We start from the raw sequence: 72,089 nt of genomic DNA on the forward strand, positions 1-72,089 counted from the left end.
TTTGGATATCTTCAGCAATTCAATGGAGAAGTTATTCGTTTATCTTCATACTTCTCCCTCTATTCTTCTTCTTCTTCTTTGCAATATGAGTCACTTTTCTATTACATTTTATTAGCTATTGTACTTCAACATCTTAGATGTTGCTTTTTTTGTATTGTATTTCAGTGTTTGTATTCTATTTTGTGCTATTATTATTAACTTGTATGTTAAATTTATCTATATCCTAGATTTTTTTAAAGAAAAAAAAAATATAGCTTCAACGTATAGTATCATTGTTTTTTAGAAATATATATTAAAAAAATATATAAAAAAAATGATGCATCCTTAGACGTATCCGTATCTTAGTATTTTAGAAATTGACAAATCGTCGTATCCGATCGTATCCATATCTTGTAGCCGTATCTGTGTCTGTACTTCATAGGTGAAGATTCATACTAAAAAATCAACTACTTAATTGAAGGGCCGTTTGGATTGACCCGAGAAAAATGTTTTTTTTTTTAAAAAAATCATTTTTATTTAAACACTTTTAACAAAAGTTGATTAAGATACATTTGAAAAACTATTTTGAGTGGTTGCCAAACACTCAAAACTTCTTCCAAAATTACATATTTTTAAAATTAAACTCTTGAAAATATATTCTAAACATACCCAAAATCTTTTTTGCAACATAATTTAGTTTTTTCTGTAAAATATTAAAATTAGAATAATTTCTCGACAAATTTTGCACGGGGATTCCCTTCCCCAATCTCCATGAAACTAAATTGAAATTTTCATGGAGTTGAGAAATACAATGGGATAATGACTGTCTTCATCTCTCCCCCTAGGCATCTCTATTTTGAACTATGAATTTAAGAAATAATCTTTCGTTGTCAACATGAGCATAACTCAATTGATATATTAATTTATACTGTCAACCTCGAAGTTAAAGAATTGATTCTCCTCCTCTACGTATTGTGATGATTAATAATAACAATAATAATATTTCATTAGAAAGTATTAATTTGTGGATTGAATATTAATTAAATATGGGGAGAAAAAATACCAAATAGTCCATTTAATGACTAATCTCACATTAATTGTGGCACGTGTGAACCTAGCAAAGTTATGACATATAAAAGGATTAGACGAAGATTGGACCAAATTCCTCAATCCTCGTCCATACCAAAAACGATTGGCTGTGACAAAGTAAGCGTCCACGGCACGTGATTCTAACATTCCTTCACTAATAGAAGGAAAAGAAAGAAAAAAAAATCCAGACAGTGTTTAGAATTAGCCACAGTTTCAATGGCTGACGTACTGCTTTATAAATTATTATATTTAAACACATAAAGCCTTTTCAACCGCGTTGGCAAATTGGCGTTCAGAAGAACAAAAATCCCTTTCCCTTTCAAAATCCTCTCATCTTTACTTCAATCTCCTTTTTGTTTAGAACCTGAAAAATCAATTCTACTACTCGATTCAGTTCATCCATAACCTAATTCCCTGCTTAATTTGTTTCAGAATTGAATTCTGGCAACCGCCATTCTCCCGTGGAGTGGAGGTGTATCGATCTCCGGTTTTTCGTTTGTGCTTCTTTTGAATCTTATTTGCTGCTTGGAGTGGAGCTGGTGATGAAATATTTTTACTCGGTTTTGCAATTCTGTTTGTGCCCTAACTAAACTGCTTCTTGTTGTTGTTGTTGTTGTTGTTGTTGTATACTCCTTGTGTTGTTATTTTATTGTATGAAGAGGTTTTGGGTGTGAGATAAAGGTAGAAGGTTTGGATTCTTTAACTAATGTCCGTGGAAAGATCATTTGAAGCGTGGGAGGAGGTGCAGAGGCATGGTCAGGATTTGGCGGATCGTCTTGCTCAGGGTTTCACGGGATTGATTCATTCTCATATAGCGCCGCCTTCTTTTTCTTGGCCCAATCCTCCTAACTCTAAGCTTTTTGATCTTGAATTTCCGGGTCAAAGTTTTGGTATCAAGGATTATGGGTTGACTGCTCATAATTCTGGAATTAATGGGGTTACATCGATTTTTGATATTGGTAATAGGATTGGGCAAGCTGGGGCCGATTTTGGTGCTTGTTTGAATGGAATGGTACAACAGTTTTTTAGACAGCTCCCTGTGCCGTTTCGGCAAGAGGAGAATGTGATAGCATCGATTAGGATGGATCTGGATAAGAGTTGGCAGAGGGATGATATGGGAATCGCTGTTCAAGGGAATCTTGGAACATTAACGGAGTGCTTGCGTAACTCTGAACTTGCTGATAAGGATGGTGTTTCAGATGGGGCGGTTGATGACGAAGCTTCTGGTTTTGATTTGAGGGCTATAGGAAATCTCGGTAGGGCACAGGTATAGCACTGTGATCCATTTCACGGCAGATGATTAATTTTCTAATGACTGCCTTGAGGTGTTCTATTTTGACTAGCGCAGAAATGATTACTCTTTTTGTTAACTGGAGATCTGTTTAATGTTCTGATTGTGGTCTACATGTATAGCTTATCTCTCTTGGAACAAAAATCTGTCCAATAAAGTGATCAGGAGTTCCTTTGCCTGAATAGCTTCTTTAAATAGTTGTTAACATACTGCCATGATGCCATCAAGTGGCCTTCTCAGCCTCAAACTTAATGCATCTACGATCATATTCAAAACCACTACTTTTAAAGAGACAAATGATAATTATTATCATGGGGAAGAAGGGAGAAACTATATTTTGTTTTTAACCAGGAACTTGAGAATAACATAGAAAGGCAAATTTGAAATATAACAACTATATTGGCCATAGAGGAAACTATTGTGACTGGGTATTACTCATAAAAAAAAAAAGGCGAGGCATGTTGGAGGAATCATTTCCAAATAGTCAGCTGTTACTACCTGTCAATAATAGAACATATGGTTACCATACTGATGTGTCATGTCATGCGAGTGAAACAATCTTGTGGAAGACTACAAAAAGTTGATGCATTTTTTGTCTGTAATAGTTCTGTCAATCCTGGTACATCTTTGCGACTGCTCATTTTAGTTTAGGGAACTCCTGACCCTGCTTTCTTTGAATTTACATTGTCTTTCTGTTCTACCTATTCTACTGGATATTCTCTAGCAAATATTGTATTCAAATCATTGTCCTTTGAGTCGTCAGTAGTATTTTCTATCTCATCCTAGCCCTAGAATTCCATGGCATTTATTTGTTGTTTTTATTTTTATTTCCAGCTGGGGTCTTGGTGGTGTTAAATAAATCATAGTCATGTGGGTTGAGGATTTCTTTTTAAAGTACCCATTTGGTTTTTATTTCTTCTGTTTTTTTTAACCTTTATTATTCTTTGGGTGTAGGGCACGATTAATATTTCTTCAACATATGATAGTAGATCACGAGATGTGGAAAGTTCCTTAGTTGCTAGAGGAGATTTATGGAGAGTGGAGGCATCACATGGCAGAACCGCAACTGGAAATGACAATTCATCTTTATTTCTGCTGCAGCTTGGGCCAGTACTCTTTGTTCGCGACTCTACACTTCTTTTGCCTGTTCATTTATCAAAGCAACACTTGCTTTGGTACGGTTATGATAGGAAGGTAAAACCTACTTTATTTGGCTAGTGGCATCAAATTAAACCACGTAACAGATTTTGGGCATTGAAGTCACGTGAGAATTAATGTGCAGAAGTCTGATTTTGATTTCAATTAAACAAACATAAGAGTTTGGCTGTTGCTGCGAGGAGATATTAGGCTGTAGTAACCTTTCAAGAAGCCTCTATTACCTGCAGAGCAACCTTGTTTGTTGGAGGCCTCTTCAAGGAGGTCTCCACATTGCAACCAGCAGCTATTCTTTTTAGAAAAATATGTTGTCATTCTTTCATTGACTTTTAATGTCAATTTTATTGTGGACACCTCGACCTTTTCTTAAAGAGAATTCCAAAAGCATGTCTACCACCAATTTTCAGTTAAACTGCATTTTAAGGTAAATGGATGTTCAGAGTCTTGGATAGCTCTTTCCTGTTTGAAAATGTTTTATGCAGTTTTACGTTACATGATGCGAGTGTCGAACTTGAGTATCTCCTTGCATTATATGTAGAGATCTTTTATTACAGTCTAATTGAACCCTGCATAGTTAGAATGTACTATATATTTTAACTTGGCAACTGGGACCTCGAGACTTTTGACTTTCCTTGCCAATTGTTTATGCTTTTAGAGGAACTTATGATTTTTACTTCTTTCAAGTGCTCACAACGTAACATATATTGAACTACCATTTTCACATGAGCCCTACTTTATTCCAACTTCTAATGTTATTATTTCATGAATCATCAGAATGGAATGCATTCTCTATGTCCAGCAGTCTGGTCAAAGCATAGAAGGTGGCTGTTTATGTCAATGCTTTGTCTCAATCCCCCAGCTTGTGTAAGTTGATAAAACAGTTTAATTTCCTGAAGCTTATCGTATTACCAGAATAATTGTGGTGAATTTAGTTTGGTTTTAAATATGACATAAATGATAACTGTGTTGTAGGCAATGTTTTAAAAAGCCCTCTCGGGCACACGTAGGCTTAAGGCGCAAGTCTGGTGCCTCGTCTTTCCAAAGGCGAGGCTCACAAAATAAGGTGCACCTCAAGCGTGCGTCTTTTGTGAAGCCCCAAGGCTCAAAGCCTTGGGTCTTGAAGCTTTTTTATTATTTTAAAAAACAGTAATATTTAAGGGTTTTCATTCTTTATTAACTAAAAGAATCAAGTTTACCAAGTCTAAAATGTAAAATTTCTTGTGTTTTTTTTTTTTTTTTTTTTTTTTTTTTTTTTTTTTAATTAATTAATTAATTTATTTTTATATAGTGCGTCTCACAAAAAAAAACTCGCGCCTTTTTGTGTGCCTTGTACCTAGGCTTTAGAGGGCCGTTGCGTCTTAGTGCGCCTCGGGCATTTAAAAACACCGGTCGTAAGTCTATATATTCTCCCTTTTGAGGTCAGATGTTCAACTCTTTATAAAACCATATTTTCAATTGAGCGATAGCTTTCGTGGTGTTAAGTGCATTTGGTCTTATTTTTTGTTCAAGTTCCTTACTTAGAAGGAACCAAATTCTGCCAGGCTAGTGACAATTGTTTGAACATAAAGCTTAGAACCATTTCTTGTTTATCATATCCTTTGGATCAGTCTAGTAACATGACCTCTCCCCTCCCTCCCTCCCAGTCCTTTGTTGATTTACAGTTTCCCAACGGGCAGTTGACTTATGTGTCGGGTGAAGGTTTAACTACAACGGCATTTCTGCCCTTTTGTGGAGGCCTCCTTCAAGCTCAAGGTCAATGTCCAGGAGAAATGAAATTCAGCTTTTCATGCAAGGTTAGTTCTTTTCTTTTGAAAAAGAAGAAAAAATTGTTTCTCCTTTTCAAACTCAATGTCCAAAAGAACTTATGTGGACCTCAATGTTCCTGAGTTGGCACCTTGTTTGTGCTGGATGCTTTTCTTAGAATAAGTGGGGAACCCGAATAACACCGATAGTGCAACTGCCTGACAAATCATTTACTTTGGACCTTGCTCAATCATTGGCTTGGAAGAGATCAGGTCTTCTGGTGAAACCAACTCTCCAGTGCAGGTTAGTATACATGCTTATTCATCAAAGTTGAGTCGCCTGTATTGATCCGACAAACACAATAAATGCCAATTTGAACTTTGATGTTATCTATGGGCATTTATTGCAATCTAGGAAAATATCCTGGCTCTCGGAATGCTTTCAAGTTTCATATGCCAAGACTTCTCTCCTTATGTTTATCCCTTGAACATATATTCATACTAATTTTATTTTAATAATTCATATTAATTTTTCATTAGTTTTTTTTTTTTTTTTTTTTGGTGTGTGTGTGTGGTGTGTGGGGGGGGGGGGGGGGGAAGAAACAAAACAAAATTTTGTTGCAACTTAGTAATTTTCGGTTTGAGTTTGTTTCGCTTTTTTCACTTCTCGAGTGATAAGTGGTGATTTTTGTGTCTAACATTTGATTTTTAAACGATCAGTTTGAGTCCCACTTTTGGTGGAAGCAATCCTGGGTTCCGTGCTGAAATTGTTCATTCAGTGAAGAAACATCTCAATCTCATGTGCGGCTGTTCTTTCATTGCCCACCCTTCTGCATTTGCTTCAATTTCTGTAAGTATTTAACTCCCTTTTGTGTCTATAATACTAATTCATACCTACACTATAGCGACTTGTACCATTTCTCGATTCCCTTCTCTATACCATATTTGTTGTAGAATATACTTCACTGTTGGCGAATTCATTTTTCTTGTATTTGATTTCTTGCTCGGGATCCAGATCGGCAGGTCAAAGTGGAATGGAAACGTTGGGAATTCAGGGATAGTTGTAAGAGTTGATACTCCACTCTCAAATATTCGTAGAACTTCCTTCTCTGTTCAGATAAATACTGGGATTGAGTGTTGATCTTAAGAAACATGAGTTTTTGGTAGTTTTCAAGTGTATATATAGTCTCAAAACTGTTTTCTGTTTACTTACACGATGGATGAATATCTATTAACTATGATTGAGGCCATCGTCTGTAAATTATGACATGTCCTTTTCTTGTTTGTTCCCTACTAGTAAAGCCAGTTTCTGCTTCTATTTTTTACAAATAAATAGAAATGCCCGTTAGGCTACCTCGTGACAGTTTCTGATCCAAAGCTTTGAACCTTGCATCTCGATCAACCGTGTTGCGCTTGATGTTCGATATTTCAATTGCAACTTTACCTTCGAGCATACAAACCACAGAAGACATGGATGGTCTGAGACTTGGAGACAGGTTTGTGCACAAAAGAGCTATATGAAGCATCCCCATGACCTCCTCTTTTGGGCCAAGATTTGGATCAACAAGCTCAAGTAAGTTTCCTTCCTCTTGTAGAACATAAGCCTTCAAAAGCAAATATAAAAATACTTCTTAGTTAGACAAATAGACAATGAAATTTCATTTTGTAAACATTAGTAAAGAGTACTACTCTAGGCCATGACTTACCCAGTCAAGAAGATAAACAAACTCTTCTTTCTATCTGTAACTCGTATTACTTTTTCCACTCACAATCTCTAATGCCACAACTCTAAAGCTATAAACGTCAGTTTTATGAGTCAAATGACCCCTCATCGCGTATTCATGAGCCATATAACCACTGAAAGTAATTCATATCGAAAAAGGACAAAACCGTTAAGACATTTAGAGGCGGGATTCAACCGTTTGACATAAAAAAAGAAAGAGTGATAGATAGGGTAAGAGAGAGACATTGTGCCTGCAATTCTTGTACTAATATGACTATTCTCCTCTTCATCAAGCTTAGCCAATCCAAAGTCAGAGATCTTGGTTTTCAAGTTTTCATCAAGTAGAACATTAGTAGCTTTTATATCTCTATGAACCATTTTCAATCTAGATTCTCCATGAAGGTAAGCCAACCTCTTTGCTATTCCCAAACATATCTTCATTCTTATTGGCCAATCCAAATGCAATGAATGCTCCTCAGGGCCTAAAAAATCAGAAACATATTTAAATAAAACCAACATAAACCTTATAATATATTGAAATATAAAGACATGGATACACTTACTAAAAAGTGCACGAGCAAGATTATTCTTCTGTAGATACTCATAAACAAGCAACAATTGGTTTCCTTCAATACAACAACCATAAACCTTAACAAGATTTGGATGTTGTAATGCAGAAATCATCCCAATTTCTGTGATGAATTCACGATTCCCTTGTCTTGATTTAGAAGATAGCTGTTTTACAGCAATTTAAGTGCCATCTGGTAGTACTCCCAGCCCAAATATATCTATGTATTTGTAATTTCACTGATGATTGTAGTTAGTTTCAAAGATAAACAGAAAATATAAACTATAGAGAATCGATATAGAGATTTACGTGGTTCACTAACAGTATGTTGGCTATGTCCACGAACAAAGGGAGAGAAGAGTTCATTATTAGAGATACGTATCAGATTACATAGTCACAGATACACTCCTCAAAATATTAAGGCCAATATCATAAATAGTGGAAATAACACAAGTACGAATACAATTTAGGTTTGGGAGAGTGTAAAATTTGCATAGATATTCATATTTACCTAGTAGACAAGACCAAAGCCTCTCTCCCCAATCTTATGTGCAAAGTCAAAGTTATTGGTGGCTGCTTTGATTTGTCATAAACTGAAATAACTTGTCTGGTCAAAATAAGATTTGAGATTATTGTCTATTTAGTTCATGACATTTTAAGACTGTGTATGAAAAATTTGGACGTAATTATATAAGTGAACTCAAAGTTCTTTACACCATTAGTTTGACTAATACAATGATGACATGTTAATTTCCATTTCTGGTCTCATTGTTGCATACATTACATCTCGAACGAAGGGAAGAAGCTTCTGTTGGGGTTGAGATCAAGGTCTTACATTGGCTAGACAAGGGAAAGATCATCGGTTTAAACAGGAAGACAACTATCTCCAAGGTACGAGGCCTTTTGGATAAACCCAAAAATAAAGCTATGAGAGTTTATGCTTAAACGGATAATATCTATACCATTGTGGAGATATCTAAAGGTTCGGTACTCCTAACAACTTGCTTTGCTAGAACAAAGGAATCCCCTCGTCCACAAATGGAGCCTCTTTTCTTTGTTTCTTATCGAAAACACAATAGATAATTGGAACGAGAGAGAGTTGTGTGGACACTAATATTAAATATAATTTGTTAAGTTGGCAACCTCAATTAAGAAGTATCTATAACATGTCATCTTTCTTGATGAAGGACTAATTAAATAGACATCAAACTCAAATCTTATTGACCAAATTAAGTGTAATCTATTGTAATCTTACCATCGTCTTTAGTTTCCTTTCCACCTAAATAATCCTTCCATTGAAGAACAACAAGTTCTAGGATGACAAAGACGAAAAATACCAAAAACAATGCCAGCAATAGCTCCAGCCAGTAGCCCTCTAGTTTTCACATTAGTTTTGACATCGAAGTCTACAATAATTGTAGAAGAGAAGATAATACAACAATTCAGTTTTAGATAGAAGATCACGAAAGGAGTAATAATCTTAGAATGAATGACTACGTCCTTGTTTCATAATAATTTCGTTTTTCTCAAACAACATTTGAATTCTTAATCAAATTCCAAAATAAAAGCTACTTTTTTTTTAAGAAAAACAATTAGTTTTCAGCTTGGTTTTTGAAAATGTTGGAAGAAAATGAGTAACACACCAAGAAACTTATGGGGGTGAAAAAACGATTTCTTTGTTTTTAGCGTTTGACTAGAAACTCAAATGTCATAAACTTCAAAGACAGAAAACGAAAAAACGATTGTTACAAATAGTGTTCAACAAATTTGAAAGTAAGAAATATTTACTTGGTGTGACAGTGATTGCAAAGATTAGAGGTCTATGCACCCTTAAGTATGGAATGAAAATTGTTCCTTTACCAGCCCAATACAAATGGATCTCTTAGGCACTTCTAAAATAAACTCTTTACCAACACCTCCAGCCTCCTCCATTATGTTAAAATCTTTCTTAATCAACTTTCCCTGTAAAAATTATGAGCCCAAATATCATTATCATTCAACAAGGACAGGACAAGTATTTTGCATTGGTAAATGGTACAAGACGTTTTAGGTGAAGAAATTGATGTTTCGACTAGTAGTATTGGAAACTTTTTCAATAATGACTCTTTTATTCTCACACTCATCCCTCCCCATGTCTTGTACATACCTTTATATATTTTTTATTTCCATTTAATTTTAAATTTTTCTTCTCATTTTATTTTTTTCCATCTAATTTTTATTCAAGGTCATTTAAAATTATAGCTGGAAATATATTCCTCTATTTTATCTCTTTAATAACTTTTAAACTTTATGGCTAATATTAAAAAAATGTATTTATTCAACGAAGAGCTCCCATCATATATAATATTAAATTTTGTTAAAAATTTGTGTAACTAAGATCCTACGTGGTGACTATTTGATTTTTTTTTTCTTTTTAAATTAAGATTATAAACACTACTTTCACCTATAAGATACTTTGTTATATTATTCATTTTCCTTGTCAAAAACAAAATTTTAAAAGCTAAAAGTAGTGTTTTTGTTTTAGAATTTGATTAAAAATTTAAAGTTTTTCTTTAGAAAAATGTGATCAATTCAAAAGAGTATTATGAATTATGAAAAAACTAAAATAAATTTTAAAAACTAAAATCTAAAATCTAAAAACAAAATTGTCATCAAATAGGGCATAAATCATTCCAACAATAGATAACATGTTCCTATTGCTGTTGCTACTTTTCGCAATCCAACTCGGTATTTGCCCGCTCAACGAGTTGTTAGAAACCTACATCAATATAATATTCATTAAACATGTAATTTTTTTTCCTTTTTTATTTAGTTAGAATATCATTAGCGAAAGATATATATTTTATCTAGTTGAGTAAACGGTGTTTCATAATAAGAATTTTGAGTGTGTTTATTAAACTTACATGAACTCAGTTTTTTGAACCAATAATAAATTCTCAAATGTGTCTAAAATTAGACCACTTAATCGGTTGAAGCTTAGATCTCTATTTAATAATAAGATAAGAGACTTATTAATTCCGTTCAATAATAAGTTGTTTTTAAATAAAAAAATAAATCAATTTATTTATAAATATAATAAAATGTTACTATCTATAAATGATCTGATAGACCATGATAGTTAATGATAGATGTCTTCATAGTCTATTGCAATCTATCAGTAGTACACAGTGACATTTTGCTAAACTTGAAAATATTTTTAACAGTTTTATTGTTTAAAACAAATTACCTTTCAATATTATCAATAAATGATATAAACTCATTAAAATATGTTATTAAAAATGAATTTAACAAACTTACAATGTTCTTAATCCATTAAATAATCCAATATCTTCAGGGATACGGCCCTCGATTAAACAATTTCTCAAGACCCTTAAGTAGAAAGTGAGAAAAAAGCAAGATGAGATTAACAATAAAAAATCAATTTACTTAAATTGGGGTTTAGGGTTAATAATAATAATAATAATTTATCAGTTTAATTACAACTTTTAATTGCTTACAATGTTTTTAGATGTCAATTTACTCAAATTGGGGAAATTTATCCTCCGTCCCCTCAAATCACTTATTACCCTACAAAACCATCGAGATAAATTAGCACAAAATACTTACATAATTGTTACTGTTTCTATAATTATATAAATTTGAGGGCTCAATTTTTATAATTGAAAATTTGACGGTACAATCGTAACTATCATCATATTTTATAAGGATTGTTTTTGCAGTTAGTTTCAATTTGAAAACAAAAAAGGAAAAAGAAAAACTTTTTTATTAAGAAATTATAAAGATGGAAACTTACTACAGAAAACGTCCACTACTATTGAGAAAAACTTCTAACTACTATTGTAAAAATAAACATAAAAAGGACATAAAAATTAAAATAAAATAAACTAATCGGAAACACTAAAATTAATATAGAAAAACTTCACATGGAAAAAAAATCATTAATCAAATAAAAATTCATTGTCTTAAAAAGATTATTATAATCACAAAAATTCATTGAGTATTATATTACTCACGCTATTAAACTAGCATATCTTTTAGATGTGAGACAATTAAACTTTTAATATTTTACCAAAATTCAACATGCTCACCATCAAACTTTAAATTGACTGATATGATTTAATATCATATTATAACGAGCCGTCCTAAATTCAAGCTCTGCAAAATCATTTCCTCTCCCAACAAATTTTCAAATATCACATACGAAAGCTTGTGATAAATGTTGATGTAATATTAACTTTACTATAATTCATTGTAAATTATATATTAAATCATCAATAACTTAAACACACTTTGGCCTAGGACCAAGCAAATAAAATTTCATGAGCTCTCCATTGATCTAAAAGTATTTTGGAAAATATACTTTTTTTTAGTCCCCAAATTTTTTGGAATAAGTGAGTTTGATTCCTAAAATTTTAAATTAGCCATTTTAGTTCTTAAGTTTCCAATAATAGGTTTAAAAGGTCATCTTCATTAACAGATCTGTCCAAATAGATTATTTAAATACTGATATGGCTTGCTGACTAGGTTGATAATTTGGATTTAAATTTGTCTGGTGAAGTTTGTCTTGTGAAGTTACTTCACGAGACGAACAAGACGAACTTCACGAGAAATGAACTCAACTTCACGTCAGTTTTGTCTTTTGTCTCGTGAAGTTATTTCACAAGACGAACTTCACGAGAAATGAACTCAATTTCACGTCATTTCTGTCTTTTGTCTCGTGAAGTAACTTCACGAGACAAATTTAAATCCAAATCATCAACTCGGTCATCAAGCCACATCAGTATTTAAATAATCTACTTGGACAGATCTGTTAATTTAAACAGTTCTGTTAACTTAAACAGGTCTATTAACGAAGATAACCTTTTAAATCTATTATTGGAAACTTAAGGACTAAAATGACTAATTTGAAACTTGGGACACACATATTTCAAAAACTTGAAAGTTTTTTTCTCAAGTATTTTAGATATTCTTTACAAGTTTGACTTTATCTAAAGAATTCTATTAAAAAAATAGATATTTTTATGATTTTATCATTATAAAAAAACTCTAGAATTCTTGATCCTAAAAAATGCTAGGATGTTCAGAACATTTCTTTTGAGATTCTTATTTATAATCTTCTAGATAAATGGAGAAATATGTCTAATATTTATACTTCAAAAAACTTCTAGAATAATAGATAATATTGAATATGTAAATACTCCAAAAAGCTTCTAGATATATATAATTAATGTTGTATCCTAAGAAAAATAAATATTATTGGATTAAAAATATTTCGCTTGTTTAAAATGGATGATGCATTTTTCAAAGGAAAAAAAAAAAAACTCACAATTCGGTTAAGTTTTTCAACTCGTATATGGCACGAGGAATGGGATTCTCCTTGGATGTTCCTTGAACATACCTTAAAAAAAAAAAAACAGTACTATTGGAATATATAATCGAACAGGAACAAGAATAGTTTTTTCTGCTATCCAAAACTAAATTACCAATGGGTAACTATTTGATTTTTATTTTTTAAAATTGTATTTATTATCTAAAAAAAATTTCACCCGTCGTTTTCGTGTTTTCAATGTAAACATTTGATGATAAAATATGGAGGATATAGATTGTTTAAGAAGAGAGAATCGACATGATCAAAGCTTAGAGCCCGTGAAACTCATCTCCAATACAGGAGGTTCAATGCGAGTCCACAAAAGGAGAGTTTGGATTCTTAGCTAATTTCTAATATAACTTAAATTGTGAAGTTGATCTCTATAGTTTGAAAAAAGTTAGAATTTCATCTCAATGGTTTATAATTAGAATTTAGGTTCTATAATTTGATAAAACTTTTATATTAAACCACATGAACGAAGATTTTATCAAACCAAATTGATCATGTATGAGGTTCTATCAAATCCGTAAGGAATAAATTTTAATTTTCAAAACTATTGTGGGACTGAAATCTAGCTTTTTTTTTCTTTTTTTTTTTTTTTATAACTATAGGGACCAAAATTTACAATTTAACATAAGTATTTCACTTAAAATTAAAAAAAATTTATACAAAAGCCATGTCAAAAAACCACACTTCCAAAACCAGTAGTTGAGTTAGATTTGCAAATTATACAGGTAGAACTCCAACTAGATTAAGCCCTTTTAGCCGTCTGTAAATAAAGAGAGTGTTGGAATGCCTTGAATTTGTTTGTTGGCGCTTCAAACAACCAAGTATAGGGGTCTCGCTTTGTAGTTATTTACGATTATGACCCTAGGGTTTAGAGTAGTGCGCTATATAAACTCTCTAACCCTAGAGGCGCCGTTTTGATGTCATTTTCTGAAAACATTCTCTCTAATAATACTGTTATCCCTCTGCCCTTGGACGTAGCTAACACACCGTTAGTAAACCACGTATATCTGTGTGTCGATCTTCTCTATCTCTACGTTCCTTTTTTGTGTTATTTAATTGTCAGAGCCCTGTTAGGGTTTCTTCGAAATTCTGCATTTTTTCAACAATTGAAGATGTCTGGCGTGAACGTAAAGATTGACAAATTTACCGGGAGGAACAATTTTGGTTTATGGCAGATCAAGATGCGATCCCTGCTAAAGCAGCAGGGGCTATGGGTGCCGCTGACGGGTAAGTCAAAGAAGGCTACCGTGGATGACGAAGAGTGGCAGACTCTTGAGGAGAAGGCTCATTCGACGATCATGCTATGTTTGGCTGATGACATCATCATCGAGGTCGCAGATGAAGAAACTGTCGCTGGTCTTTGGTTGAAGTTGGAAAGACTTTACATGACGAAATCTTTAACCAAAAAGTTGTTTCTGAAGAAACGTTTGTATCATCTACGTATGCAGGAAGGTACATCTCTACGAGACCATCTTGATCAATTAAATAAAATTTTATTAGATCTGCGTAACGTAGAGGTTAAATTGATGATGAGGATGTTGCCCTAATTTTGTTAACATCTTTGCCCCCGTCGTATGAGACTTTCGTTGACTCGTATATTGGAGGGAAAGAAACTCTAACCTTAGAAGATACAAAGTCCATGTTGCTTATGAGAGAGGACCGTCAGAACGCAGGAAGTTCAATTACAAAAAGTCAGGCATCTGGGTTAGCTGCTACAGGGAGGAAGGGACATAGGAATTCTGGTAAGCAGAAGTCGAACAAGAATAAAAAGTCTTCTAAGTCAAAGGGTTCTAGGTCAGATGATATTTGCCACTACTATAAAGAAAAGGGGCATTGGAAAATCGAATGTCCTAAGATTAAAAGGAATCAAGAAATGAAGGAAAATAGTGACAAAAGGGAAGCATCTGCCTCTGTTGCACAAGTTGAGGTTGATTCTGAAGAAGTCGAGATCGATTCTGAAGGAGATCTAACTTTAGTTGTGAATGGACATTCACATTTTGATGATGTATGGGTTCTTGATTCTGGGGCATCTTATCATATGTGCCCAAATAGAGAGTGGTTCTCAACCTATCAGCAAATAGATGGAGGGAATGTTAGCATGACTAATGGTGTTGTGTGCAAGATAGTTGGAATCAGCTCAGACAAGATACGAACACATAATGGTGCCTTCTACACTTTAAAAGATGTTAGACATGTTCCACTAATGAAGAAGAGTTTGATATCCTTTAGTGTACTCGATAGCAAGGGTTATAGTTTTAAAGGTAAAGGTGGAGCAATGTATGTCTACAAGGGTTCTGAGGTAGTTCTAAAAGGCAAAGTGTGGAACACTGTATTTTCTATTAAGTTCCACGATAACAGGTTATGTTGTTGTTGCATCGTCGGTCGTTCACAAGGATGATATGACTAAGTTATGGCATATGAGACTTGGTCATATGAGTGAATAAGGGATGCAAATTATGTCAAAAAGGGATCTTCTTTGTGGGCACAAGGTGCAGGATTTTGAATTCTGTGAATATTGTGTATTTGGGAAGCTTCATCGCAGCAAGTTTCCAAGAGCTATTCATCTACAAAAGGGACACTTGATTATATTCATTCAGACTGTTGGGGACCTTCCAAAGTTGAATGTATTGGAGGCAGTAGGTATTTGTTGTCTATAATTGATGATTACTCAAGAATGACTTGGGTTTTTATGATGAAACATAAAAGGAAAGCCTTCAAGAATTTTAAGCAGTGGAAGATATTGATTGAAAATCAAATTGGGAAGAAGATCAAAAGGCTGCGAACTGATAATGGTCTAGAATTTCGTGGATCTAAATTTAATGAGTTCTGTAAAGCTGAGGGGATTGTTCGCCATCATAATGTTAGGGATACTCCACAACAAAATGCGGTTGTAGAACGTATGAATCAGACGTTGTTGGAGAGAGCAAGATGCATGCTCTCTAATGCAGGGTTGACTTGAAGGTTTTGGGCAGAAGCAATGAATACATCATGTTATCTGATTAATCGTGGACCTCACACAGCTATTGATTGTAAAACACCTTACGAGGTGTGGTCTGGTAAGCCTGCAGATTATTCTTTATTAAAAGTTTTTGGTTGTACTGTTTACTATCATGTTAATGAGGGTAAATTAGAACCAAAATCTAAAAAGAGTATATCTGTGGGTTTGGGGGATGGAGTTATGAGATATAGAGTCTGGTCATCTTCTGAGAATAGAGTCATACTTAGTAGGACTGTGATATTTGATGAAAATTCCATGCTTAACTCAACTATAAAGCCTTTTGTGACGTCTACTGATGTGGGAGAAAGTAGTAGTGTTGATAAATAGGTGGAGATGTAATTCTCTTCAGCTGTGAATGAATTACAACATCAAGGTAGAGAAGATCAACACGTTACTACAGAAACTGATGTGCAACCATAAATTAATGTGCCTAAAACGTCAGAAGTTGTTTTGCCTGAGAATTCTAGATCACGAGTAGATAAACTGAGTATAGCTCGTGATAGAGCTAGAAGAGTTGGTGTTAGACCTCCTGTGAGGTATGGTTTTGAGGATATGGTTACTTTTGCGTTGCAAGTTGCTAAAGAGGTGGATCTTCATGAGCCATCCACCTATAGAGAAGCTGTATCATGTGGTAAGTCTGCTCAATGGCTTACTGCTATGGGGGATGAGATGGAATCTCTTGACAAAAATCAGACTTGGGAATTAGTTAAACGACCTAAGGAGAGAAAAATTGTAACTTGTAAATGGATCTTCAAGAAAAAGGAGGGAATATCACCTTCAGAGGGCATTTAATATAAAGCTCGAGTTGTTGCTAGAGGGTTCACACAAAGGGAAGGAGTTGATTATAATGAGATCTTCTCACTAGTAGTCAAACATACTTCTATCAGGGTGTTACTAGCTATAGTAGCACATCAGAATTTGGAACTTGAATAACTAGATGTAAAAACAACCTTCTTACATGGAGAGTTGGAGGAAGAGATTTATATGACCCAACCAGATGGGTTCCAGTGTCCAGGTAAAAAAGATTATGTTTGCAAGTTGAAGAAATCTTTGTATAGGTTAAAGAAATCTCCAAGGCAGTGGTACAAACGATTTGACAGCTATATGATTGGACTTGGCTATAATAGGAGCTTGTATGATTGTTGTGTATATCACAACAAAGCTAAATATAGTTCGATGATTTATCTACTTTTATATGTAGATGATATGCTCATAGCTGCAAAGTCCAAGTCTGACATTCTAAAACTAAAGAATCTTCTCAGTGTTGAGTTTGATATGAAGGATTTGGGTGCTGCTAAAAAAATTCTAGGTATGAAGATTTATAGGGACAGAGATAAGAATAAGCTCTTCTTGTCACAGAAAGGATATATTCAGAAAATATTGTCCAGGTTTGGTATGTCGTCAGCTAAGCCTATAGATACTCCTAGTGCTGTAAATGCTCGTTTTTCATTTGTGCTTTCACCACAGTCTGAAGCTGAGAAGGATTACATGTCTCGAGTTCTTTATGTTAGTGTAGTGGGAAGTTTGATGTATGCTATGGTCTGTACTAGGCCTGATCTTGCCCATGCTGTTAGTGTTGTCAGCAGGTTCATGGGTCAACCTGGGAATGAGCATTGACAAGCCGTTAAAAGGATATTTTGTTACCTTAGAGGTACATCTGATATTGGTCTTGTTTATGGAAATTGCACAGAGTGTTTGGTGATCGGTTATTCTGATTCTGACTATGCTGGAGATGTTGACAGTAGGAGGTCTATGACTAGTTATGTGTTCGTTCTAGGTGGTTCTGTTGTTAATTGGAAGGCAACCTTACAGCCTATAATTACTTTGTCTACTACTGAAGCAGAGTACATGGCCTTGACAGAAGCTGCTAAAGAGGGAATATGGCTGAGGAGGTTAGTTGGTGATCTTGGTTTGCATCATGACCAAGCTATTGTATATTGTGATAGTTTGAGTGCAATATGTCTAGCCAAGGATCAAGTTCACCATGAGAGAACTAAGCACATAAATGTAAGATATCACTTCTTAAGTGGTGAGCAGAGAGCTAAAGTGATGAAAATTGGTACGGCTGATAACCCTGCTGATATGTTCACCAAACCGGTCCCATAAGGCAAGTTCCAACATTGTTTGGACTTGCTGAATGTTTTGAATTATTAGTGGTCCCCTTTGTGAGACACTTTGAGGCATGAGGGAGAAGTCTGGGTACGTCTGGCAATATTGATTTATGTTGCATTTGGTACATCTGCTATATGGGAGAGAATTCAAGCCAAGGTGGAGATTTGTTGGAATGCCTTGAATTTGTTTGTCGGCGCTTCGAACAACCAAGTACAAGGGTATCACTTTGTAGTTATTTACGATTATGACCCTAGGGTTTAGAGTAATGCGCTATATAAACTCTCTAACCCTAGAGGCGCCGTTTTGATGTAATTTTTTGAAAATATTTTCTCTAATAATACTGTTCTCCCTCTGCCCGTGGACGTAGCTAACACATCGTTAGTGAACCACGTATATCTGTGTGTCAATCTTCTCTATCTCTACATTCCTTTTTTGTGTTCTTTAATTGTCGATTTCGTAACAGAGAGAATATGGTTGGTAAAATTAACAAGTTATATAAACACCCTAACAAAATATTGATAATTGATTGATGATATAAAAAGAGCTATAAATGGAGAATTTTTACAAATTCATTTTCGTTCTAGTGGAGTGATTAACATGTATTCTCATTTAGGTGGATAATGGGGAGGAAGCAGAGATAAACATTTTTTTCGTCGATTGAATTTCTATTATGACAAAAATATAAACGATAAACCAAAAAATATGAATGAAGAGAAATTGAAACACGAATTTACGTAGTCTACTAATAGTTTTTTAGGTCCACAAAAAGAGAGAGATAATATGTAAATACAGGTTAATATTTTCTCCTATTAATATATGTTTTTCATATATTTTTTTAATATATATGTTTCAACTATTCCAGACTTTTTGTAATATTTAAATTTGATGATTTTTTCTGTTTAATGACATATATTTTATATTTTTCGACTTTAAGATTTGAGATTATGGGTTGTAATATTGAAACTAAAATCATAGTGGAAGATGTTCACTATATTTTTGTAATTATCTTCATTTGATATCGATGTGAAATATTATTTAATTTTTAATAAGAGTATAAGAATTTTCTCTTTAATGAGACTTGTTCATTTAAAATTTAACGTTTAAATAGAGATTTTCCACACCAAAAAAAAAAAAAAAAGAAAAGAAAAATATCTTTCCATTTTGTAATTTTTTTTTTTTTAAAATACTAAATAGGGATTAATTTCCTAACCTGATATTTTGTATATTTTTCACAAAGTTAAAAGAAAAGGTTCATAGTGACCGAGACGAGCATATAGGCACAGGAAGTTATCCTTGTCATCGTCTCGCAAATATCTCTATTTGTATCTAATAAAACCTTGAACTTTCACTTTTATATCTACTAGGATTTTGATCTATTTAACATTTTTTTTACAAATTTATTGGACATAACATTTAAAGTTCAATTAAGAAAATGTATTTTTTTTTATATAATATATCCATTATTTTTTTTGAAAAATGTTCAATATATCTAGAACTTATTAGACAGAAGATTTAAAGTTCATGAACTTCTATTTGAGATTTAAAGTTCATGAACTTCTATTTGAGAATTTAAAAGTACATGAAATTATTTGTTCGAAATCTAATAAATATTTCTACAGCCTATTAGACATAAACACAAAAAATTCATTAACTAGATTTGTAATTTAACCGAGTTATAAATAGTTAATTTCAAATTAATATTAACTTTTATTTACATGTGAACATAAATTAATTATTATAAACTTAAAAATCTAGTTAAAAATTAAATAAGATCAAAAGTTTGGAAAAAATCTCAGAGAAATGGAAGGTTAGATTATTTTTCATATTAATCTAATACAAGGCATATATAATTGTGTTTTCTAAAAATATATTTTCTAAAAATAAATTATATTTTTAAATATTGTAATTAGGGGTGAAATTCAATTTGATTTGGTCAATTTTGAGTTAACCAAGAACCGAACCAAACCAAACCAAACCAAACCGATCAGTTTTATAAAAAAAGGATCCAAACCAATGTCGTCCAAGAAAGAACAAACTAATGAATTGGTTTTTATTCGGTAGCATCCTAGAAATATAATAGAAAGTCGGGTCATTACAATATATGTCACTTCTTATAAGCAATAAATAATAAATTATGCAAGTATTTTATAGTATCAATAGTTCTTGAAAGTCGTATTTGCATCTTTTCTCATGGTCACTAATTCTTTTAACTCACGGTTTGTAGTGGTACATCTAAAATTTTAAGAAACACAAATTAGTACAAAACTAATAATTTAAGTGTATGAACTTTTAGATTTATGTCAATATGTGATCTTGTATAATAGGTTTCTAAATTCTTGATCACATCTAATTGATTTCTCAAGTGTTAATTAGGACAATTGTAAAATCACAATCATGTCCAAAGTATTAGTAGATATTGCACAAAAATTTAAATTCAATTCTCAAAGTTTATTAGTAATAAACCCTATCGTTGATTGGAGTCTATCAACGATCTATTACTAATAAGTTTTGCTATATTTGTAATTTGTTTAAAAAAAATTATTTTAATTATTAGCCGTAGGATTGCTACTCTATAATAAATTTGTCGGTACACTTTTATCTTGACTTTTTTTTTTCCTTTTTTTTTTTTTTTTTTTTTTTTTTTTTGTTGTTGTGTGTGTTAGCCTTGGACTTATTTTCATGGGATCCAAAATTACTCATATCAGCTTTAATTCGATCTATAGATCGTAGAGGAGGATTTTCATCCACTACCACTCAAACAAGAATTAATTTTATTTTTAAAAAATAATAATAATAATTGTCAGATGACTTCGAAAAGAGCTGTCGTCCTCTCCTAGCTTGTACCTTTATGTTGTATCATTAATTGTGAGCTTTAATTCGATTAATGGAAGTAGGCCCACGCCAAGATGTCCTTTTAAGTCATGGGTTGACTTGACTTCCAACCATCGTAATTATATATAGGGAATTTTTTTGTTATAAAGTTATAAATAAATATCGATAATAAAAAATGTCTAAATACTTTTTCATCATTTTTTTAAGTATAATAATTATGCGGAGGATCGAACCTCCGACTTCTAATAAGAAATATCATGTCATTTACAGTAACTAATCTCGCTTTAGTATCCTTGTTTGTTAGTTATATGATTGTTTTCAATTTTTTTTTTTTTTTTGTTGAGGTGACATTTGATGGAATTCAAAATTTATAAAGAAAATTAACCAAATAAATTGGACTAAAATGTAAAAATAAAACTAAAACTTTCTAATTAAATGATAATTTTAAAAATATAAAATTAAGGATGTTTTTCAAATATAAAAAATGAGTCAATTTATTTATAAATAAAACAAAACGTCACTGTTTATCAGTGATAGACATTTATTAGTGTCTATCGCTGAAAGATAGATGATAGATATCTATCACTTTCGATTACTAATAGACGATAATATTTTCAGTAATTTTATCATTTAAAACAATTATCTTAAAAATTAATGTTGAAATTTTAAATTGAAATGCCATTCAATAGAATTTAAAGTTTAAAATGAAAATTAATAAAATTAACTGATATTAATTTTACAAGTACACCGATATAAATACTTATATAGGGGGTTGATTTTAGCAAATAATAAACTACAAATAAAATCTCTACTTGCCTCCAGGATAATGTCGGTTGGTAGTTGGAAAAATCCTCCATGATAATGTCGATTTGCAATATTGAAAAACCTCTACATCAAATAAAATATTCTTTTGCCAAAGTGTCGATTTACAATATGTAATTCTCAAATTCAGAAATGATACATAAATGAATCGATATCACATCCGAATTACATCCTATGTAAGTAATCTTATGTTTCTAGGATGTCTATGAATGAAGACAAAACATACGAAAAGACTAGTGTTGGTTTGTGAGGATAGTTTTCAATCTTAGAAGCACAAGAGGATAAAGTGTCAGGTTATAGGAGATGTAGGAGAATGCCAAAGCAAATAATTTGTCGAATTTGGATTCTGAATCCTGGGTCTGGAATGTTACAAATTTTTTTTTTTTTAAATAAACAAACTACAAATTATTCCTTATATATTGAGGTATACCTACAACGAATAATATTCTTCTCATCTATTTTTCAAAATTAAAAAATATTTTGCATATTTGTGTTTTAAAATTTAATTACATAATTCTAGCCGCACCTTCAAACTATGTAGCACACACACAAACACTCTATAAAAAAAGAACATGAATGGAAGTTTTAAAATAAAAAATAATAACATCAAACTCATTGTAGCTTTGATTTGATTGAATCTGTAGATCCTAAAGGAGATTTCTGGTTGAAGAATAATCTTGAGTTTCATCCCTGTTTTGAGTTGAAGTAGTGGAATCAACCCATGGCCCATCAATCAACATGCTTTTTTGCATTGGAATGCCTTGTGATGATGTTGAAATGCTTGTTATGCTATCTTGTGACAGCCTTTCGAACGCTTTGAACCTCGCTTCTTGGTCGTCTGCACCGCGCTTTATGATCGGCGCTTGCACTGCAATTTTTCCTTCCAGCATACGAACCACTGAAGACATGGATGGCCTAAGAGTTGGAGATGGATTTGTACATAACAGAGCTATATGAATCATCCTCATCACCTCTTCTTTCGAATAATGTGAGTCCAAACTCGGATCAACGAGTTCGAGAAGGTTTCCTTGCTCTTGTAGAACATAAGCCTTCAACCAAGTAGAACAAAAAGTATGTAAGACAATTGGCAAATAACAATTGTGTGAAAAATCTCGAATGAATGATTGAAAAGGTCGTCGTCAGTTACCCAGTCGAGAAGATAAACAAATTCCTCTTTTGGCCGGTAATTTGTGTTGCTTTTTCCACTAACAATCTCTAAAGCAACAACTCCGAAGCTATAAACATCTGCTTTATCGGTTAAGTAGCCTCTCATCGCATATTCAGGAGCCATGTAACCTCTGAACGGAAATTGAAAAGTTGCAAGTATATTAGAAAAAGGAATATTCATAAACGAATCGACATTAGAGAGACAAATAAACCATACATTGTGCCAGCGATTCTTGTGCTGATATGGGTGTTCTCCTCTTCATCAAGCCTAGCCAATCCAAAGTCAGAAATCTTGGCATTCAAATTTTTATCAAGTAACACGTTGGTAGCTTTAATATCTCTATGAACAATTTTCAATACAGATTCTTCATGAAGGTAAGCCAATCCTTTTGCTATTCCCAAGCATATCTTCATTCGTATCGTCCAATCCAAGTGTAATCGGTGCTCCTCGGCGCCTTAAAAAGAAAACCATGAAACATTTGTAACCAATAACCTTACTGTCATGAAATGAAACAAGTTACAACGACAAATATATCTAAAACACTTACCGAAAAGAGCGCGGGCAAGACTATTGTTCTCTAGATACTCATAAACAAGCAATAACTGGTTTCCTTCAATACAACAACCATAAAGCTTAACAAGATTTGGATGTTGTAATGCAGATATCATTCCAATCTCAGTGACGAATTCACGGTTTCCTTGTCTTGATTTAGCAGATAGTTGCTTTACTGCGATCAAAGTACCGTCCGACAATACACCCTGCCAAATATGTTGGGATCGGTTAACGTTCAAGATCAAGCTATGTTCTTAACAAGTGATTTTATGTTGGATTAGAATCATGGAAGCATAAAGCAAATATGATAACATTTTCATAGCTAACCTTGAAGACAGGACCAAAACCTCCTTCGCCTATCTTATACGTCGGGTCGAAGTTGTTGGTGGCTGTTTTGATTTGTCTCAAACTGAAATAGCCTGTTTGTAAATCTAGGGCCTTCAATTCTGTAATAAAGAAGAGAATGCAATTTTGTTACCAAAGGAACTTCTAAGTTACTCATAGGTTCTATTAATTCAATTTGACTTTGAAAAAATAAAAGCAAAATGGAAACATGTATGAAGAACTTGAACTTTCAATATTGTGTCTAATAAGAATGGTCAAACAAATCATAAACTTATTAGACAAAAAATCAAAAGTTCAAAGACGTTTATGAATCTTTTAGACAGTTTTTTTTTTTTTAAAAAAAATAATAATAAATAATGATGTATTAGCCATAACATTAAAAGTTTAATTTGCTCCCTTGAAAAGTGAAGATGTAATATGCTATCATTCGCTCCCTCGAAAAAGTGGTTTACTATAAGAAAACTGATGCATTTCACAATTCACGTTAAACAAATTACTTTAGAAATCTTACCACTGTCTTCGGTCTCCTTTCTACCCAAATAACCTTTCCATCTAAGAACAGCCAATACCAACACAACAAACACAAAACAACCAACAACAATCCCAGCAATATCTCCAGCTGATAGCCTTCCAGTCTCCACATCAAAGTCTACAACAGCAGAACAAGATAGCCACAATTCATAACTGATAAAAACTCAATGCAAGAAAGTTCTAGAAGCTACCAGAACACGAAAAAAAAAAAGGAGAAATTTTTTTACTTGGTGTGACTGTGATGCCAGATATCAAAGGTCCATACACCCCTCTGTCTGGAATGGCAGTAGTTCCTTTACCAGCCCAATATAAGTGAATCTCAAGAGTACTTCCATTCACCAAAATATTAGGCTCTTCTAGAATAAAGGTCTTACCAACACCACCAGCTTTCTCCATTATGTTAAAATCTTTTTGAACCAAATTTCCCTGTGGAATGAATACAAGATTAGTATATAGAATAACAATCAAGGATAGTTGCAATGGGTAGCACTTTTACGGTTAATAATTAAGTGTATAGCAATATTTTTAAAAAATTGCAAATATAGCAAAATCTATCCGTGAGAGACTTTATCACTTATTAGCGATATAGTCTATCATTGATAGACTCCAAGAGCTGATCTAAAATTTGCTATGTCTATCAATTCTTATGCATTGTGCTACATCTACTAATACTTTGGGCCTATTTGCTAAATTCGGCCCAATAATCAATATTCATACACAAAGCATAAAAAAATAGCCAATATCTTTCCATTTTTCACTCACTTGAATTGAGATATCAAATATGCGCTCTCCCAAGCTGCTGAATGTTTGGTCAGCAGTATACATTATTTCAGCAAAGTGAAGCTTCACATTGTAACTTCCTCTTCTTAAGCAAAGACCATAATACTTGAGCGAAAGAGGTGCGAGTCGAGCGGTTCGGTAGATGTTCGGAATAGATGCATTGCTACTTGTTTCTCTGTAATTAGCATTCTCATCTCCCAGGAAAACACCAGTACTGCTATAAGCCCATCTATCAGAGATAGAAAGGAAATTGGATTTGCCACCTGGAGTTGCATCCTCTTCATATTCATTACCATCAACCTCCATCCTTGGTCCTCCACAATTTATGAACAAGGAATGAACTACAAGAGTAATAAAAACCATGTAAGAGACATATAGTTCAATCAGAAATTTGACAGCTACAATACTGTAGATGTTTGTGTGTTAGATTAGATTGAGGTATCTTTTAGACCCAACTCAGTTGTTCTAAATGTAAGATTCTTCAACTCTAACAACTTTTTAACTCAACCACAAAATATTTAGTTTTATTCGGGTCATTTATTTAAAACTTCTTTGGGAATAATAAACTGAGAACTCCCATACACCTATTTTCAAAGATGAAAAGGTTCTTGGGGAATAATAAACTAAGAACTCAAAGACACAGTTGTATAACCTAAACAACAGATCTTGTTCAAGGAAGGTCGTTCTTGGTAAAATGTAAACAAACACATGCTTGTGCGTCGAGGTTCTTTTTCTTTTTCAACATCTCATACTACTCATCTAAGAAGCACAAATACTTTAGTTTTACCAACGTGTCCGTGTTCATACGTGTCAAACACTTGTTGGACACGTACCGGATATTTGTAGTAGATGTACTAGACATTAGTTATACTTTGTCAAAGTAGGTTCAACATTTGTTAGAATGCATCTAACACTTATTAAGTATACTAAATAGACACATATACGATAAAAGAACAATAATAATAAATTTTGAGAGTGAAATACATCAAACTAATCTTTTAAGCACATAAATGCATAAACTCATTAACTTTGAATTTTTGTATGGTATAAACGTGTCCTTGCATGTCCCTATCCTAGATTTTAAAAAAAATGACATTGTTGTCATGAGTGTATCGTGTCATATCTGTATCTGTGCTTCTTAGCTACTCATACACGGTAGCATTCCAAAAGAAGTAAAAACTACATTCATGTTTGCTTACAACGAGTTTCTCTTGGGCAAGGGAGATCCTTCCTCAAGCACCAAGCAACACTGCAAATTATATACCTTAGAAATTAGTTGCTTATTATGATACAAGAAATTTAGAGCAATTTTCCTTTTTTGTGTGTGTAAACTAAATACTCTTACGTTTCATTCATTGTAGTTGAATAACTTGAAACCAAGTTCCTGTAAAACAAAATAACATATCATCAGAGAAGTGGACTACAACTATTTCAAATTTTATCATAGAAATGGTTGATTAAAAAGAATGGCTTACACATCAGACTGCTGACAACTTGAAACAGGGGACCCTGTAAAATTGTTGTAAGATAAATCTCTGCAATAGAGATTTTATAATATCATCATTAAAAGCAGACAGAGCAAGATAAACATTCAATCATTCATAATTATACATTAGTTGAAGAAATAATTTTTTTTTAATCAAATGTTTGCATTAAACTTTATTAGTGCATAGAGAATCATAGAGTTTATACTAACATGCTCCTTTCACTGTTCAAGATCCAGCTTGGTACTTGGCCACTTAATGAGTTGTTGGTCAAAAACCTGCATCAAGAAATCATTTCACTCTCATCAAGCATGTCATGAGGAAAATAACAAATATGGAAAGAAAAGAAATGTTACTCATGATAGATCTCTCAACTTTTAATATTGCTCTTAATAGATTCTTGAACTTTAAAAAGTCGCTAATACATCCTTGAACTTTCAATATTGTGCCGTAAGAAGCATGAATACTGATACGAAACACAACACAGTCAGCAAATATCATTTTTTTCTTAAATCACCGATTGACCCAAAAAGTTAAGTTGATGGGTGAAGACAAATTTAATATAATATCTAACACTCCCCCTCACTTGTGAGTTTGAACACAAAACTTCTATGGACCACCTGCTCTAATACCATATTAAATTATCGATTGACCCAAAAGTTTAAGTTGCTAGGTGGAGACAAATTTAATATACTATCCTAACATTTTTTTACCAAAAGAAATTTGAAAGTAAATGAGTTGATGAATTTATATTCTTGAAAACCTTAGTTTGATGTATTCCACACTCAAAATTTATTATTATTGCCATCCATGTGCCTGTTTAGTCTACTCAACAAGTGTTTTATACATGTCTAACACATTGGTTACACTAGCAACTATCCGATATATGTCCAACAAGTGTTGGAATGTCCAACACGTGTCCGACATGACACGTTAGCCAAACTAAAGTGTATGTTTCTTAGATTATGTAAGAAACTTTGGAGTCTATTAAATACAAAACTAAAAAGTTAAAGATATATTAGGCACCATTGGAAGCTAAGAGACATAATAGTACTTTTTAAAGTTCAAGAACCGACTAAACATAAACCTCCAAGCTTAGAGACTAAACTTATAATTTTACCCGGAAAAAAGAAGGTTGAAAATTGTAATCACAAGTGAATATTAACTTACAAGAACTGAGTAACTCTATCTAGATTCTGAAATGTGTCTGGAATTGGACCACTCAATTCATTGAAGCTTAGATCTCTAATGGAAGGGAAAAGAAAAAAAGGAAAAGTTACATTAGCATCTGATATCAACTCATTAAAAAGAGAAAATTGATCGTAAAATGAAGAATGTAAATGAATGTCACCAACTTACAAAGTTTTTAAACTATTAAACAGTCCAATATATCCAGGAATCCGATCCCGGATTAAGCAATTTCTTAGAACCCTAAGCATCAAGAAGAAAACAAAAGATAAGACAAACAAATAAGTTAAAATCAATCAATCTAATATGATAATCAACAATATATTTAGAACTTTTGCATACAGTTCTTCTAAAGATGTCAATTGAGTCAAATTAGGAAAACTTGTTGGCAGTCCCTTCAAATCAGTTATCCTCCTAAGAAAGAAGAAACATTAATCCTTAACATTAGTAAGTAATTAAGCACAATAATGTCAAAGTTAGTGAATTTAATTGATCCTCACAATTGGGTTAAGTTTTTCAAGTCAGATATGCCTCTAGGAATAGGGGTCTCCATAGAAGTTCCTTGAATATCCCTGCATTATCAACAAACAGTTATCCTTATGATACAGATTTTAGAGAACAATTAAGATATCTCCTATATTATATACATGTGTGTATATATATACTTACAGTCTCACAAGTTTGGTCCAATTGCCAATAAATTCAGGAAGCCTTCCTGATACATCATTTCCATCGATCCGGCTGCAAGAACATGTACAACAAATAAGAAATTTTGGAAAATGAAAAAAAAAATGTTGTGAGATGGGTATTAGTATAACTTACAAATCAGTTAAGTTCTTCAAGTTTCCATAAGATGCTGGAATTGTTCCATTGAAATTATTTGCAGAAAGAAGTCTGTCGACAATGAAAACGGATTTAGTCGTTGTATCCATTCATTAGTTCCTAGAGGTTTTATGTGAGTGCAACATGATTTTTGAACGTAATGTGATTGTCAACATGCTACATATCAAAAGTAACATAGTGAGTATTTCACTAAAAAGAACTCGACTGTCAAACGTCATTTCAACGTAATGAGATTGTCAACATGCTACATATCAAAAGTAACATATTGGGTACTTCACTAAAAAAGAACTCGACTGTCAAAAGTTATTTGCAGAAAGAAGTCTGTCGACAATGAAAACGGATTTAGTCTTCATATCCATTCACTAGTTCCTAGAGGTTTTACGTCAGTTTGACATGACTTTTGAACGTAATGAGGTTGTCAACATGCTATATATCAAAAGTAACATATTGAGTATTTCCCTAAAAAAAAACTCGATTATCAAAAGTCATTTCAAACTCACTTTAAATCACTTAAAAAGAAGTAGTTTATCAAATCTTACAATCTTTGCAAGCGGCTCAGCCGCCCGAGGCTTTCGGGAAGATTCCCTTCAAGAAGATTGTCTTCCAAAACCCTACAAATGGAATCTCATTCATCATCAAACTCCAAATAAAAGAAAAATCTTAATTACATTAGTTCTCATCTATAAACATTCATTGACTACTTACAAATGCTCAAGTGTAGCAATGTCACCAATTTCTGGAGGAATTTGGCCACTAAGACGATTTCCCAACATGGACCTGAACATAAAAGATTCATAATTAGGATTGCAAAACTCCATAAACTCTTTAAATGAAGATCAATTTATTCCCATTATATGAAAAACGGAGGAGAAAAAAAACAAGAAACTTACAAATCAAAAAGAGGAATCTGAGCAAACTCTTTAGGGATTGATCCAGAAATTAAATTGCGAGTAAGATCTCTGTTTGGTTAGCATTTAAATGAATAAGAAAATCAATTGCATTTTACATATATTGAAAACAAATCAACTTTAGAATCAAACTCAGATGTGTAGATAATTTTAGAAAGAATGAGTATATAAAGCTTACATCCTTTGCAGTTGAGTCAAATTTCCAAATGCTGCTGGCAGAGTTCCAGTTAGATTCAAACCCTTTAGCCGGCTGTTGAATATTTAGGGTGCATCTGGTTAGTGATTTGGAGTCAAAATTTGAAAACAATGGATTCAAATTCAGTAGAAATCAAGAGTTGTAATTAATGTTCTCGTATTGTTTTCGTATATGTATTTGGTAAACAAAAAAAATCTCACTTTTACCGTATGAATAAGCAAAAAAACCAGTTTTGGATTGTATCAATTTAAATGTTGAACTTTTATAAATATATTAATTTACACACTTCATTATGTTTATGTTTATGTTCTGTTTGGATAAACTTAGTGTTAGACTTATAATTGTATCAATGAAACTCCTAAATTTTTTTAAGTGAATCGAGTTTAAACTCGCAATTAAGATTTCCTTTGAAAATTGTCCATACATCTATTCTATTCATCCATTTTATTGATCCAATATTTGAAGAAGTTTACATACATGTAAGAATTAAATGGTCTAAACTGATTCAACTTAAAACAATTTAAAATTATAATTAAAATAATTATGTGTTTTGCATGATACCTTTCAAAATAAGTCCGAAAGGGAGTGTAAATTTATAACAATTTAAAAGTAATTAAAATAATAATAGAGAATAATTGAGAAATTAAAAGAAAGCGAAGAAACACAAAAGTTTACATAGAAAAATCTAAAATGTGAGAAAAACCACATCTAAAATTAGCAGGCCGATAATTTGAAACAAAAATCAGCATAAATCAACTGACATAATGTTTGTACTATCAACCTCAAAGTCAGATATTTGATTTCCTCTGTACTCCACATATTGTCCAAAAAAGAAAATCATTATCTCGTTTTTATAGTGTTTGGAGTCTTATCACTTCCTTGAACGGGAATCACTCCCTTCATTTTGATTAGGTTAAATAGAAAAGAAAGAGAGAAGATTCTTACATGCTAGTGACTCTGCAAACAGTGGTGCAAGTGCAATTAACCTCTCTGATAATATCTGTACCACGGATAGCTCTGTTGAAAAATCCATCACCATTAATGCAAGAATTTTGGTGAACATTCCAGTTTAAGTTCCTTAGCTCTGCAGATATTGCTTGAAGGGCTCTTACTGTCACATTCAAATCATTCTTTTAATAAGGATAATTACACTGCATAGTATTTTTAGGGATAATAATAAAGTGTATAATAATATTTTTAAGAAATTGAAAATATAGCAAAATCTATCCATGATAGACTTCTATCGTTGAGAGACTCTTACCAGCTTTATGATCTATCACTGATAGACTCCTACCAGTGATATGGTCTATCATTGATAGACTATCTAAATTTTATCATATTTATAAACAAAAAAATTTACATTATGCTATATCTCTGCTAATACTTTGGACCTGATTGTTATATTTGCAACTTTCTCTATATTATAACTACGAATATTAAGTTTTGGGTCTGTTCTAAGTTGTTCATATCAGTTGAAAATTTCATCTTAAAGTTAAAAACTTCATCAAATTGAAAACTGAGATTTAAATGACTAGAAAATTGCCTAAAGTTCAAACTTCAATTAGTTAAACATCTAGAAATCATTAAAAATAAAACAAACTAACCCTTTATAGGTCATAGAAAATATAAGGGGAAGAACAGAAAATTTTCACTTGAAAATTAAATCTATAATATTTAAAACTATTTCGTTTAATAATCATTTGAATTTTAGTTTAAATTTTTTGAAAATTATGTTTGTTTTCTCCTCACTTCTTAATCATAGTTAAAAAAAATACTAAAAATTATGGTTGTTTGATAACAAAGTAGCTTAAAATTGTACTTATTTTCTCACAATTTTTTAATCATTTTCATTTAAGTAAACAATTGAATTCTTAGCCATAAATTCTAAAAACAAAAACAAATTTTTAAAAACTATTTTTTTAAATTTTCAAAATTTGATTAAGAATTTAAGTGTTTTTTTTTTCAAGAAATGTAAAAACCACGGTATGAAATTTAGAAGAAAACTAAAAACAAAATTGTTATCAAACGACACTAAAGTAATGCAATACTTAATTGTAAACCAACGGTCACATAGTTTTTTCCCCTTTGTGACATAAAACTTAGAGAAATTATTTTAAATAATAAAACTGCTAAAAATATTTATAAATAATAGCAAAATATCACGATCTACTTGCGATAGAGTATTATCTGTGTCTATCAAAGACATAGATATACACAGATAGTAGTCTATCACAGTCTAGTACAGATAAACAGTAATATTTTACTATATTTATAAATATTTTAGATCATTTTCTTATATTGATTACATTTTTTGTATTGAGAATTTTTAATAAATAGTATAATATATCTTCACTATAAAAATAGGATAGGATTGGTGCCCTTAAAGAGAGAGAAAAAAAGAGTTGGATGATGATAGACTCATTTTTCACTTATATAATTTCTTCATTTTGATTTGTATCCAAAAGAAAATTATAGGGTCAAAAAATATAATAATAATATTAATAACAATAATAAAGGATAAGCCTTGTAAAATGGAAAAGGACGAATATGGATTGTACTATGGGCCTATGCATCCTAAAATAAACAAGATATTTCCACGATTTCATGATTTTTTTATAAAATAATAACAATAATAATATTGAAGGTTATTGTCATATTGATGCCCACAGAAATTGCAAGGTTCCAATTTTACACAAACGTCATATATTTTTATATAATTACAAAAAAAAAAACTATTTCAAAAAATATTTTTAAATTATAAATGAATATTTTATTTCTTTTTTATAACTAGTTAAAACATTTATTATTTGCAATACGTTTAGATTAATACAATTTATTGTTATTTGTTTATGCTTCATAAATATCTTTTATAATATAAAGAAATATCAATGCATAGTCATACTGATGTCGAGTTAATGAATTAGATAGGTTCAAAATTTAATGCTCTAATTTTGAATGATTTTATCGGTATTGAAATATCTTAACTCAATAGGTCTAAATGTGAGGCATTCTATATTATATTACAATTAATTAAAAGAGGAAAAAGAAAAGTCAAAGTTGGACTATTAGGAATAAAAAAGCGCAGACAAAATTGAACTTGTTTTATAGCATAATCAATAATTGTCATAAAATTTTTGGAGTAGGTAACTACGAGTAAGTGGATATTAGATTTAAAAGTAATATAGCTGCAAACTATTTTTATAATTTTTCTTTTAAGACTCGAGCATTAAAATGAAATTTGAAAAATTCATAAATCAACTTAAAATATCACCACTATGATTTAATCACAAAGTTTTTACTATCACTAATGTATTCGAATTAATTTTTTAAATATTTAATTTTGAAAATACATCAATTTAAAAAAATTAAAATATATGACAATTACTTAAAATGACTTTTAGAACGCATCATTTCAAAATTGATCTTTTTCAAAAATATTTTTTTCTCCAATCAAGAGTCCTTTTACCAAATTTATGGTGAGAGGTTTGACTCATTTGAGGGAAGCTAAATCCACTTTTGATAATTACTTTATCTTTTATTTTTTGTTTTAAAAAATGAAGTCTATAAATTTGTATTCGTCTCTACATCTTTTATTTTAATACCTATTTTTTATATCAATATTTTCAAAAATCAAGTTAATTTTTAAAATCTGAAAAAACAGTATTTAAAAATTTGTTTTTGTTTTTAAAATTTGACTTATAATGTAACTCAACTATTCAAAATTTTGTGGAAAAATAAAGAAAATAAGCTTAAAATAAAAAATTAAAAACGAAATGAAACATGGGGTAAAGAAACATTTTGAAAGGTTAAAAACAGAGAGATTTTCCTTTTTCAGTTTCTCGGCAACCAAAAGAAAGAAGGAAAAACAGTGCAATTCTGAAAATTTCCTTGAACAAACAAAAATCAAATTACAGAGGAAAAGAACAGAGCAGTTCCAATTTCCTTGTGCGCTTTGCTTTTTCCCAGCACCCAAACAAAAACCCGCAAAAACAGAGCAATTCGGACAATACAGAAACTATAATAGAACAAAAACCAAAACAGATTAAAATTTCAAATCCAATAAAAAGTGCAAACAAAGGAAATAAATCAAAAGGATACCTTCTTGTTCAGGCAGAGGTTGTGCATCGGATCCAAAGCCCAAGAAACAGTTCAAAACCAAGAACACAAACACAAGAACACGAACATTTTTCAAAAAGTTCCAAACAGCAAAATCCATGTCCCAAGTTCCGACCGTCAAACCAAGACAGAAAAACAGGGCATCAAACAACAAGCGTACTAAGAGACAGAGGAGACGATGGATGGATTTATGAGAAAGGGAAATGGGTGAGGAAATATTTGTTCGAAGTTTCAAACTTGAAAGACAAAGAAAGAAGAATTTGAACTCCGACTGAATTCAAACCATGGTATTGATTTTGATGTCAAAAATGAACACACAAGAATAGTGTCGGAAATATATGTTTGGGGGGAAAGGGGCAACAGGCGCCGCCAGACGCCCGTCATTGTTTATTTCTTTATTTTTCTTTTCTTTTGGGGGAAAAGATCTATATAAGTATATCAATTTTTATATGTTTTCCCTTTCATTATTCAAGAAAAAAAAAATAGTTGTTGCAATTTGAACGTTATGGTAATTTTTTTATTTGAGAAATCGATGAAAAAAATATTTTGATGTGCACCTAATGGCTAATAAGAGTATTCACATTTTCACTCTAAACCAAATCGAATAGGTCGATTTTCAATCTCATTGGATTGATAAAAACCAAATCTTCTTGATTTTCATTTTCGAACTTTTTTTTTTTTTTTTTTTAACTTTTTAGCTAGAGTCAAAGTTGTCCACATTATATCAACAACAAAAGTTCAACTACCATTTGTATGTACTACGAAACAAGAGATCCACGGTTCAAATCTCTCCACCCAATTTGTACTTAAAAAAGATAGTAGCAAAAGAAATTTTAAGACAAATAAATAAATAAAATATGTGACGGATGCGTGAGATCTTTGATGATCGTTGTGTGAAGTCTTTGGTTGGACTGTGCTTATCATGAAGTGAATCGAAGACTTCATAAAGCTAAGAAAAATAAATTGGACCAAATCGGATGATTCAACTTGGTTCAGTCTAATTTGTCTCTTTAAACCATTTTTTAGCTTTTTGTCTCATTCTAAACCGGATTTTATACATTTATCAAATATTTATTTTTATGTACATTTTAAAATTCATTAAATTATTGAGTTGTTTTAGATTTCTATTTCTTTACTATGGGAATGAGGGGTGAATTTGTTAAACTTGGAATATGAGGCAAAATTACAACAATTTTCCAAGTCTAGGGTTCAAAATGGAAAATAGATCCACTTTGAACAAAATTGATTTATTTTCCCATTGAATATACTGAATAGTTACTTTTTAGGCACAATATTTTGAGGATCTCAATTTTAGCTTTGATTAATATAAAAAGTCTCACTTATATCATGAAAATAATTAAAATTTATTAACAAAAAATTAATATGTGAATAAATCATAGGTTTATTAATATATTTAGACAAACAAAGTATGTATGTATATTACCATACTGAAAAAAAGAGCTCATTTTCGAAAATTTTAGTCATAGTAGAAATATGAAAATGCTACTTCCATTAATTATCAACTACATCGACTTACATTCACATCTAACTACTTTAAAGTTTTAATTTTTTTTTCTTTAAAAAAAAGTACTTTATACAAGAAAGTAGATACACCAATTGTAGTAGACAATAATTTCTCATTCAATTAATAAAAAAGTTAGATTTTACTAATAAGTAGGTCAAATTTATGTGTATGATTTGTCTCATCGCATGTATTAATAAAATAATCTAATGATAGTTTTTATCACATTAAAAAAATATATATCAAAGGGTCGTATGGTTTAATATTTTAAAGATGCTAGAAATTAAGTATGTCTAGGAATAAAAAATTGGGAATAAAATTACTGAAAATCATGAATGACTGTTTTTAGTTATACATGAGAATATTATCAAAATTTTATGGTAACAAATTAACTTTGTATTTTATTTATAAAATTAATCATGAAAATTTCTATAAAATTTTTATAGATTAATTGATAAACAACAAACTCAATTCAAGGTTTTGAGCAAAATTAATTATTGAATTATCAAATAATAATATTAATTAAATTATTAATTTCAAATATTTGTAAAATGAGTAATTTAGAATCAAAGTTACTTGATTACATAATTTGATGTATCAATTTGATGAATTTATATAAATATGATGTATTTATGAATAAAACAATCAAAATCAATTTTAAAAAAAATATAACATTTTGTGAATAAAAGACAATGAATTATAATTAATCAATGATAAACTAAATATAATTATTAAAAAATGATCTCATAAAATATTGATCATAATGACAATTAATTAACTACATATATAATTTATTAATGAATTAATAGGGTTCTTTTATGGTTTATTATATAATTAATTAATTTATTTATAAATATGAAGTAGTTAAATTGAAATATTATAATTTAAAATTTAATATAATTATCTAAATTATAAATTTAATATTAATATATTAATTAATTTTAATAATATAAAATAAAAGAATAAATTTATTTCATCCATAGGTATAAGAAATGCATGGGAATAGCTTAGTCTCATGCCTAAGTTTCAAAACTCGTACCAAACAAGATGTGTATCTTTTACTCATTCTCACCTTTATTCCCATCCCAACTCCCTCAATCTAAACGCTCTTAAATCTTTTCAAAGTAAAAAGGACATAATTTAAAAGGAGATTTTCAAAAATAGCAAAATAAGGAAAACTATATACACAAAATTAAAAAAAAAAAAAATTAATATTTTTTTATAGAGGTTGATAGAAATTTATAGAAATCTATCAAAGCTTATCAATCTCTATCAATAATAAAAATTAATAAAAATTTATCACTTATAAACGCTATAAAAGTTTATTCGATTTTTTTTTATTTTCTATTTCTGTAAATAATTTGACACTTTTTTATGGGTGAAAATTTTTCTAATTTAGAATTACTTTTAAAAATAGGACTATTTGGTGTATTTTCCTTAATATTTCTTCCCCTCTTCAATGGAAGTATAATGTTGAAATGGACAGAAATTTTGCTATCAATTTCTGCATGGAGTTAGGCTAAAAGTATTGCCATCCAAACTTGGCCACTTGAAGATTCCACTTTGAAAAGTCATCATAATTAGAAGAAAATATGATCAATGGGTAGCTTTCGTGAATAACTTTTCTAGTTGAATTCAAATTTATGTCGATTAAATTTTCTAATTTTATAGAAATTTCGATAAAAATATCAACATAGATATAAAAAATTTTAAATAAAATTTAAAATTATATTTAAATTAATAATAAAATATTTTATACTTTAAAAAAAAATTAATTATCTATTTCACTTCAATGTTTTATTGAAACTAAAGACACGTGAATGAAAATTTAATATCTTCTAGATTTGACTCTAAAATTAGCTTTTGAAAAAAATGGAAATATCCCGATTTGATATTAGTTTAATGTTGAGTGGGACCAGGCGGCTGTATTTAAGAAACCATTTGCTTGTGCCAACATTCAATTATGAAGAGTCAAGTCAAACTTGATTGCATGGTCGACTATTAAATAATTATAAAACTTTTATCTTTACTTTAGCTTCATATTCAATTAAATAAGTAATAAAATATGTTAAAGCTTTCCCATTTTAGTAGTCTTTTAAATCTTTCTTAACACTTTTATAATGTTATGGATTTGATATTAATTATCAATACTTTTATTATATTATTAAAAGTAACTAACTATATATATGACGTTAATATGAATATAATTAGCATTAACAAGAGAAATAATATTCTTTTAAAATTTTATTTTAAAAAATAGCGAGATGTTTTTAGGTTATGAAAAATAACAAAATTAATTTGGATTTAATTAATTACTAATTATAAGAATAGAAAAATACTCCAAATAATATCTACAATTAATTTATTCCAAAAATACATATATATATTTTTAAAAAATTATAACAACCTAGATTTTATTGGTATTTAAAATAGATTTTATTAAAAGAAAGGAAGATATTGACTAACTTCCTAACAGACTAAAGTGTGATGTAAACATTTTAAAATAAAGGACTAAACTAATAACAACCAAAAATATCTAGCAATTGAGATCATGAAATAACTCATTACAATGTAATTCTTCTAGACTCAAACTTAGAAATCTCATTCGAACTCACATCTTAAAATCCTCAATTGCAAAGTAACATTGGTTGGTAGAAGAAATTAATTACAGCTTAATCGATCTCCATAAGTTTTCCCCTGAATTTGACTCTATTGGTCATAGTTCCCGGTGCTCATTTGCGTGAACCAACCCAAGAAACAAGGAAAGGATGATTGCTATGATCGTTACTGTATCCGTATCGAAGAGATGTGACAAAGTGTTCGGATCATTGTGCAATGTCCTAATCAAATGCCTAGTGGCATGATCAAAGCCGATGATCGTAAGCTATGTCCTCCATCACGATCTCGAATGAAACTATCCATGGAATTGTGTGCCGTGTGAAATGTAGATCATCGCCGTTCTCCCGTCTCGTCTCAATCATTCAAAAATAGAAAGAATCTAAATAAAAGCGCATACGCGCCCCACTACTTCTTCATTCAGGGGGGAGATGGGACTCATTACTTCCCACTGGACGAGAGGTGCACCTACCTACTCATCAATCACGGTGTTACCCCTATTGTATTGGAATTAGGCTGTTTACTGTTGTCAACTAATCTCTTCAATGTTCAATTCGACTTTCCATAATTTAAAGCCTTGAGATCATAAATGAACATAAGGAGGTACAATCGTACAACGTAAAGATGCGACATTGTAAAATTTAAACAAAATTGTGAATTATGGGTATTTTGAATGAAATTTTGAACCTAAGGGCGGTTCATGGCGGCACAACAACATTTATAAATTTGGGAAGAAGAGAATTGTTTAGAGGAGTTATGTGTCGCGATGAATGAGAGAAATGAATGTTATGTAGCCCTAAGCCTTGTCTAGATGATAAATGTAATAAATATAACAATGCAACACAAGTTTTCCTTATTTAAATCCAAGTATAAATCTAAATAAGATGCAGGGTAAAATTATGTGCAGTATATGTGTATGTGATAACTAATTACAAGCTAATAAATACAAGGACAATGATGGTGAGCAATGATGAAGTATGTGGATGAAATGGTTTAAACAATCAAAAAGAGCAACAGATGATGAAATGAAGGAAAATTAATTGATGGAGTAGGGTTAAGAAATTTGCTAACATTTCCTTAAGTAATGCATAAGTAAGCGTTTATGTTTCAACTTCTTACAATGAATTTCACCTCTCGGCATTGAATGTCACATTTTTTTCTATCTCTAGAATGCATGGTGAGTTGATTACACACAAAAGAGCTAACTCTATCTCTAAAGCTAATTCTTTTCTTGCTTAATGAAGTCTAAGTTATTTACTCTCTTTAACTACTTTTTACCTAAACCAAGTTCTCACTTATTTAGGCGTTGAATTAACATGGAGAAAACAAGAACTTTTACTTATGCATGCTTTTGGAAATATTAGTTTATCTTCTCAACCCGTTGAAAATTTAGCTTCGCATGATGGAAGAGATAAAGAGTGTGAATGAGAAGAAATGAGTGGTATTCATACTTATACTAGAAATTTTTGAATTTTCAATAATGTAATTCTTAATACAAATATGAAATGAAAAATAAAATTAAAAATGGAAGGTAATAAGTGTCGAGCCGCCAATTGCAATTTCTTGCTTCCTTTGACTCTGATGTTGTCCACTTTAGTGATTACTAGCGGGATGAAAGATGGACTCTCTCACTTTCCAGAAAAGAGACTAAGCTCTTGCTTAGAATCTTCAAAGGAAGGTTAAGAGGTTGAAGATGATGGAATTTCGGAAAACTTCGACCAATCTCTTGTGTAGTAAATGTCTCCCTTTTTTGAGCTTTTGTGGGCTATCTATAGGTGTAAAAAAGAATGTTGTGAGCATCTAATCTGACACCTTTGCATTTAATTCTATGTCCTGTTACGTCGGATAAGTGTGTCCCAAATTCATTGATTTTGGTGCGTTTTAGTTGAAGCCGGTTACAAACTTGCTTTATGATTTGATAGTTACCAACCACACTCATCGTTGTATGATTCTCAATGCGTGGTGCTTCTATGCATGCAATTTTGGTTCGCCTTTCTTCCTTTTCTACGTTCAAAGGCTACAGTTTTTGTCCTTCAAGAATATTTGCTTCATTCAACCAAATCATGTGTTAAAAAATGTTAAAATTCATAATTTTCAGGATATTGGATTTCATAAACATGTGATCGTGAAGCTTAGATTATTCTCATGATTTCATCCCAAGTTAATGCATTTTCTTCTCATTTTCTTTAATTATTCTAAATAAAATACTACAATAACTTATATTTCTACAAGTTATCAAAAATCGAACCTGAAGTTAGGATCCTCGATTACCCGTAGACCTCCATCCTCAAAAAAATCCTTCTTCAATCGAGCTTCATTGTTCTTCAAAAAGTCATTAAAGAAAAAGTCAATAGTGCTCTCTACAAGGTATCATCCCATTTATGATTAAAAAAAAAAAATCTTAGTGGTAGAAAAGCCATAGCAAGAACAAAAAAAAAAAAAAAAAAAAATGCTTATTTGAAAACGATTGAAAAGACAATAAAATATTAGAATCGATTTAGACAAAGTAAAAACAACAAAGTTATGAATGCTTATTTGAAAGAAAAAATAACAAAAATATGAAATTGAAAAAAAATCAAAATTTCAATAATAATTAAAAAAAATAAACGGTTAAAGATTTCAAACTATTATAGATATAAAAAAAGCAAAACAAATAGGATGAATTGATATAAATTAGAAAATGCAAAAGTACGTTAACAAGAAGGCGAGATGAAAAAAATAGTTAGATAAATTGAGATTATTTGATATTTGAAAATAAAATCTAAAATACTCACAAATATGTAGATATAACGAAATAATAGATAAATTCATATTTGAAAATAAAGATTTGATCAAAATTCAAGATTCAAAATCAACTGATTCTAATTTATTTGGTAAAGTAAGATTCTGTTCAAATCTATAATCATCAAATTTATTTACACTATATTTATGTATTATGAAGGGCATTTTGGGTTTTCGAGATAGTCTGATTACATGAAAATGAGGCAGTTTGCTATATAATTCAAAAATAATTTTGTATTTGCTATTTTTTCAAATGAAAGTGAAATTAATGCTATAAATTTGAATTTTCCATATAATTAGTCTCATCTTTGAGTCCAAAGCTCAAAACTCAATCCAAAACCAACTTAAAGTCTTTGATGGACTAGTTTGGCTCATTCCAACTTTTTTCATAAATTAGATTGGATATGTATCTATCAATTTTTAAATTGAACTAGCTCGTAAATCATATTTGAATCGACTCATCAGCCTAGGTAGAAAATCCAATCCAGTATAATAATATACAGTTTATATATAATTAATACTAATTAATAGATAGTAATAATTTTAAAATTAAAAAATCAATTCAACGACAAACTAATTTTCATCCACACAAACATGAGGATTATAAAAAATAAATGAGAAGGTGGATTAAATCACTGTAGTGAAGGGTGGGTGAGAGTTTAAAGTGAAAATCATTAAAGAATGGTTCAATTTTCTATCCTTTAGAGTCCAAACAATTATAGTAACAACATGTTTAGATTAATTAGAGGAAAAAATGTTTTTAAAAGAAGTCATCTTTATTTAAATTCTTTTGATAAGAAATGTTTAAAATATGCTTTGAATGTGTTTTAAAATCTATTCGAGGTGGTTGTCAAATATTTTGATTTTTTTCAAAATAATTTATTTTAAAATTTAAATAGGGATCTTCTTAAATATAAAAAATATTTAAAAATATTTTTGCTATAAAATGTAAATATTTTTGTAAATTTTCTATTTACCAAAATTTTTCATTTAAATATTTAAAAGTTAAACCAAATACACTTTAAATGAAAATTTTAAACTCCAAAAAGAAAAGCTTTTCACGTTTCATAATTTCGCTTCTTTGATTTCAAAGTCGATAATGTAAATACTATACCAATTGAGCTAGGCTCTTGAAAATTTCATTTAATGAATGTTTTGATCAATAAGTCAATATTATCCTTTAGTTATCCTTCCTAGAAATTCAATTGAATTAAAATTCAACTTTTTGAAGTTAGGCCCAAATTCCTATAACCCAATTTGAATAAACTAAATTTATTTGATCAAATCATCAAATGACTACGATGAAGGCATGATAGATTTTTGGTTTTTTCCTTCTAATTTTATAATATGTAATTTTTTTTTCATTAAATAGTGATGACAATTATCTTTTATGTTTTATTTTCGAAGTATACAAGAGTATTAGCACAACACGTGACTAAAGAATGTCATGGTGAGAATAGTTTTATACTAATATAGCTTTCTAAACCAATCTCTTCCCCTTTTTTCCACTTTTGAAATTGAAATTTATTTTTAATAAATTAGATTTTGATAACTACTTCACAAATTGATTTAAAATAAATCAATCTCTTCCTCATTTTTCTCCCTCATTATTCAAATTAGCTATTTGTTTTTATTTGATTTAACTACTTTTCGAAAATATTCAGAATTAATCAATATTTAATTTGTTTATCACTATTTGGATTTTAATTTATAATACATCTTTAGATTTTATATTATTTTATTCATTTTTTATTATTATAAATTTGGATTATTTTTTTTATTTTAATTAGAATTTTACGAAATATTTTAAACATATTATCATCTAATAAACTGTATATTTCATTTAAATTTGATCATTTTTTGTATTTTTTAATTACCTTGTATTCATTATACATCTTATTATATTATTATATAATTAATTTATCTTTTAGACAAACAAATAAATATTCACTTTTCCAATCCTGTTTTTGTTATGCCTCTACAATGAGTTAGGGTTTTTCATAAGTTTTTGTGGTTGATGAAGTTATAAATACAGTGTAATAGTTGAAACTTATGAAAATGGAATTATGAATACCATGTAATTGTAAATAAACGAGCTCCCTAATTTTTCTCCCCGAATTATATTTAAATTTATATTTTATTATCAAATTAGATTTTATCTAACTAGTTATCGATTTTTTTTAAGATCAGAATAAACAAATTTTTTCTCTCCAATTTATATTTGAATTAATTTTTTATTATCAAATTTGATTTATCCAACTAACTTTTGATTTGTTTATATGTTTGTTACAAATTCAATTGTATCTAAATATTTTTTTTATTATTCTATACATATTGTTATCAAATTAATTTGATTTTTTTAAATATATTTTCGATGTTTTCAATTTCTCATATACAAACATGTAAAAATGGTTTGTTGAACCTAAAAAGAAATGGAAGTTAAATTTATTTTAAATGTTTGAAACATGTGGGTGTGTATATATATTTTTTTAGTTTATTATTATTGTTAATATTAATATTAATAATATTTATTATTAGTATTCTTATGATTATTATGATTATTATTATCATTATTATTATTATTTATTAAAAGAAGATAATAAAAAACCCTAAATCTCATATTTTCATCTTCCTCACTAAGCCGCCCCAAAATCTCAATCTCTCCTTTGCAATTCCAACTAACTATTGATTTGTTTATATGTTTGTTACAAATTCAATTTATCTAAATATTTTTTTAATTATTTTATACATATTGTTATCAAATTAATTTGATCTTTTTTTCCTTTATATTTTCGATGTTTTCAAATTTTCATATACAAACATGTAAAAATGGCTTGTTAAACCTAAAAAAACATATAAATAGGAATTAAATTTTAAATGTTTGAAACATGTGGGTGTGTATATATATATATTTTTCAAGTTATTATTATTGTTAATATTAATATTAATAATAATATTATTATTAGTATTCTTATGATTATTATTATTATTATCATAATTATTATTATTTATTAAAAGAAGATAATAAAAAACCCTAAATCTCATTTCTTATCGTGTTCACTTAGTCGGCCCCAAAATCTCAATCTCTCCTTTGCAATCTCATGTCTTCGATTGTTGGTTCAGCAACTCCTTTTTGAATTCCATCATCTTGGCTAACTTTTAACGACCACCCTCACCAAGTTGCCGACCTTTTTTCGCTTGCACACATGTTTTCTGCTTTTGTTTCTACTTTGAACATCATTTTCAACAATGATATTCTTGGATTGATAGTGTTTAAAGCTGGCTTTCAAGATCAAATGAGCAAAATGGACACAGATGAGATTCCTTACCGGGGTGATTTTTAAGGACCATATACCATATTGGGTGATTTTTAATTTTATTTTTGGAATGTTTAGATACTATGTATTTGTGGTTCTAGAATGTCTAGGTAGAGTGTATTTTTGGTATTCGTGTTGTTTTTTAAACAATGTATCTCTGCATTTTCATTTGTACTTAATTTTGTTGTTTTATGGTAGTTTTGTCATTTATTAATTAGTATTTTTTTATTATATAAATTCGTTTTGCTATTTTTATAATTTTGAAACTTTTTTGCCATTTTTCTAAATGAAACTTTAAAATTTGTTGTTTCTCTTGTTAGCCCTAAAAACAAAACCTAATTTTACCCAATTTTGTGCCTTAAATCTTGGGCCTTCACATATGAAATAAACCCAGGTTGTTTGGTAACTTTGGGAGAGTTGCGTTGGGGCGGGCAAAAAAAGCCCACTTAATGTTTGGCTCATTGATAAAACAAAAACGATGAGTTTAACTCAACGTTTTACTCCCTCTCAACTCCATTTAAAATCGGTGCATTTTCTCAACACCCTCAATAACTCTCCTCTTAACTCTTCTATGTCGTTTCTCTCTCTCACTCACCCATCTCTTCACATTACTCCTTTTCAAGTGTAATTCATTTTCTCTCTTCTTCATTTGTCTAGCTCGTCCATTTATCTCCTCTGTTTTTCTTCCTCAGATTCTCTTCTCGCTCGATCGTGGGTCGTTTCTTGTTGAATCATTCTTTGCTCTATCGTGGATCGTTTCTTGTTGAATTATTCTTTGCTTTTCTCTGTATATTTTTCTAGGGTTGTTTTCATGATTTTTTCTAGGATCTACTACATATGATTTTTTCGGATTTTTGGGTTTCGATTTCCATATTAAAGGTTCCTTGTATTTTTTCCTTTTTACTGTGTCTTCACAGCCTTCATTGGTTCGATTCAAGCCACTGTTTTCCTTCTTTTTTTTTACAGATCTCCTCTCGCCGCTCCAATAATAAACTCGTCACTTGTCTTTTTTTACTCTTCCTCAAATTTGGGTGCTGAAGGAGTTCAATCTTCCCTACAATAGGTTTATCTTCTATTCTTTTTTCCAAAGGCTGATGATGATTATTTTATTTTTTCAATACGTTATTTGTGTTCCAGAATTCATATTAAAATATCTAAGTTCGATTTAAAATTCATGTTCTCATTTTTGTTTTGTGCGTTGATCTGTATTATTAAAAAAATATCCATCTATATCATCTTATTTTTTGTTTTTTGTTCTACTTCTAGTTATCTGTTATTGTTTTTGTTTAAATTGTTTTCAATTAATGATCATCTTTTTTTAGTTTTTTTGTCCATACATTGAAATTGATGTTGAATTTGTTTATTGGAGTTGAAATTTCTTGTTTATGTTTTGATTTTTTTTTTTTTTACTTTGGAAATTGAAATCTGTTTTTTTTTTTTTTTTTTTTTTTTCATATGTTGATTTTGTTTATTGGAGTTCAATTTCTTCAAATGAAAGAGAAAAATCATATCTTTGAGGCCTCTGTTTGTTTGTTTTTTTGGTTTTTTTTTTTACAATTCTGTGTGATATATTATATTTTATTTAATGCAATACTCATCGAATAATATTTAATAATTTACTCAACCACCCAATCCTACTTGCTTTACTTAATTTTGATTTTATACTCTTTGTTTTCTGTTTAATGAACTCATTATTTAAACTTAATGAGGTTAGGTGCACATAAGTGCACTCTCCCGACCAACCCTATATTTTCTATTTATTCATGTCTTCCTCTTCCACATTCTTGTGAGAAATCTTCATTGGCTACTCTAATACACTTTGTTGGTGAATCCTTCTTCCCATCTTCCCTTCTTTTTTTTTTCTTCTCACTTCCGAGTTCAATAATTTGGATGGTTTGCCTTTTGTAACTTTTTTGTTACTCCCTACTTCCTCAATGTTTTTACATTTATATAAGGGTGGTTACGAATCAAACGATTGTGTTAAAAGAAGTACAATTTCATTTCCTTCTTTTATAATAAATAAGATATTTCATTAACGTGGTATATTACTTTTGTTAGATAACATCTTTGATGTACCTCCCCATATTCTTGGTGTTTCGACCTCTAGTCACTCCGAACCTAATCAAAAGGTAAGTTGTAATATGTTTAATTGTTATTTCATTTGCATTTACCTTCATTCTAAACTAAATATACTTTGTTTTCTTTTTTGTAGGACCCAAACTAATTACACATTTCCACATTTCATTCCTATTAGTTTGAGGTTCGTTAGTTTTACATTCAGAGTAAATTTATTTATAATCCAATATCTTTCTATAAATTTTGGTGAATTATTTGTAATGGATTGCGAATGTTGGTCATTGCTATATATATATATATATATATATATATATATATATATATATATATATATATATATATATATTTATTTATTTATTTTCACATGTACTTGGACATTGTTGATGACATTATTATTTGCTTATAGATAGTTGTTATTTTATATACTATTCAGTGTGAGTATAATACATGTTTAATATGAAATTACAATTTTTAATTTAATTGCTACAATATGAGAAGAATCTTCAATTTATATTTTTCTACGATGTTATTTTTTATAACTTGAAATGTACAAAAACGTACCAACTAAAATGTATGATTGACCCATAAAATAAGCTTGATATTTCATTTTTAGGCATCATTGAAGTACAAAAGTTTTAAACACTTTCATTTGCCATTTTTTTTTTAATTTAATGTGCAAAATTTCATAAATCATTATTTTGTTAGATTTGTGCAAAATGTAAATTTTAACCTTGGGGAAAAATGGTTTTAAAAAAGGTTAATCTATGTTCCACAAATTGGCCAAAAAAGATCATATAATAGTTGGTTTTTTTTTTAATTTAAATTATAAGATTTTGGTTTATATTTGGTAAATAAATTAAAAAATAGTTGGTAAATGATTTTTTTTAAAAAAAAAAAATTGGTAAATATATTTAGGTAAATTATTGATCTCTCCTTATGTCTAAGTGTTGAAGTTGATACCCTAAATCTCGTGGATTTCGTAGTCTGTAAATTTTATATACAAAGTATTTATTTAATAAAATAAGATGTTATTTTATTTTACATTTAGTTTGCATTAACCCACTCCAATAAACTAAGATCCAAAGTTATTTTATGTAACTCAAACATGTACGTGGTTGACATACAGGTGGATCATGTTTAAGTAATAACCTAAATGGTTTGTAATATATGGTTAAGCTTGGATACCTTATCCTAGTGACATTACGGATACAACGTACTTTGTAATTGTTACAGTAGTTGTAAAATGTTACAAATGATTTGATCTTGATCATTCACGCGGAGACAAGTGAGTGGTGGTATTCTATACAAAAAGTTTGTATAAGACCGGGTCACAAAATGATTAGTCTCTCTTTATACGTCGTTATTTGAAGAGATTAACATCTCACTAGGATAACCATAGGTGACTTGACCTTAATCCTGAGTGAGTTGTGAACTCTTGTTTATGAGGGTGACAACTCCCAAAAAGAGCTATAATTCCTAACTTAATTTAGGCTCGTAAATGAATTTTTAATGTTAATTATCCTATTTTGTAGTTGTTAAGTGGCCAAGGGGTAGAACCAAGCATTTAGAGTTAAATAGGGTTAATTTGAAACAATTTGGAGGTAATTTGAGCATTTTGGCTTCAAATGAGGAGAAATGACCAAAATACCCTTGATTGGAGTGTTGCAACCCTCACTCGACACTCCTGTACAACATTGAAAGGTAGAATGCATGGATACATGGCAGCATTGCAATGATACCTAAGAGCGTTGCAACGCTATGGGATTTGACAGGGTGCCTCCAATGCACGCGCGTAAGACAGCGTCATACCAAAGCTGTAACTCTACTCCAACGCTAGGAGGCTACTGTCGACAAGAGAGTTGCAACACTCCCAAGAGCATTGCAAAGCTACACCCAATTTTTATATATTTTTCTCTTCAATTTAGGTAAAAGGGGATTCCGATTTTGATGGAGCCTGAGGAGTGGCTCCTTGTTCTTCATTTTCCTTTATCTTTTCAGTATCTTTATGATAGATTTTTATTTTATTTTGGGTTGTAATCGATGGATCGGATTTTCTTCTTGGATTTGTCAATAAATTTATGAGGTAATTCTAGCTAATTTATTTGATTAAGAGGTTTCTATGTTTAATTTCTTTAGATTACTTTAATTAAATTTCATATTCTTTAATTCTATGATTTCTTTGAATCTTGATCTAATTTAGATTTGCATTTATGTGTTGGATTGATGACCCTATCATAATTGCATGTCTTTGCTAGTTAATTTGTGTTCGTCTATGCTTGAATTTACCTTGGTAGCAATAGAATTGAATGTGGATGCATAGATTTATAGGCTGGATTAGAATCTTAGTAATGCATGTTCAACCTAGGTTCAAAGAACAATTTGATTAATTGACTTAGATTGTCCAATCAATTAGTCAACACAATTGAGTCCTCAATCTTCATGCATATGAATTTTATTTCTATATAGACGCTATCAAACCCAATAGAATTAAAAACATATAGTTTAATTAGGGAATGACTTTTCAACCTTAATTAAAGCTTAAGATGCTTGATTGATTTGGCTTTAATTAGTTGTTGGCCTTTGTAGAGGCTAGTTAAATCAATTTGATTTAGTTGTTTGCATGCATAGAATGAAATATTTATTTAATTAATGAACTCTATGATAGAAATTACATAGAATTCTCCCTCTTACTCGAGAAATTAGATAGACTCCAATCCTAGATTACATTTATCCTTTGTATTTTAATTTCTTGCATGTTTTTATTTTATCCAAAACCAAAACCACCCGTTTTTACTGCTTTCCATAGTCAAATTTAGCTTAAGAGTGATTTAAGCCTTGGCCTCTCTATGGTCTGACCCCGTGCTTGCCACTTCTGCTATTAGAAGTATAAATAATGGTCTGGTGATTTTAGAAATAATTTTTGTTTGGTTAGAGGTCGTGGGTGATGAAGATTCTCTCGGCCCAACAAAATGGTGACACCTAAATCTAATATCCAAGTTCTTTTATCATTTTCCACTAAACATGTCTCAATTACAAGTAAATCATATTTACTTTTTTGTGCTTTCTTAGTTTCCTCATCTATGACATTCATGTTTCTATTTGATGTTGAAAGATCAAGACCGTTATATTTATCGGAAGCAAGTAATTTATTAGAATTTGATATGCTGAAAACATAAACAAATTCTAATTACAAAATTGCTATTCAAATCCAAACAAATTTTAGCAAAGATAATAATGTACCAAAAATTCATTATTTATTTTTAACAATACTTTAGTGAGTCAGAATAGATGCTACCAAGGGGCAATCAAATACTCTTGACATACTTGACTAAATACTAACTCCAGAATAACTCTTATTTCTATAGTCATTTAGTTACCGTTTTTGGTCAAGAACTTACTAACACTTGGTAACTTTTGTAAGTCTTAACCCTCCATTTTCAGACCTAAAAGGTCGGTCTCAATGATGCTATCAAATTGGAAAGTCAAGATTGAGAATAGACCTAAGAAATCCTATCAATTTCTGGAGTTTGAGTTGTTCTGAATCCTATGTTACAACCCTCCGAAGGGATAACCGTTGTAAAACAACTAGCTTATGTCGCATAAAAACAAAAAACAGACACAACATAGAAATCTCATGATCCAAACTAATGGAAGAGACTGCAGGATATGTTAACACACATCCTTTACCTACTTACTATGAGCTACTTCCCCTATTCACCTTGCTATTGACCCATGCAAACACTTTTTGAATGAAGGTCACTCCCAGGGTGACATGAAGCCGAGCGTGAATTTCACGATGTGAACTCTTAGGGACGTGAGAGCTAAGAGCAAAATATCGTATATGTTATTAATCTTCCACTAAAGTGTTCTATTTGTTTTGGGTAAATATTTACTTAGGTATACTCTGACTAATAAAACAACCTACGTCTAGGTGATTTTCCAAGTATAACGTTTATATTTAGATTTAACCTATGATTTCTAGGTGATAAACCAATTTTAAAACTTCACATCGCTCACACATGCTCATAAAATCAGGTTAACAATGCTCAATTATGCGGCTATAAGCCATAGATAAGAGATGTTCCATAAACTATCAACTTAAATACCTCTAGCCTTAGATAGGATTATAGACCAGTTGAGTTTGTAACCAAAGTTTTGAAAGATGACGACCTATTTTAACTATTAAAATAAGTTGTTATTTGTTAACCCTAGGTGAGCATGAATCTTATCTTTGTTATGGATTTTAAATGTCTAATCCATTTTTATAACAACTTATAAAGCTTTAGACATGCTTTCTATCCATAACTTACATCAAGCATTTCAGGATTTAATATAACACTTTATATTAAACACTTGAAACCCTAAACATGTATACTATATATTATAACCTTTTATAACATACTTTCAATGCATGCTACATGCTTCCGATGGTGAGATTTTAAATCTACATGGCATACCATATACACATACAAGATTTATTTAATTATAACATATATTCATAATGCATAAATAATTAAACATACACTGATATGAACCAATTTTTCTATTTCAAGCAAGCAAACAACCTAAATTGTTACAATAATAATTAAAAATTTCTTTAAACTGCTTATGGACTTCCCAAACCGGATCCGAACCACTCTGACTGGGCTAAACTGGACCTCTAAGACCCGAATTGGCCGAACCAATTCACTTGAACTGTCTGTTGGATTGCGCGCACCATCTGGGTTGGGATAAATAGCATTGCAACGCTTCATTCCAGAGTTGCAACATCGCGGGGAAATGCTTGTTTTTGGGTTGTCTGAAGAACAATGTTGCAACACTGCTTGATAGTAGTTTCATCCCTTGTTTTCTGCAGCTGACATTATCTTGCTTTTTTCTTCAATTACAACCTAATTGTAACTCTATTGACTCTAACAAATTTACAGACACTTAATCACACATTAAGGCCCATAAATAAAGAGTCAATTACAACAATTATCATTAAGTTGAAGAAAATTTTAATGTAAAAAATGGAATTATCCATATCAGCTCCCATTTTCATACAACCTATGAAAATCACCCACCAAGCTAAAATTACCACGAATTAAGTGCTTAAATTATGCTCTGATACCAATTGATGGAGTTAACATGCAATTAGCGGAAACAATCAGGACCATTAAGCATTCTAATTTCATTAATTTTAGATAACGAGCAAGCATGTTCATAAAACTAAAAGTAAGATTTTGAAGATATACCTTTGAAGAATTCTTCAGTCTTCAAATCCAACTTTAATCTTCACTCTAAATGCTTGTAGACCACAACTTGATCTTCCATACTACTCTCTTGGATCCTAGATTAGATGGTGAGATCCAAAATGAAATTAAATTTAGGGAGGATTTTAGAGAAGCAATTTTCTATTTTTATATTTCTCAAAGTATGAAGAACCCCTTCTTTATCATAAAACCAGAAAATTGCAAATTGCATGTCTCACTCAACTCAGTAAATTGAGCTTTTTTTTTTTTTTTTTTTTTTTTTTTTTTTTTTTTTTTTTTTTTTTACCAATACATGCAACTCCCAAATCTTGAGAATTGACACTATCACTCCAACAAAGATTTAGTGGTCGAATGGTGAGTAGAAAGAGGTTTGGAAAACCCGCTTTGGGTTTTTCATTTTTCATTTAAAATAAAATAAAATTGAATCTTGAATTCAAAATTCAATTGAAATAAAAATAAAAATAAAAATCAATTTTATAATATATTAGTTCAACATATAAAATTCATTTTCTAAATTGATTTTACATTAAAATCAATGTCATTTTGAAATTATAAATTTCAAATTAAGTTAAATAATTTAATATCTAATATTAAATTATTAAATCACCAATTCCACAAATATGAATCCCTATTCATATAATTAAATATTTAAATCATACTTAAATATTATCTAATTTTCCAATTTCGTTTAATTCGATACTTAAACATGTAATTATATCGTATATAATTATTGATTCCCTTAATTCAAATTTGAACTTTTCAAATTCTCTCATCACACTATTCTAAGGTTTAGTCTATTTGTGTGCTAGTAGAGGGATCTAATGGACCTAAGATCATGGGCTCCAATAATTTGAGATTAACTGGCCAAACTCTTTAAATCAAATTAATCAACATTCGTTAGCTACTGGATCACTCCACTAAAGCCCAATAGTTGCACTTCCATCACTGTAGATATATTTCTGTCCACTCGATATAACTAGTAAGTCAATCCTTCACAGGTTGTTCGTAATAACAGTTGGGTCAAAAGTTGTTTTACCCCCGAGATTACATCTTGTTCCTTAAGTCCCACTGATCCTCTAATGAGAAATTGTTTGTGATCCAATCACCAAACCGAGTCCTTTTGAGGCCAATGAGAGGGTGGGACCCCTTGTTCAACACCCGAAGTCAGTACTTAAGAGAATCACCTCTCTGCTATTCCTAAAAGCTGGTAATAGTGAATTTCGTCTTGCACCCTATGTCCCAAGCTATCTAGCCAATTTTATCTTTAAAATGGGAGGCTTATTGAGCCGACGCTGTTGAGCCAACTCTCACCCATGAAAATTTAAGGATAATCCCGAATAAATAAGAGTTCATAGTTAGTTTAGGATTAAAGTCACGATACCTAGGTCATTGCTTTGAAATAGTCAATCTTAAACAGTAAACAGTGTTGTAAAGTATGAGTGACTTTATTTCTTGGTCTGGTCTTATACAAACTCTTTGCATAGAATGTCCCCACTTGCATGTCTCCACATGAACGATTCAGGATGAAATATAAAGTGGACCGCATCCAATAGTGTTTCCAAAACAAAGCAGCAAGCATTATCCGTATACTTATATATTGTTTTGGCTATCTACTTGAACTTGATCCACTCTTATGTCTCCATATAAAGTCCAAGTACTGATGTAATAGTTATGGACCTTAGTTTATTGCATTTAGTGCAATTTACATATTTAATAAAAGTTTTATTGAATAAAACCTCAATGACATCTTTATTGAAAATAGAATATGTTTAATCTTACAAACTGCGAGTTTTAGGACATACAATGCAATAGTTCCACTACGGGTAGCCTAGGGTACCCAGCTTGATTATCGAGTTATACCGTAGGTTAAGGGTGGAGATCCTTATAGACGAAGAGAGGATGAGGAGCCGGGAGCCCATTTCCAGGACCACTATAGCTACATTCCATGGTCGTGGTACGGAGAAGCACGACGATGAGGAGATTCCTGACGAGGAGCTTCCCCATGCTGATCTCCAAGATCAATACGATATACCGATCGAGAAGGAGTCGGTGAGTGACAAAGTTCTCAGGATGGCAATCAAGGCACTAAGGCTAAGCTCTGAGGCTACCCGCCGGGCTAGGTGTGTAGAGAGGATTGTTAACTTCATATGTGAGTGAAACTGTCTCTACTACGTTAGTATCGAATTTCAATGAAACCTACAGAGAGAGTCGGATTTGCCTGACTTAGATTGATGGCTAGCCATTGCCACTTCCATCCTTTGTTTCCCTTAGTAGTATCTTTCTTTTCTTTCCTTTCATTGTTTTTTTTTTTTAGTTTTTTCCTTTATTTTAGTTTTTGGCTAACTTCTTCTTCTTCTTCTTTTTTTTTTTTTTTTTTTTTTTTTTTTTAGTTTTTCCATTTTTTTGGATTTTTTTAGTTTTTTTTTTTCTTTTGTAGGTTCCTCTCCTTGGTCCTGAAGAAGAAAGAAGAATTAGATGGAGTTACCCTCCTACCCACCATCTTGTGCATGTAAACGTTTACAGGGGAGGTTTTCTGTTCCCTTGTTTTTTGTTTTTTTTTTGTTTTTTTTTTTAAATTTCATAGAGCTTAACTAGAGATACATTGGGGACAATATATCAAATTAAGTTGGGTGATGTTTCTTTATTAACTTGGGGTCCTTAAGCGCTGTGCTCGGACGATGTTGTGTGCTTAATTGTTTTCTTACTCTATTGCTTAGTTCGTTATGATGATAGTTTATGACACATTCTTCCTGTGATAAAATTTGCATGAAATAATGTTAGGAGAGCATTACTAAATGACCATCATAGAATAGAGAACCAACCCTCCTACATTAGACATCGAATTAGACAGCTAAACTTCTTTCAAATTATATATGAGAATGACATCTACTGTCGTGAAAGCAGGTGAATGGATAAACAAACTTTTGTCATCCTCTATAACATGCTTAGAAAAATCGATCGTCTGACACCTATATAATGCATCGATGTCCAAGAGATGGTGGCAATTTTCTTCCATATTTTGGTGCACGACATTAAGAACTGAGTAGTTGGATGACAGTTTGCACGGTCTGGTGAAATTGTTTCAACGCATTTTAGGTCCGTTCTGACCGCAGTACTACAACTTCATGAGTCACTGCTGAAAATCCGGAGCCTATCACAAGTGACTGCATTCACAGTAGGTGGAAATGGTTTGAGATATTACAACAATTTTAATTCCACTCCCAGTTAAATATTAGGTTCTAGATTTTTAGGAAACTAGAAAATGTTTATCCCTTTGTCAATGTATGATCCCATATAGAATTATTTGGGTGCATTGGATGACACATACATCAAGGTCAATGTAAGTGCAGTCGATTGTCCCCGCTATCGTACCCAGAAAGGTGAGATTGGCACAAATGCACTTGTCGTCTGTCCTCCAACTGATGAGTTTATATTTTTGTGCTACCAGGGTGGGAATGGTCTACAGCCAATTTTAGAGTGCTTAGGAATGCAATTTCTCGATCGCATGGGTTGAAGGTTCCCAAGGGTATAGACTTTTGTGATTGCACTGTCTGAATTTAAGAGCAAATAGTTTGCCAACTAATTTTTTGTATACCATGCCTAGGTTATTATTACCTATGTGATGCTGGATATCCTAATGTCGAGGGATTCTTGGCACCATATAGGGGAGAACGGTACCATATTTTAGAATGGCATGGTGCTAGAAATGCACTGACTAATCCACGGGAATTTCTCAACATGAAATATTCATCCGCTAGAAATTGCATAGAAAGAGCATTTGGCGTACTCAAAGGTCGTTGGGCGATACTACGTGGGAAGTCCTACTACCCAGTTAAGATCCAATGTAGAAGAATAACATCATGTTTTCTGCTGTACAACCTAATAATAAGGGAGATGGGTCAAACTACCACGTTCGAAACAACGGATGATGAAGATTCTGCATCTAACGAGCTCGACGATGAAAATATACAATTTATTGAAACATTCGACGAATGGACCAATTTCAGGGATGAGTTGGTGAATGTTTGATGAATGGGAACAAGCATCATGAGCACAAAGTTTCTTGTTCAATTTGCTTTACTATGAATAACTTCCTTTTTCTTTTAGATTATGTTATCTTTCAGTTCAAACAGTTTACCGTATTCAATTATCTTAATTGATGTTGTGTTAATTGGTTCATGTGAATGATGAAACACGTTCTTTGCTATTTGTACTCAAAAGTTTGTTTATCTAACTATGCCCAATTTATTTTATTAAGTTATACGTACGTATATATGTAGCTAAATGGCAGGACGTGAGAAAATGACAAAACACATTTGGACGAAGGTTGAAGATGCACGATTAGTGGAGTCTCTATTGCACATGGTGGAAACATGTTGGCAAGCTGATAATGGAACCTTCAAGCCTGGTTATCTACAACGTCTACTTAACGAAAAGATCTTTAGTTGTTCCATCGGGTTGTCAACAATAGAGTGCAAGGTTAGATTTTTAAAGCAACAATATTGTGCAATCGTTGAGATGCTGAGTAATGCATGCAACGAATTTGGTTGGAATGATGAGTTCAAATGTGTGGAAGTAGAGAAAGAGGTTTTCGATGTATGGGTTCAGGTAAGATAAAACACATTAATGTATTATTATCTTACAATGGAGAACCCTTTCAAATATAATATTATGTTATAATATGATATATGTTTCTGTTTGTAGTCCCATCCCAATGCGAAGGGTTTGAGACATAAACCACTCCCCCACTATGAAGAGCTTTCAATCATATTTGGGAAGGATATGGCCACTGGTGAAGGCAGTGAAACCTCGTACGATTAAGCATCTACAACATATGGTCATTTGGAGAATATTCAGTTGGGATCACAGGTTAATGAGCAACAATACCTGACATGAACATACTCACAGTTGATGGCATGGATGGGGTGTTCTCAGATACACCCATCAGTAGGCGTACTAGATCAAGTAATGATACGAGAGGAATGAAGCGCAAGAGGACTCCCTTCCAATCTAAAATGCTTGACATTGTATGCACATCAATGGATGGGCAGAAAAGTAAAATGGAGAAACTTGTCCAATGACAAAAAGAGAAATATGAATTGGAGCTTAAGAGGTGTCAGGAGATCATCGAATAGATATACCAAGTTGAGCATTTAACTAATTACGTTCTCTATGTTTGCAAGTTGGTTTGTTATTATTTTGTAACTTCCCATAGTCCCTTATTGTATAAGTATCATATATTTGTTGATTTTTTGTGACATGTACAAATGGCCCGTGGCATGTGACCCTTAGATATGGATGCAAATTTTTTTCAAGCAAGTTGTAAAATGACTATGTATAAGACCATCAAATTATGTAAAATCTTTTGAGGGGAATGAACTTAATTGAATTTCATATCCGGTTTAAATTTTTTTTATCTATGGAATGAATTTAATGAATTTCATATCCGGTTTAAATTAACACTATTTTGTAAAATCATCTGACTTTCTTTAATGAGAAGTTTGGAATGAATAATACAAAATTGAACTGTATACCATATCTTGAGATTGGAAAGAATAAAAAAAATGCAATCAATGTCATTTTCCAAATAGGATCGATACAATAATTGAATTATAAGATTAAAAAAGTAGTGTTTGTATAGACAAATTATTTTACAATACAAAAATTGAACCAGATAGCACTAACATATGATGAACTCAGACATAACAACTCTGCACACCCAAACACAGACATATGAACTCAGACATAACATTTCTACACCCTAACAACTCTGCACCCCAAACACAGACATTAGAACTCCCTAGACATCAGAACTCCCCACACATCAAAATTTCAAACATCTTATATCATCTCAGAACCCCAAACAATCCCTTAAATTTAGAAATCCTCCTCACTTTCCCTTTTTAAGTAGCATTAAATTTAGAAAATCGTCCCATTAAATTTAAAGGTCACTTTCCCTTTAGGTTTTCTAAATTTAAAGGTCTTGTCATGTTTTGTTGAATATTCATCATTTTGCAACTTGGTTGTAGAAAAAAAAAATACTTGAAGATAAGATTTCATTGAAATTTCAAAAAAAAAAAAAAAAAAAAGAAAAGAAAAAAGAACACATGTCTGTCTATGAAAACACAAATCCAATATTTTTAAAGCTAGTTTACCATTAAAGAAAAAATCAAAATTACTATTTTAAAGATATTTAAATTATTGTATAGGTTTAATTTAGATCTAAAATATCTCATGTACTGTTAAGATATAGATAGGTTAAAACACATTTTTTATCACTGTATTTTTAGCTTATACTTCTTAATCTTTAATAATTTAGGGTCCATTTGGACTAACTCGAGAAATTTTTTTTTTTTTTTTTTAAAAAAAATTTTATTTAAATATTTTGTATAAAATTTGTTAAAAATATATTTCAAAAGCTATTTTGAATAGTTATCAAACATTTCAACTTTTTTTTTCTTTTTAAAATGACTTATTTTTTAAATTAAACACTTGAAAATGACTTCCAAAACACCTTTAATCACAAAAATTTAGTACTTTTACAATTTAAACCATTTAATCTTTATCTTAAAATATATTATTGAGATTTAACTAAATATTTTACCCATGTGGATCATTATAATTTAATTGTTAATCAAATTTATTTATAAACCATGAAGATTGATACTTAATTTTGATTCTGTTGACATTAATATGGGATCCACAAATATTTATGAAGACAAATTTATTGTGAACAAATGGAGTATGGTACTACCTATCCAAAGAAGTTTTGGTTGATCCCAAATTTGTGATTAAAAATAAGTATTAGTGATCAAATATAATATTGTACTAAAAAGTATATAATATTATAGAAACATAAAAGATGAAAAGAAACTATATATAAGAGTTTATAAATTGAAAAAGGATTTTTAAAGTTAGGTACAGATAATGATTTTCTTTTTTTTTAAAGAATTGTTGTAAAATATGTGAGTAAAATCGGTTAGATGATGTAATATTGAATTTACATTCACCAATCACCTTAAACATTTGAGTCAGTTGGTGATTTAATATAATATCAAAGCAAATGATTCAATGGAATTTTGTATTTAACAATTGGTGATTTAACCGTGTCAATTGAACGAGTTCTCAAACCCTAACCTATTATATTTCATGGCAAATTTCTTGTTACGTTTTTTTTAGGAAAGGATAGTCCTCGTCTATATGTAGGTGGGTGCAAGGATCCTAAACATAATTTTTAAAGAGAGAGGGGTTCAAATCCACACCACAAGATTAAAATAATGTTGCTTGACTAATTAAATTATGTTACGTGTAATAATTACTTTAGCTTTAAATCCCATTAGGTCTTAATTGTAGCTGAAAAAGTTTTGTCAAAAAAAAAAAAAAAGCAAACAAACAAACAAATCGACTTTGTTTAAACAAAGTCGTTAAATTTGTTAAGCATCGTCAACACTTATGTTTGCATTAGGGGTGATAGTCGAGTTGGTTTTATCGATTTTAAGGTCAATCAAGAATCAAACCAAACAAATCAATTTTACCTATAAAAAAGAGATTCAAACCAATGTCCAATAAAACAAACTATTGGATTGGTTTTAATTGGATCAATTTATTATCGATTTGGTTCTCAGGTTTTAGTATTTTCTTTCCAATTTTTATTTTTATTATCATTTTGTTTTGATTTGGTCCTTTTTACTATTTTAAAATTAAAATTGGGTTTATTTTTTTTGTTTTATAAATTGAAATTTGACATTTTTTTTCGTGGCACTTTTCTAAATAAAAAATAGGGGTGTTCAAAAAACCCAATAATCCAAAAAAACCGACCAATCCAACCCAACCCGTACGATTTGGATTGGGTTGGGTTCGAGTAAATGCAAAATTTTATAGGTTGGGTTGGTTCATGGGTTCACCTAATATAACCCAAACCAACTCGTGTTAGGGATGATGCAAGTGGATCATGTCTTAAGTGATAACCAAAATGGACTGTAGTACATGGATATAGGAGGGAAACCTTATCCTGGTAATGCTACGGATACGACTCGCTTTGTAGAATAGTTACAAGTGTTGTGACTTGCTACAGATGATCTGATCCTGATCATTCATGTGGGGATGTGCGAGCAGGGGTGTCCTATACAAAGAGTTTGTATAAGAGCTGATCACGAAGTGTTAAAGTCTCGTATATAACGTCGTTCATGACAAAGACTTCACTTCACTAAGATAACCATAGGTAACATGACCTCAATCCTAAGTGAGTTGAGAACTCTTGCCTTTAAGGGCGGTCCTTTAATTTGCATGGGTGCAAGTGGCCAGGTCGCCGACTCAAACCTACCACTTCGGGGATTCGTCTGATTTGGGAGCTGGGAACTCAGCTACGCGAGATGCAATCAACTCCTTCCCTGAAGCAGAGGTAAGTAGATAGATTACTCCCTTTAGAGCTAATCCCAGGGCTTGAACGATGTGGCACCACACACCTTCTCATGGCCCGAGAGATGTCCACACATAGTAGGATTATGTTATATTGTTCATTAGAGGGATCAGTGGTACTTAAGGAGATAGATGTAACTACAGGGGCAAAATGGTAAATTGGCCCAGCTGTACTTACAAGCATCTGTGAAGGGTTATCGTACCGTTGATTGGTTATATCAGATGGACACAGAAATATATTTGTGGTAAGGAGAGTTCAATAATCGGTCTTTAGTGGAATGCCTGGCAATTAACGGATGGTGGATCTCGTGGCTAAAGAGTTTAGTCAGCTATTCACATACCGTTGGAGCTTCGAGCCATATGTCCATAAAGTCCCCTTGGTAGCTCAATGGATTCAAGTTGAGAATCAATTTTTGGGTCAGTTTGAAATGTTCAAATTGACAAGAAGGAGTTCAATTATATATGATATGATTGAACTGATTAATTATATTTGATATGATTGACTTTATGTATGTGATATATTAATTGGAGGAAAATTGATATAAATATGACTTATATCTAGTGGAGGAGAAAACATTATGGTTTATATATGATATTAAACTATAGTTTAATGAATATAATATGAATATATTTATTATTTTAATTTGACAATTATAGGATAATTGTGCACGCCATTTTCTCCGTAACCTTGTGTTAGTGGAAAATTCCAATTAGTTTTCATAACTGGAATAAAATGAAAATAATTTTCATTTTGCAAAAGATCACGTAATTTGCTCACGAAGTGTATACTTCCCATCACTTAGCTAATCAAGAGACTATACGATAGCTCATCATTGCTACACGATAGTATACGCGTGCACCGCTTTCCTAAACGATCGCCTATGTTTTACTAAACGATCGTCTAGCGTCGAGCATTTACTAAACGATCGTATAAACGATCACAACCTATTTACTACACGATTGTATACTTCACCTAAACAATCAAGCATTTTGTCTATACGATAGACTTGCCCTTCTCCCACTTGCTTGATCGTTGTATACAATCTTCATATCCTCCTCCCCTCTACCAAATCCCAACAGAGCCCACTCTTTGGATTTTCATACTGAGAATACCAAGGGTTTCAAGTGGTGGTGTTGTCCCCATTTTCTCTTGTTCATGTGGAGATCGCTCATGAGTAGACGATCGGGTGTTGGTGAACGATTGGCTTGACGTTCTAGTGAGAGCGAGCGGAACCTGTTCGCTTGGAAAGAATGAGCTTTGCTGTGAAGAAAGAGTCTTCAACTGGTATGTATTCGTTCTCTTGTTTGTTTATCGTAAAGCATGCCGGTAATTTTGTAGTATGATACATTTATGTATGTTTGAATGTAAATGTGGTAGTTCTGTCACAATGTCTTTGGAAAGATCCATTTCCGCTCATAGGTACTCTTGTATAAGAGTTCCTTCAACCCGAACCAACCCGAATTTATTATTAACTTTAAAATATATATTTTTTTATTACTTATAACACAATTATTTATATATATATATTGATTTTAATTTTATTTAATTCCAATATTTTTTGAATAATTTATTCTGCAATAACTCTTAAAAGTAGTTTATTTGCACTATAGAAAGAAAATTTTCACTATATAAGTTGAAATTGAGTTGTTAATCTTAATTCAATATATAAAAATAATTAAATTAGATTTTTACATATTTACGTTTTGTTTCTTTTTAGAATAAAATTTTAAATACATGACCCAATTAACCCGAACCAACCCAACCCAACCCAAATATTTTATGCTTAGGTTGGGTTGGGTTCATTTTTTAATAAGGGTTATTTGGGTTGAAAAAAATTACAACCCGAACAATTGAGTTAGGTTTAAAAAGTCTTTCAACCTAACCCATGAACACCCCTAATAAAAAATATACAAGCTCCATAATAATTGGTTATTTTTTAAACAACAAATATACATACTAATCGAGTTAGCATGCAATCAGGAAAAGAAATCAGGATCATTAAGCCCTCAAATTCATCAATTTTAGCATCTAAGTAAGCATGTTCATCAAATAAAAGGAGAGTTTTTTAAAACATACCTTCGAAGACTTCAAATTCTTGAAGTTCCAACTTGTATCTTCACACCAAAATCTTGTAGACCATCACTGGATCTTCCCTATCTCTTGGACCTTAGATTGGACTGAGTGATCCAAAATAAGTTGAATTCAAGGGAATTTTAGAGAGAGAGGACTTATTTATTTATTTTTTTAGTTGAAGAACTTTTCTTCTTTTAAAAAAAAAAAGCAAGAATCAATTGAATGACCCTCAATCTAATCTGTATGTTGCTCAATTTTTGTGCAAGCTGTTCATGCAACCTATTTACACAAAAGACTGACAGCACCTACTTTCATTTTTTAGTGGAATTGTGAGTTCAAATGTCAAATGTGGGACAAACCCACTCATAATTTAAAATTGATTAAAAATCAATTTAATTGAAAATTCAATTTCACAATATTTTAATTTAAATTTCCAAAACTTAAATTAAAATTAAAATTGATTTTATTATTTGAATTTTCATAGAATTCAAATATTCAATTTTAAATAAATTTAATTTAAACAATTAATTTGAATAAAATTTACTTAATTAATATCATTTAATATCTAATATTAAATTAATAAAATACCAATTCCACAACCATGAATCCCTATTCATGTAATTAATATTTAAATCAAATTTAAATATTATCTAATTCTTAAATTTCGTTTGATTCGATAATCAAACATGTAATTATATCGTATAAAATTACTAGTTTTCTTAATTCGAATTTGAACGTTTCAAATTTACTCATCACGATATTCTAAGTTTTAATCCATTTGTTAGCTAGTAGACGGACCTAATAGACCTACAGATCATGGGCTTCAACGATTTGAGATTAACCGGCTAAACTCTTTAATCCAAATTAATCAACATTCGTTAACTACCAGGTCACTCCACTGAAGCCTAGTAATTGCACTCCCCTCACTGTAGATATATTTTTGTCCACTTGATTTAACCATAATCGATAAGTCGATCCTTCATAGGTTGTTTGTAGTAACGATTGGGTCAAAAGTTTTTTCAACCCCGAGATTAAATCTTGCTCATAAGTCTCATTTATCCTCTAATGAACAATTCATTTGTGATCCAAACATCAAACCGAGTCCCTCTCAGGCCAATGAGAGGGTGGGGTCCCTTATTCAAGACTTGGAATCAGTACATAAGAGAAGAACCTCTCTACTATCCCTAAAAGCGGATAGGAATGAGTTCCATCTTGCACCCTATGTCCCAGTTATCTACCCGATCTTACCCCTGAAATGGGAGGCTTATTGAGTTAGTGCTATTGAGCCAACCCTCACCCATGCAAATTTGAGGATAATCCCGAATAAATAGGATTTCATAGTTAGCTCAAGATCAAGGTTAAGTTACCTAGGTCATTGCTTTGAAATAATCAGTCTTAAACAATAAAAGGTGTTATAAAGTAAGAGTGACTTGTTTCTTGGTTTGGTCTTATTATAAACGCATTGCATAGGACGCCTCCACTCACATGTCTCCACATGAACGATTCAGGATCACATCATTTGTACTAAATATAAATTAGGTCGTATCCAATAGTGTCCCCAAAATAAGGTATCTAGCCTTATCTGTATACTATAGACCGTTTTGGTTATATACTCGAACTTGATCTACTCTTATGTCTCCACATAAAGTCAAAGTACTCATGAATAGCCATGGATCTTAGTTTATCGGATTTAATACGTTTTACATATTCAGTAACAATTTTATTGAACAAAACCTCAATAACATCTTTATTGTAAATATAATATGTTTAATCTTACAAACTGCGAGTTTTAGGACATACAACCAAAGAAGATGATGAAGAGGAAAATGACGATGAAGAAGATGACGATGAAGAAGAAGAAGACATAGATAAAGAAGAAGAAGACAAAGAAGAAGACGACGACGACAAAGAGGAAAATGACGAAGAGGAAGACAAACACGAAGGAGGAGGAGGAGGAGAAGAAGAAGAAGAAGAAGAAGAAGAAGAAGAAGAAGAAGAAGAAGAAGAAGAAGAAGAAGAAGAAGAAGAAGAAGAAGAAGAAGAAGAAGAAGAAGACGAAGAAGAAGAGAGGAGAGAGGAGAGGGGAGAGAGTTATTCTTTACTGTTCTTTCATGGTACATTTTTTTTGTATTATTTTGCTCAATTTCTTCTGCAGAGACTTCAGCTTCAACAAAATTACTGGACAAATACCTGATAGCTTTGAAGGGTTAAAGAAAGTGGATCATCTGTAAGTAATGTAATCAGACACGTGAAATTGTATTACCAAATCCTAGGTAGTTGCTTTACATAACTGGGAGGATAACCCAATCTTGATCAATGGCTGAAATTCATTCTTTCTTCTATGAATTGGTGTAGAAAATTAACTTGCCAATTATATGAATGGTAAGCTCAGTATTTTAAAAAGCCCTATTGAGCGCACACCTAGGCCTAAGGCGTAGGTCATGCGCCTCGCCTTAGAAAGGCAAGACTCATAAAATAAGGTGCGCCTTAGGCGCGTGCCTTTTGTGAAGCCCAAAGGGTCAAAGCCTTGGACCTTAGGGCTTTTTTATTGTTTTTAGAAAATAATAATTAATCCTCAAAGGTCTTTCATCTTTATTAACTAAAAGAATCAAATTTACTAAGCCTAAATACAATTTTTCTTATGTTTGGGGTATTTTTTCCCCATATTTTCACTTCAACCATGCTTTCTCTTTTTAATGTAATATTTTTATATATAGTGCGCCTCATGAAAAAAAAAATCCCGCACCTTTTTGTGCACCTTGCACCTAGCCTCCAGAGGGCCATTGCGCTTTAGTGCGCCTTGAGCATTTAAAAACACTTAATAATGATCTAAATTGAGCTTCGTCTCGTGTAAACTGGTTGAATATGAACCGATAATAGTATTTCTGATACATAACTAAAGGATCAAGTTTTATGTGAAATTTAAGAGAGCTAAATGTCTCGGGGGTTAGTGTTTGAGACGACCAACCATGCGGCATTGGATGCTCTTGCTACTAAATAGTGCACCAAGTAAGCCTTAAGAAGAGTTTTGGCCTATTCAAGGCACAAGAAACTCATTGAGAGGTTTGAAGATGAGTAGGCAAGGGATTCTTAGAGTTTGAGTTATTGGAGATGTCCAAGGGATGCTTTACAAATGAGCCTCGATGGGCTATATATAAGCAAGCCCCATCGACTTTAGAGGCCTTAAGAACCGACCTAGGAGGTAGGTTAAGACACTCCTAAAGACTTCTTAATGTCTCTTACATACTTTTTAGGCAATACTAGGCCCTTTTAGATGCTACCAAGTACTTACAAGACTATTTTAGATACTCGTAGTCTATTCTAGACCCTTGTAGAGCATTCTATAGTATGTACATGTGGGTTGATGTAGGGACCTTCTAGCACGGTTTAGGGCCTTTCAGAACCATCTAGCATGTTCTAGCATTGTCTCGGGTCTTCTAAAGGCTTTCGAGGCTGTCCAGCCCTTTCTAGCACCGTGTGGTACCATCTAGTGCATTCCAGATGCATCTAAGGGCACGTATGAGGGGCGTTGGCGCTGCCCAGTGCCTTCTGGGTCTGTCCAAGCTTGTCTAGTGTCTTCTAGAAGCTTCTCAGATAGTCTGGAGTACTCACTAGCCGTCCGACATCGTATGGAGGCATTTGGCCCTGAGGCACGCATGTAGGGTGGCGGCACGTCTGTCGTTCGCATGCTAGATCGCCCATTTTAGGCATTGCACGTCTGAACTCGTGCACGTTGGGTATCTGGTCGCGTGTCTATATGATGTGGGCACGCACGACTGCGTGCCTGGCCTGGCGCACGTCTGTGTTGATGGTCGTGCATATGGTTGCTCACTAGAGCGCTTGTCTAGGTGCATGCCTATCTTGGCATGCCCTTGTGTGCCTGTGCCTGGGCAGCGGGTGTGTTGGGCATCCGTGATGGGCTTACGCCTGGGATAGGGGTGCACGAGTTGGCCTTGTGTGGCAACTTGGGGAGGCCTTCGAACGAGTCTTGACTTTTTCTTGGTTGTGCTAAAGGAGTATTGGGTCTTGCATTGGCATGGTCAGAAAGGCCTTTTTTGTAAGGCGTGACCCCCTCCCACTTGTTTTCGCAATGTCCCTATTGCGGTTCTTCTCTTGTGGTGCCTTCTCTTTATTACTTGCATAGTAGTCACTACCTGTGGCTCAGGCTTCTCCATGCTCCTTAGGGGGATCACATGAAGGTTGTGATCTTCGAGCACCAAAAGAGTGCTTTGGGATGGTGCTAATAGGGCATCGGTTTTTCTGAAAAAGGATAGACCAAGTACTATCTTAAAGTCATCCATAAGTACAGTGGTAAAATCTAGTTTACTGTGCCAATCGCCTATCCTTGTTTTTACTCCCCAAGCTATCCATTTTGATGGCTTGGCTCCTAAGTTGACGGCTTTGATCGAGGTTCTGTCGTTTGTATATCTTAAGCCAAGTCGTTAAGCTCCTTACATGTCCATAAAGTTGTACGTAGCTCCTGTGTCCAGCATCACGATTGCCTTTTTTCCATTGATTGTGGCGTTCGCATAGAGTAGGCCCTTGTCCTTTCCCTTTTGGTAGGTTGGGTCTCGAAAATGGCCGTTATTTGCTGTAGTGAGCCCATGTATGCTTTGGACTCTTCAACCTTCTCCTCTTTGTCCCGATGTTGTGCTTCAAGCGCACTTAGGGTATTCTTGCTTGGACAATTCTTCGTCTAATGTGGCCTATTATAAATAAAACATGGCTTAGGAGGTGTGGTCTTGAGAGACTTACCTTCTCCTGTAGAAGAACCTCTCCCTTTTTTAACCATTCGAGGTTCGAAAATTCTCCTCATCCTTCCGAGCAAAATCTTTTTTCGGTTCAGACCCTCCTTCTTCTTCATTCAAATGAATGGATCTCTTGCCTTTTTGGGTGCAGTAATCTGTGAGCAATTCAGCATTGGTAAAGGCATCATCTAGTATTGTGACAATGTGCCTGTCAAGCTCTATCCTCACCCAACCTTTGAGTTCATATTTGAAGTAGAAAATGGCATCTTTATCCAATAGATCATCAATCTCAAGAATAAGTGTTGTGAACTCCTTGATGTACTTGGGGATGGTACCAGTTTGCCTCAACCATCTAAATTTCCCTTGAGTCTCTATCTCAGCATTGTGTGGGAAAAAGTGTTTATGGAGCTCGACCTTAAATTGTCCCTAAATGTTGATGCGACATCGGTCACGCTCCCACTTAGCTTGTTTTCTTCCCCACCATAGTGGAGCTGCATCCCTCAAGAATGTTGGGGCATGGTTTATACGGGCGTCATCATGGAATACTCCTAAGGCCTCAAAATATCACTCTAGGCCAAATAGGAATTTTTCCATCATTGTGGCATTCCTCGTGTCATTGTACATATCAGGTTTGGGGACTTTGATGTCCGATGTGGAGTATGAAATGGAGGAAGCACTAATAGAGGCGAGAGTGCTAGTGCGTTAATAAGCTCGAGATTCAGCTCGAACGTCATTGATTTCTTTACGAAGTCTATGTATTTTCTCTTCCACAAACTTACATAGATTAGATACTTCAGTGGAGAGTAAACTTACCTCCGACTTGAATTCTTGTCTGAGGAACTCGATCATTTCATTGGTTGCCAGGCTTATCTCGGTGTTCTCTTGGACTAGCTCGTCAAAATTTTCACTCAACAAGCTAACCATGAGCTTCACATCCTCTAACTCACTCTCAAGGGTGGCCAGGCGAGTGTCGACATGATCCCTCACTGTCGGGCCTTTAGACTTGGAGCGTTTGGATGTGGTGCGTTGCTCACCCCTTCCTCGGGTAGTTGGTCCTTCCACTTGCTGCTTGGTTGGGGAGTGATGTTGCTCCTCATAAGCCATATGCTTGGCAAGAGTTTAAGGCTACGTAGGGTCTCTAAGTTCTAAGAGTGTGGCTCTGATACCACCTGCCACGAGGATCAGTGTTTGAGACGACCAATCGTGTGGCACTTGGATGCTCTTGCTACCAAAGAGTGCACCAAGTAAGCCTTAAGAATAGTTTTGGCCTATTCAAGGCACAAAGTAACTCATTGAGAGGTTTGAAGATGAGTAGGTAAGGGATTCTTAGAGTTTGAGTGAATGAGGGCTTTATTAGAGATGTCCAAGGGATGCTTTACAAATGAGCCCAATAGGCTATGTATAGGCAAGCCCCACCGACTTTAGGGGCCTTAGAACTGACGTAGGAGGTTGATTAAGACACTCCTAGAGGCTTTTCTATGTCTCTTACATACTTCTTAGGCCATACTAGGTTCTTCTAGGTTCTACATACACGACTATTCTAGATACTTCTAGTCTATTCTAGATCCTTGTAAAGCATTCTAGAGTATGTAAATATGGGCTAATGTACCTTCTAGCATGGTCTAGGGCCTTCTGAAACCATCTAGCATGTTATAGCACTATCTTAGGTCTTCTAGAGGCTTCCGACGCTGTCCAGCCCTTTCTAGCACCGTATGGCACTGTCTAGTGCCTTCCAGATGCATTTGGGGGCGTGCATGAGGGGCGTTGGGGCATGCATGAGGGGCGTTGGCACTGCCCAACGCCTTCTGGGTTTGCCCAAGGCTGTTTAGAATCTTCTAAAAGCTTCTCGAATAGTTTGGAGTGCTCACGGGCCATCTGGCATCGTTTGGAGGTGTCTGGCCCTGAGGCGCGTGCGCAGGGTGGCGTGCACGTCTGTCGTCTGTGTGCTGCGTCTCCCGTCTGGGCGTTGATCGCGCACAAGTGCACGCTTGTTGGGGTGTGCACATCTGGACTCACACACGCTGGGCCTTCGACCATGCCCCTATGCGATGTGCATACGCGCTTGGTGTTTGGATGCAAAATAGGTGTCATTAATTCTATCTTACCCAAAATAAATAAAACTTATAATACTCTAACTACAACTAGAACTAACATGTAGTAATAGTAGAGTAAGAGGTCGATCCCAAGAGAACTTCTATTAATTGGCCTAAAATAGACTACTTGAATTCCAAAATGCAAAAGATTAAATTGGGGGGGGGGGGGGGGTGTTGTTTGGTTTAAGAACTAGAAACTAGCTAAGTGAAAAAGAAACAAGAATTGATGTAGGAAATTTATTGATGAAAGAAATAAGAGAGATTATGAGATAAGATTCTATTGAAATGAAATCTTGGGTATTTTATGTAAACTAGGCAATTCTATCATTGACTTAACAAATAATCATGTAATTAGATTATTTATGTCACAACCCACTCCAGATTATCCTCTTAACCTGGATGGAATGGTGGTGCATTGCCTACGACACAAAAATAGTCTATAGTATATGGATATAGGAGGGAAACCTTATCCTAGTAACATTACGGATGTGGCCTACTTTGTGGAATTGTTACAAATGTTGTGACTTCAAATTAAGACCAAACAACCTCTTTAGCTACTTCACAAGCGGCTACGTATTTGACTTCCATAGTGGAACCTGCAATGCATTATTGCTTGATGCTTCACCACATTACAGCCCCTCCATTCAGAGTGAACACTGACCCTGATGTTGATTTGCGAGAATCTCTATTGGTTTGAAAGTCAAAGTCTGTGTATATAAGGATCAGATCCTTATCTCCATACACATGCATGTAGTCCCTCGTTCTCCGAAGATACTTGAGGATCGTCTTGACCGCCGTCTAGTGATCAAATCCTGGATTGGACTGATACCGATTGACAATCCCTACTGCATAGCAAATGTCGGGTCAGGTAACCAACATTGCATCATTGCTACTTCACAACACCGCGACTAGCACAACAGCAGTTAATCCTTTTGCTGGCATTTACTGCCTATCTAACCTGTTAAATTTTGCTCAAACCCTGAATATGTACATATCATCAATATACGAACATATTAACTCAGAACTTAACACATTTATATTATAGCGTTTCGCAGCATTATTCATACATGAATATTACAACTTAGTGAGCCTCAACTAGAATACTAGTCACTAGACAGACACATTTGTACTAACTAATACAGGTCTTCAATTACGCTTCCTTCAACCTGTTTCTTTGAGTGGCAGAGCAGCAGCAGAAAAGTCTTTTGGGAACTGACCTCTAGCTGAAAGGAAAACATTTGAAAGCATGAGCTAGAATCCAGTGAGTGACTTAATAAAAACATAAATCTCATGCTTAAACTGAAAGCTCGAAAACATAATACTGGAACTAAAATATGCCAAGCAAACGTGTACATAAAACCTTTAAAACCATTGTATCTGAAACCTGAATCTTAGTTGAGAATGAACATTCATCGCTCTAATTCCCAACCTCAAGCCATGGCCAGAAGAAACCCCTACTTCGACCTCTTCATACTGAACTATGGCTAGGAGAGACCCCTATGTCGATCTCTTTAAATATACCGATGGGCATCTCAAGCAACTTCCTCTAAACATAAACATTGATAACTACTCTTAAACTTTATTAAACATCATTATTCCCTAGTTGAGAACAAGCTTACATCGCTCTAGCTCTCACGTCTGTTACTGGCCAAGAGACCCATACTTCGGCCTCCCATTCAGAACTACCTATGTCGATCTCTTTATCATCCTTTACTGCATTACTACTTAACTAGGAAGGAACCCTTTTGTTCACTTCCTAAAAACATAATTTACAACCTTAGTTGAGAGAGAACCTTTACTCAATTCTTCAACGTCAATCCATAGTTAGTGTGGAGTGATCTCTACACTACCAATAACAACTTTTCCTACATTCATGTGATTTTATTTTAAGTTTCGGCATACCTTAGGTACTACTGCTCAGATACCTTCTCCGTGTACTTCAGTATCGAGCTGCTCGGATACCTTCTCCATATCCTTCAGTATCGAGCTATTCAAATTTTAAGATAAAGCTTCAGTACCTTCTCATCTAGTTCTTCAGTACTGAGCTATTCAAACCTAGGACTAAGCTTCAGTACCTTCTCATCTAGTCCTTCAGTACTGAGCTATTCAAATCTAAGACTGAGCTTCAGTACCTTCTCATCTTGTCCTTCAGTACTGAGCTATTCAAATCTAAGACTGAGCTTCAGTACCTTCTCATCTGGTGCTTCAGTATTGAGCTACTCACACTGAACTTGCTTATTCTTATCTCTTAATGACTTAGTGGACCAAAAGCTTTCTATACTAACGCATCTTCTTGTTCATTGAAAAGTATAGCATAAACATAACATTAATGTGAGATGCGTTGCCTGGTAACTATTTGCGAATAGTTGTCATAAATAGCTTTCAGTAAACATACATTGTTGGACATTCATAAGCATTAACAATTTACTTAAAACATTTAAAGCATTTAGAGTCACTCACAGGTCCTTCAAGTTTGCTTCCTTAAGGCTTGATAGGCTTTTCCAATGGGAGTTGAACCTACGCATATAAGCATACCACTTAGTGTTTACATTAGCCTTCCTTTTAGGCCTACTTAATAAATCAAGCTCACATGCCAAATACTCACATTGTGCCTCCTACCATTCACTTTGAGGGTCGAACACTTAGCCAATTTGGAGGGATTGGGTGCCAAAAGAATGCACCCTTTGATCGCCCACACTTCCCATACTAGAAAAATTTTGGAGCATCAAACTGCAGATTCAATTCCAACAATTCATAACTAAATTTCTAGAACTCATCTCAAGGAACTTCCTTCTACAAACTTGCTTAAAATCAAGTTAGCAACATTAAATTTCATCTCAAAATTCTTCGTCTTTTTTTTTCTGAAGATTCAAAACTTCATTATTGGCCCCAATTCAAGCAGCTACCTGCTTGTTCAACGATTTCCAGTTCAAACTTCAAAAATATATAACTCGATTTTCAGGCCTCATCTTAAAAAGTTTCATTCTACAAAGTTTTTTATAATTGAGTTAATAATATTACATAAATATTAGCTCAAAAACCTTCGTGATTCGTCCTAGAGCTTCAATTCTTCACTGATGGCCTAGATTCACCTGAGAAACGAACCCTTCGCCTTTATTTTGCTCCTCCGGCCTTATTCCAGGGAGTTTTTCTTCCAGCAACATAGCCACAGAAAATAGACACACAAAGCTTTCGAATGCCACTAGAATTACATGAATAGCCTAAGTAGTTTGTTCAAACCGACCCAATGAATTTGGCCTTCTTGCTTATACCACAGCCCAAAATCCTGCATGAAATCTCCTTGGACCACTTAGCCCACTAATGAAGATTAATGGCTGAGATTCAACAATTTTTCTTTCCTTTAAAATTTTATATCCTAATGTAGTATTTAAA

General features: G+C 32.2%; 3 protein-coding genes, 1 long non-coding RNA gene and 1 pseudogene across 4 annotated transcripts; 3 read left to right on the top strand and 2 right to left on the bottom strand.

Annotated features, from left to right (window-relative positions):
- Positions 1-1,250: 1,250 nt before the first annotated feature.
- On the top strand, positions 1,251-6,589 carry LOC120086070 (uncharacterized). The gene is made up of 7 exons (XM_039042500.2): positions 1,251-2,335; positions 3,314-3,553; positions 4,289-4,378; positions 5,158-5,307; positions 5,436-5,560; positions 5,977-6,106; positions 6,272-6,589. The coding sequence occupies exons 1-7, from the start codon at positions 1,775-1,777 to the stop codon at positions 6,395-6,397; spliced, it is 1,422 nt and encodes a 473-aa protein (XP_038898428.1). The 5' UTR covers positions 1,251-1,774; the 3' UTR covers positions 6,398-6,589.
- LOC120084990 (putative LRR receptor-like serine/threonine-protein kinase At1g53440) lies at positions 6,579-9,680 on the bottom strand (annotated as a pseudogene).
- Positions 9,681-22,146: 12,466 nt separating this feature from the next.
- LOC120086388 (putative LRR receptor-like serine/threonine-protein kinase At1g53440) lies at positions 22,147-34,262 on the bottom strand. Its single transcript, XM_039043007.2, has 24 exons — positions 33,782-34,262; positions 30,629-30,794; positions 29,666-29,737; positions 29,470-29,538; positions 29,285-29,356; positions 29,119-29,190; positions 28,559-28,630; positions 28,406-28,477; positions 28,237-28,308; positions 28,079-28,150; positions 27,908-27,979; positions 27,719-27,793; positions 26,761-26,826; positions 26,540-26,599; positions 26,410-26,448; positions 26,264-26,313; positions 25,047-25,405; positions 24,512-24,710; positions 24,265-24,402; positions 23,736-23,854; positions 23,404-23,614; positions 23,073-23,310; positions 22,836-22,986; positions 22,147-22,737 (listed from the first exon to the last, which is right to left on the bottom strand). Exons 1-24 carry the CDS (start codon positions 33,897-33,899, stop codon positions 22,336-22,338), a joined length of 3,036 nt encoding a protein of 1,011 aa, XP_038898935.1. The 5' UTR covers positions 33,900-34,262; the 3' UTR covers positions 22,147-22,335.
- Positions 34,263-44,960: 10,698 nt separating this feature from the next.
- LOC150034229 (uncharacterized) lies at positions 44,961-46,384 on the top strand. Its single transcript, XR_016531766.1, has 3 exons — positions 44,961-45,098; positions 46,094-46,164; positions 46,248-46,384. It is a non-coding gene; the product is annotated as an uncharacterized LOC150034229 (long non-coding RNA).
- A 9,263-nt stretch (positions 46,385-55,647) lies between these two features.
- LOC120084991 (uncharacterized) lies at positions 55,648-56,444 on the top strand. The gene is made up of 3 exons (XM_039040806.2): positions 55,648-55,971; positions 56,068-56,155; positions 56,272-56,444. The coding sequence occupies exons 1-3, from the start codon at positions 55,648-55,650 to the stop codon at positions 56,442-56,444; spliced, it is 585 nt and encodes a 194-aa protein (XP_038896734.2).
- Positions 56,445-72,089: the final 15,645 nt, after the last annotated feature.

The sequence above is a fragment of the Benincasa hispida genome, chromosome 9 (genome assembly GCF_027475165.1).
Source record: "Benincasa hispida cultivar pf3 chromosome 9, pf3_genome.v1.1, whole genome shotgun sequence".
NCBI classification, from domain to species: domain Eukaryota; kingdom Viridiplantae; phylum Streptophyta; class Magnoliopsida; order Cucurbitales; family Cucurbitaceae; genus Benincasa; species Benincasa hispida.

Excerpts from the sequence above, each read along its gene's own strand:
- LOC120086070 (XM_039042500.2), top strand. The coding sequence starts at position 1,775 with ATGTCCGTGGAAAGATCATTTGAAGCGTGGGAGGAGGTGCAGAGGCAT. Across the intron at positions 4,379-5,157 it reads GTCTCAATCCCCCAGCTTGT|TCCTTTGTTGATTTACAGTT; the intron begins GTAAGTTGATAA and ends CCTCCCTCCCAG. Across the intron at positions 6,107-6,271 it reads CTGCATTTGCTTCAATTTCT|ATCGGCAGGTCAAAGTGGAA; the intron begins GTAAGTATTTAA and ends CTCGGGATCCAG.
- LOC120086388 (XM_039043007.2), bottom strand. The coding sequence starts at position 33,899 with ATGGATTTTGCTGTTTGGAACTTTTTGAAAAATGTTCGTGTTCTTGTG. Across the intron at positions 29,191-29,284 it reads ATTGCTACACTTGAGCATTT|GGTTTTGGAAGACAATCTTC; the intron begins GTAAGTAGTCAA and ends TTCCATTTGTAG. Across the intron at positions 23,311-23,403 it reads TCTTGCCCGCGCTCTTTTCG|GCGCCGAGGAGCACCGATTA; the intron begins GTAAGTGTTTTA and ends TTTCTTTTTAAG.
- LOC120084991 (XM_039040806.2), top strand. The coding sequence starts at position 55,648 with ATGGCAGGACGTGAGAAAATGACAAAACACATTTGGACGAAGGTTGAA. Across the intron at positions 55,972-56,067 it reads TTTTCGATGTATGGGTTCAG|TCCCATCCCAATGCGAAGGG; the intron begins GTAAGATAAAAC and ends TTCTGTTTGTAG. Across the intron at positions 56,156-56,271 it reads TGGGAAGGATATGGCCACTG|TTGATGGCATGGATGGGGTG; the intron begins GTGAAGGCAGTG and ends ACATACTCACAG.